At 46.3% G+C, this 72089-nt stretch overlaps 2 protein-coding genes across 2 annotated transcripts; both read left to right on the top strand.

Moving 5' to 3' along the window:
- The first annotated feature begins 43471 nt into the window (after positions 1-43471).
- Positions 43472-59631, top strand: LOC144141850 (uncharacterized). The gene is made up of 5 exons (XM_077673337.1): positions 43472-43547; positions 55486-55564; positions 56664-56773; positions 56896-56934; positions 58775-59631. Exons 2-5 carry the CDS (start codon positions 55486-55488, stop codon positions 59021-59023), a joined length of 477 nt encoding a protein of 158 aa, XP_077529463.1. The 5' UTR covers positions 43472-43547; the 3' UTR covers positions 59024-59631.
- A 473-nt stretch (positions 59632-60104) lies between these two features.
- LOC144141849 (uncharacterized) lies at positions 60105-71234 on the top strand. Its single transcript, XM_077673336.1, has 5 exons — positions 60105-60163; positions 61330-61428; positions 64774-64859; positions 68577-68627; positions 70669-71234. Exons 2-5 carry the CDS (start codon positions 61378-61380, stop codon positions 70826-70828), a joined length of 348 nt encoding a protein of 115 aa, XP_077529462.1. The 5' UTR covers positions 60105-60163; positions 61330-61377; the 3' UTR covers positions 70829-71234.
- The last annotated feature ends 855 nt before the right edge of the window (positions 71235-72089 follow it).

The raw sequence follows: 72089 nt of genomic DNA, 5'->3' as shown, positions 1-72089 counted from the left end.
TGACAGAGAAATACAACTACGAAAAGACGGTGAACTAAACGGCGCTAAGAGGCACTTCTTTTTTCACCATCGGAGGGGAGGAAGAGGTTAAGCAACGACAACCAATTTAGCGCGAAACCGGATCCATAGGCAAATACGAAAATATTACCATTGAATGACTCTGGTATTACCGATGCACGTCTAGGTTAAAAAAAAGTGGCCGCGTAGTATCTCCATTGCAAATGTCGTCGAGAGACAACGGTCGTCTGCTTTCCCCGGCCGAAAAACGGTCTCCCTTCCGTTTCCCGCTCACCTCTAGTACTCCTCCGCGTTTCTGCTAATTTTTAATTTAACCCGTTTTACTGCTCCGTGCTGGGAGCCTCTACGCCAGCGCCGCTGTGCTGTGGAGACGCGGGTGAATCGAGGCACCCTACTTGACTCACTGACTGAACCCACTTTATTGAGAAAAAGGAAAAGTATGGGCTAGGGGATAGAATGCAGAGTAACTCATGGATGGAACCTAAGGTCCAGCGCCCGACAGGCGAGTGCGCCGGTTTTCGCTCTCTCCAAGAGAAGCAGGTTGAATTCATCCTGTAGAGAGGGGCTTTCCAGGGCCTCCTGATATGTATCCAGTGGGGTAGGCTACGTTGAGGTGTTGCTGGTGCCTGTTCTCCATATGATTGGGAAAGCCCACGTGGCGTTCAACAGCGTGGCTGTCTCGCCGCATTTCTTATAGTATTCGTCAGTCTCATTGTTGCTGTCACAAGTGTTGCACGCGCCATCTGTTAAAAGCTTCCGTTACTCTGGCCGTTTGATTTATTAGAAGGCCGCTAGGGGTTCCGCGGTCGACCACTTTCGTATTTTTCTGGGTGCACTTTTCAATAAGTCAATAATCCATGTATTGTTATTTAAGCAATAGTGAAAATATCACTTATGCATTGATTTTACGCCTCAGATATGCGTAATATTTTGTTCTAGCTCAAAAATGTTGACAAGTATGAACATTGCCACTGGACATGTGTTTAGAATGGCTGTGGGTATATAAGCGTTTCGTTCAATCCCTGAATTAACTTTGGCCGGGCGAATGAATCGAGGTACAGGCAGAGGCTTAACTTTTCTGTCTGACACGGGATTAATCGATGTTCTTTACCCTTATAATCCTCAGCTTTTTTCTCCTAGTGCTGTAAATTTTTTCTACGTTCCGAACTGATTTTATTTTCTTCTCCCTCTTATTCATTGTTGCTGCGCACGTCTTCCCCTTTTCTTTTCTTTTTTCACCTCACCATGTTCACTCCCATCTGAAATAGCAAGCCCCGCCGTTTGTGAGGCTAACCTTTCAGTATTCATTAACGTTCTCTCTCTCTCTCTCTCTCTTTCTCTCCGCGTTAAAGTAGCCACAGATATCGTCTTTAAAAAGCATTGGCCTATAACGCGTTGGTTTTTAGAATGGGTGCTCAATGGTGTGAAAGGGGACAGACTATGGATAAATATCCCTCACCTACCCCTTTTGTTATAGCTCACTCGTACTTATTTACAGCTGTGCTCGGAATAAGATGTAGAAAGATTAAGGGCATCAGCCAGTTTAACTATACGATGTACACGCTGTTGGAGGAAAGCACGGCGTACACGACTACAGCGCGAATGTACATATCAGTAGTATAGCCAGTCAACAACTACAAAAAAAGAGTCGAGATTCACCTTACACTCGAAGAGGCCTAGTGAATCTCGCCAATACTGCTCCTCATCCTAAACTCTGTTTCATTTGTCATCCCAATTTTTCCTCTCCCCCGAGCCGACGTGCTACAACCAGTACCTATATTTGTCAGAGAGAGAACCGTGCATACATTTGGTACTCTCTGGTGTCCCCCCCTTTCCCCCCTCGCAGCGAAAGTGTGAGCCTACGAGCTTGGCCGGCGTCTTCCCACTTCGAGGCAGAGGGGAGAGATCAGAGAGGAAGGGCGATCAGGGAATATTATGGAGATGGGTGTTACGGTAATAGGATTTGCTCCTCGCTCCAGGGGGAGGACAGGAGGAGCTATTCCTTCAATTTGCATAGAGGGAGCACGCTGCTGGCATGGGAGGTGACTACTAAACTGACGGTCTTGCGGTTCCCTCGCACTACCAGAACACTGGAAGCTCGCAAGGAGATTTGTTGGGGCATTCGTCGCCTTTGTAGAAGAAAAACAAGATGGAACCCTTCAGAACAAATTTTCCGACTTCAGCGCCGCTCTTGATCAGATAGGTAACTGTGAAGGAATCTGTTTTTCAGTAGAAGTTGGTCTGTAAAGCAATATTTAGGTTATCATCTCGCGTACAAGTGTCATCTCCAAAAAAAGTCGGCATGGTTTTGCATTTCAACTCTCGGAGATAGCAACATTACTCTATTAGTGGAAGAGGCCTCCTGAAGGCCCCGCGAAGCCCCAAGAACGGGAAGGCGGCAAACATCCAAGTGCGCACGGGCGACGGGTCGGCCATACCCGAGGTAGAGACCATCAGAGTCCTCGGACTACACATCCACGAACACCGACGCAACGCTCACACCGTCAAGCTACTGCAAATCAAAGCAAGCCGAGCACTCGGCCTCGTCAAGAAGATTGCCAACAGGCACGCCGGCATGAAGGAGCGCAGCACGCTGAGGCTGGTCCAGTCGTTCGTCATAAGCCACCTGGCGTACGTGGCCGCCTTTCACAACTGGACCACGGCCGAACGCAATAAGCTCGACGCTCTCATACGCCGGGCATACAAAGCTGCGCTGGGCTTATACACCCACACAAATACACAGAACATGCTCGACTTAGGCTTGCACAACACGCTGAGCGAGATCATAGAGGCGCAAGCAACGGCGCAGATAGCCAGACTGGAAACGACGCGCACGGGCAGGGCCATCCTTGTCGCGGTAGGACACGAAAGGAGGCTGCGGGAGAGCAAGAGGCGGCTGCCGCTGGAGCGCGAGGCCCGCGACAGCATCCGCGTCGCACCGATCCCACGGCACATGGATCCAACAGAGAACCATGAGCGTCGCCTGGCCAGGGCTCGCACCCTGGCAGAGACGTACGATGACGACGCCGGCGCCATGTACGTCGACGTGGCCCGATACCCCGATAACCGCCGACATGCCTACATGGCGGCGGTCGTGCAAGCAACCACCGGCAGAGTCGTCGCGGCGTGCAGTGTGCGTGTCGAGACGGCCACGGAGGCGGAGGAAACGGCCATAGCGCTGGCGGCAACCGCCAGAGGATGCACGACGGTGCTAAGTGACTCGAGGGAGGCAATCGCCAATTTGGCAAAGAACCAAGTGTGTGTGAACGCAGTGAGGGTGTGCGGAGCCCTGGACTCGCGGACGCCGATAACCTTGCGATGGTTCCCGGCCCACATGGGCAGCGTGGGACCCGTTCGCAACCGCAACGAGGACGCGGACAGGGCGGCGAGGACGCTAACCGGATGCCCCGTCGGCCGGCGCGCCGCGTCACCTCGTGCGGCCAAAGAAAACAACGACGCCAGAGACGACAACGACAACGCAGAAGACGAGGGGGTGGAAGAACAGGAGCCCGCCCCGATTACAACGTATGGAGGGGTCCTGGAATGGCAGAGGGAGCAACGTAAACGCTACCCTGCGCCGCACCCGGACCTCCCCCGGCAGGAGGCGGCGCTCCTCCGACAACTCCAAGTGGGAGCGACGTGGACCCCGGTGTGGGCCGTGCATGTCACGCCCGAACGATACATCACGGACCAGTGTGCGGTGTGCGGGGCCGCGAGGGCGACCATGACCCCCATGATGTGGGAGTGCAACGACGCGGAAGCGGGAACGAACATACTACCGCCCCATCTCGCGCGTGCGGTGCGCAAGACGGACAAGGACGCACAGAAAGCCGCCGCGCAGTTTGCGCTGGCGGCGATCACACGCCAGCAGTCGCGGCCGGCACCCCCCTCCTAGCGAGGGAGTGAGAGCCACCGTGACCTTTTAGCCGGCGAGTAAAGATGTTGTTCCCCCCCCCCCCTCCGCCTCCGCGACCATTCGCTACGAGCACCGGCTTGTTTTCTTCAGTACAATGTCATAAACGTGCTTGATATTGCTGGTCCCTCCTTGTGGATCGAAAACGCATCCTCCGTCTTTGACACACCGCTCTCGGCTAGTCGGTTCCGGTAGTCGTCCGTTAAAGACACCCCTCAAAATTCCTGTGGGGCATCGAGAACAATACCAAAATAGCTAGATTTCTGATAAATACGTCTCCAAGTATGTCACTTGTGACAGAGACCACGCTTCTTTATTTTTATATGAAGCTGTACCCCAGAAAAAAAGCATTTAAGTGAAGGCGAGGCTCACGATTGGGGGAGCAAAGAAAAAAAAACGAGATTCGAATTTGACCACATGTCAGTATATCTGTGAATACCTCTAAGCTTTATTTTTGATTTTACAGTCGAAGTTATCTAAAATTTAGAAAAAACTGCAAGAGAACTCGTATCTCTCGAAATAAGGGTTTCAATTGCTTGGTGGCCTGCGCAAATTACAACTAGTTTGTTCCTTAGGACTGTGCATGGAAGGAACCCTCACCAAGACACATTCGACAAAAAAGAACGAAAATATGCACGAAACCCAAACAATTTCTGTTTTGCGCTGTGAATTAATTTCTTGCCGCGCAAGAAATATGCCGACCTTTGCACTATATTTGAGTGGTAAGCGTTGCTAATCTCTGTAATTCATGGTAATCGACTGATGTTAGCGTTTAGCGCGCGGTCGCAACGCAGGCGATGCGGTGCGCCGTAGTGGAGGGCTCCGGATTAATTTTGACCAACCGGGGATCTTCAACGTGCGCCGAAATCTAGTACACATGGGCGTTTTTGCTTTTCGCCCCCATCAAAAAAGCGGCCGTCGCGGCCGGGATTCGAACCCGCGTCCTTGCGCTCAGCAGCGCAACGCCTTAGCTACTGAGCCACCCGGGCTTTTTTTTTATTGGCTGCTTTGACATTTCTACAGTACATCACACATCATGTCATATTGCAATGATCCGTCAACCCTGTTTGGCTGACTCAGTGGCTTTAAAACTTTCAAAGACACACTAAATCGTCAAGCATAGGCAACCACTCAGAGAGTTCATCCTCTGCACGAAACACTTCCCGTATATACTGCACGCTTTCAATGAAATTTACCCCGACAGGCCGGTCACTTATATCCGCATTCCTCACCGCCATTCTCGTCCTCAATATACTATGAAGACTGAGGAGCATGATGAAATCGTACGGCACACCGCCCTCATTTTTCACGGGTAGGAACCGAATTCCGTGCGGTGTTATGGGTAAGTCTTTCTTAACCGTACGTTGGAGGCAGTCTCGGTGGAACACTGTATCCCAACAGTCGATAAAGACGTGATTAACCGTTCACGGCTTTTTGCACAGACTGCAGTCTGTTGTCCACGGCACAAAAATGCCTCTTTCTACTAACCACGTATTTACGGGAAGGGTTTCGCTGTGCAGTTTTTTTTTAAAAGGACTTCATTGCATGTTTCACATGCATGCATTTCACCCTCCTTAAAACATCAAGCACAGTGCATGTACAGTATAGGGACCTATAAAGTGGCACGGGTAAACAAACATCCACTAAATCTTTGTACAGGCGCTTCCTCGAAACACTACACAGGTAGTCGAAAGAAAACCGTACCTTCAAGTATTCAACAGGCAGAGCGGACTCTCGCCAAAATCCTTTAACCCCCCGCAAACAATATCACTTAAGTACATTTTCGTTTCTCATCTCAAGATCAGGTTAGGAGAAAGTTCTTTCGCTGTATACGTCATTTAAAAATAGTGCACTCTCCGAATGTGCTCAACAATGTTTGGTTCAATAAGTTGCAAAACACCATAAGGGAAATCATGGAACTGCGCGCAAACGTTTTTTTCTGATACCAGAACTCATGATAGTTCAATCCCTTGCTGCCAGAAGGCACTTTCAAAAGTTGACCATCCTAACGTTCAATAAATAAATAACCGATTTTATATTTAGTGGCTGAACGACTTTTTGCGTAATATTGACCTGCGCCTGACGTTTTATGCTCCAGTGGCAATTTTGAAACTGGAACTAGCCATTCTCTTATCTCTTAGCCTGCTAGTCTTCTTTAAGGTCATCTACTTGTCTTTTTGTAGTACTGCTTTTTTTTAACGCGATAGCGTTATTAGGCCCATTTTGCGATTCCCCCGTGGCTCCTAGCCGTCCGCTATCAGCCGTGCTCATCTTGCGGCCACTAAAATTGTCACCTTGCGTCCACCGCTGCCGCCCAGAAGCTATGACTGAGGCAGCAAGATTCGAGGGCTCCGCTGAACCTGTAGTGTGGCGTAACGGCAACAGCAGTTTGGAAAGGCGGGTAGTGATACAACGTCGGATACCAAAGAAAGGACGCGTTCTTACCAGGAGCCGCGCCTGCGTGGTGAAGTTTGTTCTATCACCAGTCGGTGGTAGCATGCTCGGCAGACACGGTCTCCAGCCGCGCCCGCAACTTAAGTCATCACACGAAAGCAAATTTCCATGAGAAGACAAAAAACATAAACTTCCGGAAATTTATGCCACGAGGCTACTCATGGGCTACGAGGCAAGTCGTAGAGGAAGCCTCCGGAAGAACTTTAAGCACTTTAGGATACTTAACATGCGCCGAAATCTCGACACACTGGCGTTTTTGTTTTTTGCTTCCATCAGAAAGACGACCGCCGCGGCCGGGAAGTGAAACAGCGGCCTTGGGCTCAGCAGCGCAACGCCTTACCCACTGAGCCACAGCGGTCTATTTTCCATCGGGACTTATGCCGGCACCAACAATGGGTGACCTAACTAAAACAGGGGGCAAAGGATTAACTCCGGTCTCTCAAAAATCAAGGGATGCATAGATTATAAGCCGAAAATAGCTAAAATCAAACCCACTATATAGCGTCTAATCACATAGGTTATCAGAATACTTGTCAGCGCTTCCACTGTTTTGTCTCCGCTGAAAGCTCGGTTTGGTAGACAGATGGCGCCACGGCGGCCAAGTTAAAAATCACCCTAAAGATATGTACGAATATCCTTCTGGAGTACAGCCACGTAAGAATGCTCAGCGGGGCTCTAGACAAGCGGGTAGTTCCAAACTCACAATTGCCAAAAACAGAAAATTTTTAACCAATTATTGCTCACAAGGCAAACGTCCAGTTCGTAAAACAAATAAAGTTAAAGAAACACCATCATTAGAACAGCATATAAGGCAGTTCTCAACCTCACCATTTCGACCATGAGACGAACTAACAAAGGGTGGACCACCCTTTGTTTGTTCGTCTTATGAACATGAACATGAACAGAATGAACATGCATACACGGGTCTAGACGAAGGGGGCGGCCATTTACTCGATGGAAGGATAAAACTGCATTCGTAGCAAATAATGGAGTCGGGTGAATGTCAGTAGCAGAGGCCTACACACTGCATTCGTCCTAAATAGGATGCAAAAACAAAATCGGCTAATCCTAATCTGTCTTGTGGCATTTCAAACTAAACATACCGGAACGTGAGATCGTGAAATTACAACAGAACAAAGTTCGTTACGCAAAACGGGCCTGCTTTCTTATTTACTTGAAGGAGGCTGTGGCCATCGCCTGCTGGCTTTCCACAATCTGAGCCGAATGAAGTTTTCCAGTGTCCATGCAATAAAGGGCCTCTTCTACTTCTGCGGTTTTCCAAGGTACTAAAAAGTGATTGTTTTGTACCACGTTTTTTTTGCTTTAGATATGGTAGCTGTCGAGTTTTGCGCCTCACCCGCCGCGGTGGCTCAGTGGCTAAGGTGTTGCGCTGCTGAGCACGAGGTTGCGGGTTCGATTCCCAGCCGCGGCGGCCGCTTTTCTGATGGAGGCGAAAAGCAAAAACGCCCGTGTGTACGAGATTTCGGCGCACGTTAAAGATCCCCAGGTGGTCAAAATTAATCCGGAGCCCTCCACTACGGCGCGCCTCATCGCCTTCGTTGCGTCGGCGCGTTAAACCCTACAATCAATCAATCAGTTTTGCGCCTCGCGGTAACCAAACATTTCTTCTTTATAGCCGATATCACGCGGCTCTCGAGGTTTTATTATCGTTGAATAGGTGTCATTGAAATGAAGCGTCACCAAACAAACTTCGTAATTAGTTCGTTATATCCGATAATTGGCTATATCAGTGTTCGCTATAACGAGGTCCGACTGCATTGATATATTGATTTATTGTGTTAGTGTTTCTATGGTAATAGTGTGAGCAAAAGCTGCAGCTATTAGGTACACTTTGTACTCGGCTTAAGGCCACAATGCCGGGCTTGTGTCCCAAAACTACGCATCACACCTTCAGCCAACGCTTCAAACTCAGATATAATTTTTTTTGCATGTAGACCACTCAAACAGTAAAATAGATATCTGAAATCGGAGTCGTGCCGCCGGCATTTGCTGTAAATTCCTAACAAGTGTTTGGGAAACCACGGGATATCGTTCCTCATTGGTGAACCAAAAAGCCGCTTCAAACACGCCTTACACAGGCGGTGCTTTTGAAACCTCCCCACTGGCTCATTTTTTAGTCTTCTCAAACTCACTCTCTCTCTCTCTCATTCCCTCTCTCTCGGAGCTCCACCATTTTAGGGATGAACCTGCTTCCGGCTAGAAGGGCCCCCCAGCCCCGGAGCAGTGGAGCCTCGTTTCGTTCTGTCAACAAAGGAGCCGCATGCACACCCTCCAACCACCCAACCTGCGACGTGCTGCGCTTTCCGTTCAGGGCAAATAGGATTTGCAGGGGATTAAAGGATTATCGGTTGTGTCCCGGCTAATCTTCACCACATGCAGTGGTTGGCCGGGCGCCATAGTAACACGATATACCGCTGAAATGTAGAAAAAAATTCAAGCAGAGAGGACAGAAACATTTCCGACAAATGCAATAATGGACCCACCGGGCCTCCCCTACTCGGATCCCTTCCGCTTCTGTGTTCGCTTGGCGGCTTAGTTGATCCCGCCTCAGGTCATTCTGTTCGCGTGCACTAAGCAGTCTTTTCACGCCGCCACCCACGTTGCGGTCTTTATTTTCTCCACACGGACCGGCCCTCCCAAGAGGAACCGCAACCGCGCGAGCTCCTTTTCACCCGTTTTAAAAGAGAGCACAAAAAGGCATGTTTTACACACAACCTAGCAAAGGCCTGCGTGGGGATGCAGCAAAAGGGTTCTGTTCTTCCACAAGGAGTGGAAAGGGCACAGCGCTGGGAGACCAGAGACCATGGCACAGTCTGTCGCTGACGTATTGAAATCTGAGAGAATTGTGCGGCAGTAGTCGACGCTATCCCTTCGTGTAGACTGGTCGAGCTGTGCGGACATCGGAACTGGTCGTCCCTCGCCTTTTTGCGGCCCCGTACGGCATCTGTTCGTGACATCGAAGCGACCTGACGGCCCGCACAAGTCCACGCCACCACACACGTGTAAGTCACACTGAGGCGACAGCCTAGATTTCGTTTTTCTAGACTTGTTTATTTCTGCGAATGCTGTTCATTTATGTTTTGGTGCTTTTAGATCAGCCATTGTTCGTACTCATTCGTAGGTGAGTATAGCGGGAAAAGAGCCTCTGGTACAGCGGGATGGAATGAGGCGCAATGGTCGGTTGTCGCCTTTATTATGCTTGCCGAATGATCACGTTTTCGGAATCGCTGCGGGAACGGCAATGTTATTACTAGAAATATTTTCAAAGCCAGGTATTGGTGTAATCTTTTGTTTTCTTGATGCAATAGCGGTCAACTGTTTGAAGTCAAGACTAAGAGAAGCCCAAGAACGGCCTATTCAAAATACTGCTTGGCTTTTTGCGGCTCCATCGAGCGTTCGTGACCACGGCATTAGCTGACTTTTATAGATTGTAAAAAAACTATACGCTATTAAACCTTCATTATATAGCTGGGGTTTGCATCGGTACAAGATTCGAACAGGTACGCACCAGGGACATCCGGTATTGTGTGTATGTTTTGTTACCGTCCTCTCCTTTTTCCTGATAAAGCAGAAACCTTCGTTTTCCGCGAAAATAACTAGAATTGACACAATCTTCTATGGTTCATGCATTGTATAAAACCACTTTTTCCAAGTGTGCCGCAAGAAAGCCCGTGTGTCTATTCAGGGAAACGTCTTTTTAAAACCTAGAACACTCGACATTCTACTTCCAAGCCGCCTAGGGCTACACTCGTAGTTCACGGTGACGTTCTGTCTGACTGATTAAATCGATATATGGTGTGAATGATCTGTATTGAGTGCACCCGGTATTTTCTAAGCGGTATGAGAACATTGGGACATGGACCACAACAATATATAAGGGGAATGCCTAAAGCTTTATAAAAATGCCAAGTCAAAAGCCTAAAGGGACTTTTTATTGATCTGCTCTTGAACTTTTCTGCCTGGGACGTCGGGCGGCTGCCGCAGCTTCAATCCTACACGCTTTCTCCAGAAAGCGGTTACGACAAGCGACATTTTCAGTTTCTCTAACCACTTCGCCACAACAAAATTTCTCGGTCGATTTATTGCGCATTCACTTAGAATGATGTCTAATGAAGGTGTGAGCCCACGCCGTGAAGTATACAAGGCGCGTGCAAAATGTTTTAAGGTACGTCGCCCTTGGTCACAACCACACCTCCGGCGGTGCTGCTTCGTTTTCCCGGCGCATGCTCTAATTATCTGTGCAATTATGTGTACCCTACAACAATTTTCTGCCCTTCAAGCGTTGCAATAAACTTAGAGATCTAAGGCTTCTGCCATAAAAAATATTAGTGGTTCATTAGAACGTTCAGGGTAGTCCATTAGAACGTTTTCTTCGTGTCCTCTGTGTAACTTAAGACCAGATAGATATACATTGTGCCCTAACTGACGTTTTGATTTCCCTTTGCCAACTCCAAGCGTGATATGGACAGGGGAGCCTTAAACCTGTTTTGCGGCGGTGCCTGTGTTTTTTGTGTGTGGTGTGGGTCGTGTAGATTTTCGTTAAAATTTTGTGTCTAAGATAACACTTTTGGCATAAACAAACCTACAACTGGCAAAAACCATTATTAAAGAAAACAGCGCACAACGCGTGCTGCAGTCCTCATTCTGCATGTCACTGTTAAGAATCATTGAGAGCAACTGCATGCAACGAATAACTTCTCTCGGGTTCCGTTCGATATCAAGAGAACGCTTGGTGAATCGGTGAGAAAAAAAGCGGCGAAGTAGAATAGAAAATTCACGGAAACTCTAGATTTCCGCCAGCGGTTGCAAGCATGGTGACATGATGAAAAGCGTGGACACAAAGTGCTCCCCACAATGACGTCAGCCCTCAAGTTGAGCACACGTATTTGAAGATATCTACAACGGACCCTTCCAGAATGTGACCGTAATAGACATCCTACCTTTCAGCAGTAGGTTGCCGTGACAGCTGTCAGGTGGGGAGAATGGGAAGGTGGCACAGCAGGGCATACCACTTCTGAATAAATGCGAGTTAACAAAAGCCGATACGGAGCCCTTCCAGAGCTTTCAAGAACCAACAATTCCAGAAGCCTAATCGAGTCTCTTAGCCGACCACGGACGGCTGAAGCTACAAAGCAGCTACGTGGAAATAGATACCCGTGTGGGACGCAGCGGGCCGAAGATGTGAAGAGGCTGTGTCATCCCTCAACGTCTGCGGAACAGTCTTGTGTGGGCGTACTCAAGCGCCGTCATGCAAACATGCTTAGGGGCGACCACAGCGGCTGTGTTTGCGATTGCATTTGCGTCAAGTAGACTGCACAGAGGAGCCCCTGTACTCAAGTGCTCAGGCGTTCAGGCAGATTGGATGGGGAAAAGGTGGGAACGTTGGGAGGAAAAGGACGCGGGAAGCTTGTGTGAATGAAGGAGAAAACGTCAGCACATGGACAAAAAAAAAAACGAAATTTGGAACTCTCTTATTGGGCTAGGAGGAGCACCGGAGTACACATAACAGCCTCTCGTCAACGCTAGAGGGTACGTGTACTGAGCTGCAGACGCGAGAATGGGCCGTGCCGTGTCAGCCACTTCGTCGTCTGCTCCGCCCAGTGGTGAATGTCACCGCTACCCATTGTGCTCAGATCCGTCGTGCTCATCGACTAGACGAATTTCTTTTGTTTAAGCTGCAAAAACTATTTGGCGGTGATGTGGCCGGCCAAACATTTTCATTTAGGAGCGTGGTTGGACTGCTACGGAAGCCCTCAGCGGTGAGTCTACACGTCTCTCATCAGTCTGCAAGGAATTTAAATATAATCTAGACAAGTTCCTAAACAAAAAATCTTTCTCCTCTCTTGAAAAGTCATGCTTAGAAGGGAATATGGTTCAGGGCCTTCTCAATTTTTTTAATAATTGAAAATCGTTTGTTTAACAATTACCTTCCTCTGGGCTTAAATAACCTGAGTTTTTCAACTAAAGCTTCAATTGTTACACACCGCCTGTGTGAACCAGCTCTTCTTGTCATTGATTTTTCTTTTTGCTTCGGACATCATGAACATATTATAACTTACCCAATCCGCTAAACGTTACCAGGGCACATATACGCCGGTTGCACTCCGTATTCAAGTGTGTAAACGTTATAAAAACAGTGCAGTAGATTGTAAAACAGTCATATTACCATTAAGTAACACTAGTACTATTCTTTATTTTAAAAAATGCATGCAGATTAACTAACCTGCCCCTCCAAGCCTCGAAACTTGATTGGCCTTCACCAGGCAGTCACAAAAGGAAGCAACATGAGCTCAAATAATTACTGCAAAAAAAAAAAAAAAACAAAAGAGAGAAACCAAAATAATTCTAAGTGAACGAAAGAAGTGGGCGAAAGAGAAAAAAAGGATAATAAAGTGTAAGTGAAAACAGGGCCAAATCTCTATAGAGATTACAATCAGAACAACGAGCCCCAGGGATGATGTTTCTCAACTACACGTTTAAGGTATATTCAGAGCAGGCAGAACAGGTTTGCTTATACGAAGAGTTAAACGCATTGTGTCAGCAAGACGCCTTAAATGTCAAAAGTGGGTGTTGGATTTTGATGTAGTATAGGCAGAGTGATCTTTTAAAGCTCTGAATGGTGGATGGCGAAAAAAACGTCAATGCACTAAATCTGCACCATACAGTAATTTGAATAAAAATGATCCCTGAAACGCGAGTAACCGTAAGCACCGAGTCTGTACGTGTACCTGGTGCTACGACCGTATACTTCACTATAATAAAGTGTTTAGCTCTCAGCAAGTATGTTCTTTTAAATTATTCCAGCATCAATTTTACGATTATATTTACAAACTCCATCAGCGTGTTTATAGACGTGCATAAGTCATCTGAACACTTTTATACCTCAAGTTGCCAGAAATTAATGTCGGGAAGTTCTAGTGTACGCCTGGCATCACAAAATGCACTGAGCGCACATTGGGGCAAAGTGATGGCACATGCCTTCTATATGGTTTCCCATGAAACTGAATATGCCTCTACATCCACGACACCATCACTACATCGCCTACGCCAATGCCGCACCGTAAAGAACCTAAATAGCCCCCGTCTCTGTGAAACATTGCGGCGTGCTTTATCCCCAACGGAACCGCAAAAGATTTTATTCGAACTTTTCTTTGTGAATCTTAATACCGCCTTCTTACAACCCCTCTAGAAGCCCGTGCCTCACACGTTTTTTCAAGACAAAATCATTAAAAAAAGTTTGTCACGAAGTGTGTGTTGCCAAATGTAGCGACATTGTCGCATAACTTCCTCAGTTTTGGCCGAGGTCAGACTAAGCTGCCACTCATAATTGCCACAAGAAAGGTACAAGCCTTTCTTTCAAATGTACACAATTTACATCTGTCAAAAATGTACTTCGCGGAACATCCCATTCCGCTCCTCATCTCCTCCAATTTTGGGAACAATAAACTTTATTCAGTTACTCACAACTTAAGTTTGTTACATACGGTGTTCCTCAAGGAATTGTGCTTCGTCCTTTTCTTTTTCTAATATATAATAATGACTTACACTATACTAGTAAACAGTAGAGTTGGGCTCTTCGTTAACGATTGCGTTATTTACCGTACACCATTGTAATAATTAACGTCAGCCTGTACAACCTGGCCTTGACTCTTAACTTGGTCATCCTCTACGTGGCTAATGACCCTGAATTCTTATAAAATTAGTTTATTTCAGTTTGCTAAAAAGGCTTCTTGCATTCTGATTTGATTTTATTTGTCTCAATTTCCAAATAGTAACTCAGTGGAACTTGCGACCACGTATAAATATATCGCCGTTAACTTTCAGTTTAACTTGTCATGGCGCTACCATATTATCGTTACTCTTGCGTCAGCAAACTGCTCACGCAAGTTCCTTAAATAGAGCACAACCAAATTATGCAAACTGGTTTATATCACTCTAGTCCGTCCTAAAATAGAGTACACATCAGCAATCTGGGATGCCGATCAAGACTGCATTATTAAAACATTGAAGCCCTGCAGCGCTGTGAGTTTTATTTTTTCAATTACTCACGTCACACAAGCGTAATTTCATTGACTAATTGGGCCAGACTGCAAGAGATAATGCGAAATCACTGGTTCATGGCTACTTCACGAGCTCTACCATCACGCATTCCTTCGCGTTGACTTCTTTAGACCACTTCCTGCCGCTCTTTCCACGCAGTGATCATCCATTCCAAATCGAACTCTTTGCTTGTCGGACAGCTAATTATGCAAGGTCATTCATACCGCGCACAACAACCGACGGAATGACTTGACATCAAACGTCCCAACGTACACCGATACAAATGCATTTCAGAAGCTACTAAACATAAATGTAAGTGCGTAAGGGCATCATGTCCCCTCCCTTTCTTTTTCTTTGCATTTTTATACTACAAAGTGTGACAAAATTATTGCTTGGGTATAGTGCAACATGCGTATTTTGTGGTTCCTGTTCCTAATTGTTGCTCTCATTTCCTTACGCTTTTTACGAGCATTTTGTTGTGCTGGTTCATTATATATAAGAATTAAAGGGTGCCTGAGATGGATTTCAAAGTGTTTTTGTTTGTGTCAGAAACCTACTCTATAGTTCTTGTAGAAACAAGTCCAAAAATAGTAAGCATATTCGCTCACGCTAACAAAAGTTATTACCCCGACGAGACAGAACTATTTGTTGGCTCGGCGGCTTGCGATGACGACATAGTCCGACCTCGTCCGAGGCGAAGCACTCATTTCATGGTTGGCCGCCGGAATGTCCGCGATTTTTGACGGCGGCGGTTGGGTTAGAGCGTCGTCGTTACCATGGTTACTTCAGCGAGTGGGTCGCACATGAGACGACGATGTCCTTTTTTTTTTTTTTTTAAGCTACGTTTTCAGTCTTTACGGACTTTGAGCAGGAGATACTGGTGATTGCGGAAGTCGACCTTGCATGCGGGAGAGTTTCCGTGAACGGTAACTTATTTTTACCGTCGCTACATACAGAGGCTAGAATTTCTACCGACTGTAGTAGCGAGCCCCCTGCGCCGGCGAAATGTACGCTCGCGTTTTGATTAGATTACCGGAAAGTTCCGAGTGAACGCCCTACCCCGAAACATCGCCCACCCCCTTTTACGGGTGAAATATTCAATTTAAAGACGCGCGCCCACCCCGTAAAATCCATGGCTTTAGCGCCGATGAGTGAACAAAACAAACCCGAATCATCTCTTCATGTGTAGATGCGGTCACTTATTCGTCCTTTCCGCGCTTGACCCGAAATTTCGCCCATCTCGTATTTTTCACTTGATATCACTGTACTTAAATTTGGGTGGGCGTTCTTCCGAAACTTTACGGCACAGCAAATGCGCTGTGCTCTGCGCTTCATGCAAGCAATCTTAGTTGATGTTGTTTACTACATTCTTGCTAAATGATGATCAGGAGCACAATAAATGACAATTTTTTTTAGAATGAGCGAGCACCCCTACTCCAGCTTCCCACGCTTACAATGGTTCAGATGCCTTTATGAACTAGCATAGCTCTTTTATGCTTTCAAAATCGTCTTGGGCAAGGTAATATAGGTAACTGCGGAATCATTACAATATATCTTACTCATTTTATATCGAAATATTTAGCGGTGGCGTGAATTCTGGTTAATGCAATACTTGGTCCTAATTCTTCCCACTAGATGGCGGCGTCAACGTCATGTTTTCGATTTTTTAAGCTCTACAGTAGAAGTATACGGCTCTTTTTAAAAAAATTATTGTATTGTGAGAGTTCAATCTAAGACGTCTAAGATTCAAGCCATTTCAAGCGTAAGCGAACAGTTCTGGGCAACAAACGTTTGTGTCATTTGCTTTGTGACAAATTCGCCAGATGTCGCTACTCGGCAGAGCCGGTAAGCCGGAATGCAGAAACCGCAGAGTGAAATCCTTTCCTTTTCAGCGGCAAACGGCTACTCTTGGTTCAGTTGACACGGTAAACGGTAAAGCGCGCTAAGGACACTAGGCAACAGGTTCATTCAGTAGGTCGGTGCACCAAACCACACTTTCCTGCGATCATGACTTGATGGGAAGCAATGAAATGAAACTCTTTGGCAGTTGTCGTTACGGGATGAGCATGCTCTTGCCCTTGTCGCGACCGCCGCAGAGAATCAGCTGCGACAGCGTTTGGGCTTGAACTGATTTATTCAGCCCGCGTGAGCGCACTTGAGCGTGCGCCCCGTGATCACGAGCAGTGCCCGGCGTCGTCCAAGCGCTGCGTGCGGAGCTCCTCCTTCGTCGTCGGCGCGGCGCTCCCTTGGCGCGCCGTTCGTTACCACCTCTGAAACAACGTCGAGGCTACGCTCGAAACACAGATGGTGCAAAGAATCCTTTCGGGTACAGCGTCCAAGAAAGTAAATGCAAAGAAAACGATGATACTCCACCAGACACGGAGCGCCAGACACGGAGCGCTAAGCGATCATGCTGGCTGCAAGCGTCGTTGCTCCTGCGCTCACTGTATCCTTCCGCCGAGAACGGAGGAGCGTCATGCCCGGTTTGGCCCGGTGTGTAAGTGCTCTACACTCCGGTATAAAACAAATATGTGTGACTGTGTAAAAGCACCCACACACAAAAGATGTTTTTTGTAGCTTTCTGATGTTTTTACGCTCGTAAAAAATTGATTAAATCAAGAGCGCACAAACACGTCACGATTAGTTCAAGAAATAGCCGTTGCGCTCCGATACCATCGACCCCCCAAAAACCCCCATCTCAGGGGCCCTTTAAGTCCGCGTTTGTTTAAACCAGATTACCTTCTTTTTTCTGTATCGTTGACTCATATTTGTTTTTGTACATTTCTGATTATTATTAGCCACACGGCAATTATATTAGGCCTTGAAATTTATTTTTAATTATTACAGTTTTTTTCAGTTTCTGCTTTTGTTCGACTATTTATTATTTCTTATATTTGTATGTGTTACTGCTGTCCCTATGTAATACCCTTCTGCGAGAGGTGCTTTAAGATATTCTGAATACAAAATCAGCCTTACACGTACGCCTTTGCATGCGACGCTTGCGTGCATACGAATTGCGTGCATAACATGTCGTCCCATTCAGTATTCTTCCTCCATTCCTCCTCAAGCGGTGAACAAATTGAATATTTTTTTTGCTTCACTCTGTTGATTAGATTTGCTCTATTTTTCTTTACGCTTCCAGGATGCCCATAGCAAAGAGTATTTATAACGATCCAAACAGCATCAATCACGACACGAACACCTAAAAGCATGTTTGTGCCGCCTGCAGGCGAGGTATGTTCTCAGACGCAGCCACTGCTTCCTGCTGCTGGCCCCTACCACACCCGAATCCGCCATCCATGCGGCGCTTGGTGGATCCTGCGTCGACTCCGGCCTGCATCGGCGCTGGCTGGGTTCCACGTGGGTTTCCTATTCACGCTACCAGAACTTTGGCAGCCACTGCAGCACTAGGAAGCTGCTTGAATCCAGCATTCTGCTTGGAAATTTCTGACGCCGGCAGCCCCAGTTCATGGCCTGACGGCTCTACTTCAGGTAAGAGCTAGGCAGTGGATCACAAATAATATAAAACTGTCTCTGTTTTAGAAAAGATAGTCTTTCTTTGACCACTTCAACCCAAAAATTTTGGCCTGTCTCTCTGCCTCTGACTCTTCCGATTCAGCCCTTCAGCCAAAACTTAATAGAATTCTTTAACGAGAAGTTTTTACAGGAAAACTATTTCCAAACCATTAAGTCTGCTGCCATACCTCATACCTGTCAACAGTGTTAAGCATGAACAAAAAATTAAGCGTATTTGTGGAAGTGCATCAGTACATAACCGGTTCTGGCAGACAGAGAGAGAGAGAGAGAGAGAGAGTAAATGTTTATTGCAAAAATTCCTCGCATTTCCCCGAGGGGAAGACTGTGAAAGTGCGAATGCACGAGTTGAATTTGCGCGGTTCGGTAATGTTCGCGAAAGAGAGATCACACACACACACACACAACTACAAAGAAAGAAAGATGCATTTATTCACAGACACCTATTTGTGTTGTCGTTGTACTTGATTGCTAGAGCGGATCTCAGCTTTGAAATTTCGTGTCAGTACTCCTTTAAGCGGGTGCATTAGCCCTTCTCACGCCTGATTCCTGGCCAATCCCCCACGTGGGTATGTGCCATGTCAGCGGCCAGGCAGCGCGCGCCCATCTCCCCCCGTTGCCAAGGAAGACGAGGAGATTCCTGGCCAATCCCCCACGTGGGTATGCTCTGCGGACATCGCCGGTGGACGCAGGTTCAGGGTCGCTTAAGAAGTGCATTCGCACTTAAAAGAGAAGAAGTCGGCCTGAGAAATTGATTTTGGGCCTGCTACTTCCCTCTGGGTGGAGGTACTGGGGACAGAAAGAGAAAGGAATCAATATGGGAGATATGGGAATTGGCAATGAACTCGACAAACGGACTATGCACAAGCCGTAAAACCGATAAACGTCTCACATACAACGGGGCGCTGAATCAGATGACTACTGTTCACTTTTCAGCACATGACTATCGTCTATGAAAAGGAAAAAAATGCTCAGACATTATTTCGCAGTCTGTTCAATTTTGTCACCACCTAGAGCCGAGAATCCAGAGAGGTGCAACCAAGAAATGTAAGCAGACGTATTTTAATTGGAAGTAGATCTGGGCATGATACTTGCGATATCAAATAAAAATATGCGTTTGCAAGAATGTTTTCACTAAAAATACAAAAACTCCCGGGCACGCCCAGACTTTCTGGTGTATTTTCAAGTCCAACAGTAACGAAGGTTCCAATAGTTGTGCGTGAGCAGTGGATCGCTGCAAAATTGAACTAATTTGAGCAAACTTCCAGCGTGAATATCGTGCAAAGAGCAAAACAGGCAGGGAAAAGCGTGAGTGGTGAGCGGGAACGAGAACAGAGGTATTCACATGGTTTGGAAGACAGAAGACTATCGCCTTTCGACGGCATTTGACGTGAATTGAGCAGATACGCGGCCATTTTTTTATTCTTTATGCCATACGGTATTCAATGTAAGCATTTTGGTATACTGCCAAGCAGTGTTGCGGAATGGGCGTCCCCATTCCATTCCAATTCCATTCCGGGGAATTACAAGTTGGCTAAATTCCATTCCTTTCAATTCCTCGGAATGCCGGAACATTGTCCATTCCCACTCCGGGAATTTCCGGGCAGTTCAATTCCATTCCTCTAATTCCTGAACGTTTGATCGGCTGATTATCAAGTTACCAATGAACAAACCATTAAGCTTATGTTATTACACGCGTTAGGAACCGCTAAAATACGCAAAACACGTAACCAATGTCGAGGGATAGTGGCTTTGTGGCATATCTCGTTCAGTGCAATTACCCTACTAATTCCCACAGGGGCAGTTATCCAAGTAGTTTTTATAGTATTTGAATGGTCAGCACGTCTTTACGGGTTGTGATGCTTTAATATTGTTTAAGTGTGAATGTGTTAATGCTAACGTGACGACATGTTCTTGTTTTGTGCTAACAAAAGTATGGTTGAAGAAGACATTATATTACTTAAGCAGTTAACACGCGTATGGAGCCGTCGTGAGCATGGTTAGAACTATGATTTTATTAACGAGGAACAGAGCCTCCGGATCTGGTGGTATCAGTTGGAAGAATTACCGCTCGAGCACCGTGTCCTGCCTTTGCACCAAATACGGATCACGGGCCGCACAGGCCGTCAGCACTCACGCATGTCGAGCGCGCCTTGAAAGCACAGATAGGTTCAGAACTTCCTGTGTTTTCGTGTGCGCAGGTATGCAATGTCACCCCTGCCTAAAAGCTTAGTTACGTACGTCAGGTATCATCCACTGCGCACGAGCGAAAGTTGAGGCTGTGCTGAGAGTATGGGTGTCCCTTTGTATGGGTGTCTCAATGAGAACCAATGCGCAGGGAGAATTCTTTTTTCTCTCGTTAGTGTATACTAAGATAGTGCATTGGTTCGTATACTAATCTGCGTCTTGTTTTTTTTTCTTTTAGAAATTGGGAGATTGTTCACACTTTAGCACCACGCAACCTTTGGCTCTGGCCAACTGAAGAAGGACTTAGAGAATGCGTTGTGGCCTTAGACTCAGAAAAACTGAGTCCAAGGCCTGCGTAACTAATTGTATAACTGAGGCCTGTATAACTCATTTGAGGAGTTGCATGCCGTGGAGTAGCAATGAAGGTTCGCCCAAGTGTCCTCTGGTCGGGACGATCAACCGAAAGAAAAGATGTAAAGAAAAATGATAACGATAATATAGAAGGACACGTTCGGCAGCCGGTCAGTCTAGTGTTGTGGAAATCCCAACGCCAGAAAAACGTGTGTAGGTGTCCTCGTTGATATATTGTAGGGTTTAACGCGCCGACGCAGCGCAGGCAATGAGGCGCGGCGTAGTGGAAGGCTCTGGATTAATTTTGACCACCTTAGGCCGAAATCTCGTACACACGGGCGTTTTTGCTTTTCGCCTCCATCAGGAAAGTGGCCGCCGCGGCCGGAAATCGAACCGCGACCTCGTGCTCAGCAGCGCGATTAGGTCTCGTCGTGCATTTTATATGCTGCAATAAAGGTCTCAAGCTGCCGTAAAAGGTCGAAAAAAGTTTATTCTGGTATCATTCATCGAAATTACGTAACAAAATGGTGCGAGCCAAATGGGCGCTTCGCCGTTCTGTTCAGAAAACACGAAGTGTAAATGACGGCAGCTTCAACGATCAGTTCTAAAAACAAAAAACAAGCAAACTAATACAGTTGCCTTCTGCCTGTGTGTAGCGCTTGATAAACGAGCTGCTTAAAAGAAGTGTTTGAGAGCCGATTTGGCTTCGCTGTCTGTCACTAAAAGAGATGCCGTGGAAAACACACGTTCCACGTCAGCTGACGTTACATTTACAACGGAAACCGCCCTTGCGAGTCGGGAAAGCAAGGGAAAGTGGCTAGCGTTCGCTTTCGGTTAGATCGGAACCGTTTATGAACAAAGCTTTCAGCGTGCAGCTTGCAGGCGCAGGCGTGACCGCAGTTCCTATCACATGGGCTCTCCTGTTTCGGGTGGATTCTCGAACCAATATTTTAGACCTTCGTAGACGCTGCTTCGGGCAAAGGCGTCCGAGTGTCTAGACAGGAGGGCCAGTATTGCAAAACGTTCTGGGGGAGGAGGGGGGGAGCACAAAGGGAGATGGGGCGTAAGCTGATATGCGTAATTTCGCAGTGAACACAAGCACCGCGCCAGCGTCCCGATGACGGCGAGGTGGGATGCGATCGCCGACGGTTCCGGACGCAAAAAACAAAAGTGAAGCGTGGGGAGACAGCACGCAGCCGGCGCGAAGGCGCCGCTAAGGTAAAAAATCAGAAGGCGAAGTTGGTGGGAGAGATAGGGAGGATGCCACCATGGTAGCAATGGCCACGACTGATACCAACGGCTTAGAGCCGTGTTTATTAGGCGGAGTATCGCGACGAACTTCGTAGCAGCGCTGTATTTAAGGACATAATTGTTGTAGAATCGCTGCTTATAAATATGCCGTGCTTGTAGTCAGCCAATAGATTTTAACAGTACTGATTTATTGTTAAATTCAAGGCTCCGGCTTACTAATGCTTGAACTTTGGCTGGTGGGATCTTTTGCGTATTTATGCATATTTTGACAAAAAACAGCGCGTAGAAAGAAAAGTGCGCTTTATTTTGGGAAAGATGCATGTAATTCCATTCCCATTCCATTCGGGGCAAAACGCGCTTAATTCCATTCCCATTCCATTCCTTCAAGTATTGTCGCCATTCCATTCCCATTCCATTCCGGGGTCGCGAAAATGTGGAATGATTCCGGATTCATTCCAATTCCGGACTGGTAATTCCGCAACACTGCTGCCAAGTATCCCAGATCACTCGCCCCATGCGGAGATGTCCATACCATGGTATGTATGGTAAACCGCAAAATGAAGTCCCACTCTCCTAGCTTTACTTTCATCTCCTAGATATAAAGTGTGTTAAACTTACTCTAGATCGATGCAAGCTTTCCGGCAGGTCGTCTAACAGATAGCGCAGATGAATTAGGCTTAGACTTGCCGCTCGGTAACATTATAGAGTTTCAGCAGTCCGTCTGTTCCGTCGTGTACGTAGTTACCGTGATTACCAGGACCCGACTGCGCCTACGCGTGGAAGGGTGAGGAGAAAGGGCGAGGAGGCGCACCCTACCATGACGAATGCGCGGACATGGTGAAGGCCGGCCCGCGTAACTAATGCCCCTACCGCAACGAATGCACAAGTTCCCAGACGGTTCTCGGTCAACACGGTAACTACGTACACGACGGAACAGACGTACTGCTACAACTCTCTATATTCCTGCAGCGCGAGCTTGAATACTATACGTGTCTGTTATTTTTATACGCGGTATCTTGCTTTTCAGCACAGCTCGCTTTTTAATGAAAATACCTGAGAAGAAGGCTGTTTAAAAATGTGCCAAAGATTCAAAAGAATGCAGCCACCGGAATCGTCGTTTTGTATGATGTCCTGTATTCTATTACAGCGACCGTTGTTCGCGGGAACTACTAAATAGTAACTAGTATAATAAGGTACGTTGTTGGGCTAGTTGGTCTGTCATACCTAAGGGATGTATAGCGCAACAAAAAAACACGAAGGACAGCTTTTTTGTTGCGCTATACATCCCTTAAGTAACTATAGTAACTGTATTTGTAATTATATCTAGTAACAGTAATTTTAATGGTAACTAGTAACTAGTAATTGTACCTAGAAATTTTGTGCTCAGGCCTCCTGCAAGCTAAATTGCTGTCTGGTGGTAGGCCCACTAATCCGACTGGAACTTTCTTTATAACCGGTACGTCAAAATAAATCCGCATTCGTGGTCGCACTTTGTCACTGCTCATCGAAGCAAAGTGGCATTAAAAAAGAAACAGCATCTGCCTCGCAAATGGTAGTGTTCCGACGTCAGAAATTTCCCTCCGGCCACCTTTGCAATTGGTGGATGTACATGTCGGTATTTAAAATTCATTGACACCCTTCTTAGCAACGTTTACGTACGCGTTTAAGGTTGTTTGTTCTAACGTATTGCTATCTGCGAACGTAAAATCCGCCTTGCCAATTTTGTTACTGTTTGATAACTGTAGAAGGATGTACAATTGCGTAAGTTCGTAATCTAACATCATGGCGAAACAGCGCGGCTTACCATCGCACAAAAAAAAAGGGCAGCGCCCCTACTGCATGTTTCCTCCTTGTTCTGTATCTGTTAAGTCGCTCTTTCACCAGTATGTTGAGATATGTAATAACTGCATGCAAAAAGTTCGCCCTTATTCTGGAAATTCAGGAATTACCGTAATTACCCGATTCTAACGCGCCCACGATTCTAAGCGCATCCGATTTTCCTGGCAAAAAAAAACTAAAAAACTTGCACCTCCGATTGTAACGCGCACGGAACTTTGTGAGCAAGAAAAACGAATGCGAGAGAAACGGGCGATTTATTTTCCGAAGTAATCTCACTCATCTCACTCCTCGTCGCTCTCCGCTGACCACAACATCTTGTCCTCGGTGCCGTCAAGCGCGTCCGCGACTTCTGAACGAACGTTCAACCATGGTCGATGGGATCGTGGCCCACGCCTTGCACGCCCATCCCGCGAGCTTCTCCAGAGGCGCACGCTTCAGCCGACCGCTCGTTTTAAACGCGTGAGAGCCGCTTCTGCCATTGCTGTTATCAAGCGCGCAAGGGGAACGATTTGACGATTTGTGTGAACGCCGATAGAAAAGCTTAGGCGCCTACGCTTCCTGCGTCCGAAAAATCGTTGCTAAAAGCTTTGGCGCCATCTTGAGATGGCGATGGCGATGGGTGGGATAAAATGCCCGTTGTTTCGGCAGTTTCGGTTTCGTATCCGATTGTAATGCCCATGCGATTTTTCGACCTATTTTTTCCGGAAAAAAAGTGCGCGTTAGAATCGGGTAATTACGGTAAACCCCAGAATCCCATAGCAAAAGCAGCATTTAGCACCTTCGCACAACCAACGCAGGCACAGAGTGATGCGAAAAGACGCGTTTGGGACTGCAGTTCTGATATTATGTCAACGCCGCCGCAGGAATGCTGTCATGGCCCCTGAACCGCAAGCAGCGCCGCAGCCGAACGGCCTTCACGCAGCAGCAGTTGTCTGCGCTGGAACGCAGCTTCGCCCGGGCCCCTTACCCAGACGTGGGGACGCGAGAGAGCCTCGCGTTGCGCACAAATCTGACGGAGGCACGCATACAGGTGCGTCAGCTGTTATATCAAATCGCGGGGACAAACTTACATCAAGACTATCATGGGATTAATTGTTCTTCATATATTCAGTACTTGCACAAATATGAACAAATAAAAGCCAGTGCGAAAATATGTACCGGTACACACAAATCCGCAATTTCTTTTTACCCAAATCAAATTGTCGCCTGGGTCCCGGCATTAGCAAAGTGTTAAATTGTGAATTTTTAAATATACGACAGCTGCATCATTACGTGATCTCCACTAACATTATTCTTAGATTTTGCGTTTTCTGTTTCAAATCCCCATCTCCACTTTTCATTTGTTCAGGACTGTAAATGTGTGTTAGTAAAAACAAAGGCAACGTCGGTAAGTATGAAACCTGCATATAACTGTACGTGTACGGGTATTTTGGGGACGGTAAACAAAGTTCTAAATGCCATAAAGGTTCGGAAGAAAAAGGACAGCGGCGTGATCTGTTCACACTGTAGCATTTTTGTCAGTTGGTCTGAAGCAAAATCTTCGCTTTCAATCTGTTGCACCCGTAAGCACGGCATGGTATAATAACACTCTTCCTGCAGAGTCAAGCGAGAATGGACGACGAGCCGAAACAACATAAAAGACGCATTCCACTACTATACTAAATATATTAGGGTATATGGATGACTGAGGCAAAAAAATCCATCCCGAATTTCTTCATTGTTGCCTTTGGTGTCTCATCATCTGTAGCCATATATCATCACAATATTATCTAAGATCATCACAGTATTATCTAAGATGACCGCAGTGTGTACAATCTGCATACAGACACGTATTTGTGCGTGCGCGGGTAATTATTTGATTCCTTAAATACACAAAAAATAGTTGGGCGCAGTAGAATTTGTGAGTAGGTCTGCTTTTCTTCACAGTCTGTTGAAAAAATGTTTGTTCAGTAGTTCTCGTGCACGTGAAAACACTTAAGCTGACCTAGGTGCCCGGATGGATTCCCCTCTTTGTAGGATTGAGAGAGGGGGTGAAATTTTTTTAGCCTATTTATGCGTTGAAGTTAACAACTCTGCTGAGGGATGGTGAGCTGGAATTGTGAACAAGAATTCACGTTGATTACAGCGACAAACAAGACTCAAACACGCAATACAGGCAAGGATACAGACCAGCTCTGACTTGAGCACGGAACCGGATGCCTAGAGAGTAAATTGTTTCTAGACTAGAAAATGCGCTTATTTTGTTGAGAATTCATCGCTAGATGTGTAACTAGCTGAAGCCATCCTCTTGTGTTCTCGCTACTTACCGTGCATTCCCCCCTGTGTAGATAGGTTTAAAAAGTTGTATTTGTCCTGACAAGATAGTACAGCAGTAGTGCTGGCTGCAAAAGCTCTTCACACTGGCATGATATTTGTCGCTATGCTGAAAAACAACCGTTACTGTGTTCTTTTTGTTTACATTTTGTGTACCCTGCTGATGTGCCAGGTGTGGTTCAAGAACAGGAGAGCCAAGCATCGCAAGACGCAGAAGCAAGTCAGCACGGCGCGGACTGGTGGGGATTCTACTGATGGTCAAACTGCCGCCGAAAGCAACAAACTTGAGAAGTCGGATGACACCCTTATGAGCGAAGGTATGTTGAATAAATGCAGACGAGGTCCTTGTGAAACGAATACGAATACTGTATTGGTCCACAGTTTATTAGTATTCTGGAATAGACTATGCCCGTATTTCAGCAAGGTTCTTGTTGCAAGTTCATCCCTCCGTATGCTTCTCGTCGACTATACAAGGCCTGCTATGAGCATGCACGTCCTAGCCTATATACACCTTATATGAATCAATCAGTTATTCAATCATTTCTAAGTTCTGAAGTAGTTTTTTTTCTGAGCCGCTATGCTAGAAGCTCCAGTATCAGCTTGACGACGCCGAGAAAGCCATTACTAGGCGGCGACATTGCCATGTCATACAATATAGTCACATAAATGAACAAAATATAAGTATTTACAATACACTGACATATAGGGTACAGTTATACTGTAGTCACCGTGTCGGTGCGCTGCCCGCATGGGGTGGGCTGTGCACTTATTTCCCGCTCTAATCACGAGGAGTGTTGAGAAAAATAAGAAGAATGAAACTAAAAGGGCGGTGGAGGCGTCACACGCATGCCATGTATCCTGCGAGCTTTGTAATAGAAATAAAAGTCACGTTAAGGCCAGAGCTGCTAGGCAATGCTAAGCCTCGCGGCCATTGGGGACTTTTCTGATTCTGGGGATTAACGCGCCGACGCAACGCAGGCGATGAGGCGCGCCGTAGTGGAGGGCTCCGGATTAATTTTGACCACCTGGGGATCTTTATCGTGCGCCGAAATCTCGTACACACGGGCGTTTTTGCTTTTCGCCTCCATCAGAAAAGCGGCCGCCGCGGCCATTGGGGAATTTTAGTTGTGGCTATAAGCGCAGTGTTTGACGGCACATCAAAAAAGCACCCCGCTGACCCGGCACCGTGGCACAACAGCCACTAGTTGCCGCGAAAAAAGAGAAGCACCTCAGCAACGTTAAATTAGGCATAACTTCTTTCACATTCACAACTCATGACAAGTGCTTAGGTGTTATCAGATTTTTTTTTGCGTTTTATTGCATGGGAAGCCGTACTGACGCATCGCAGAAATGCGTAAAACAAGGTTTACGCATTGTATACACTTTATTCTGTTAAACCTGCTGAGCAATGTGCATGTCCCACTGCATAATTCTGTAAAAAACGCTAGCCGTCTTGTTTTGTGTGGCGAGCACAAAGGCGCTATTTGCAAAATTAGGTGGTTTTTCTATTTTGACAAACATATGATCACGTAAAACCGATTGTGGCCCTCATTCAGATTTAAAGTCAAAAGGAAACTTGAACCGACCGCGAGAGTGACGACTTTAGGCAACGTCTATGGAACACTGCCCGCCAGAAACTCTTAAAATTCCCTCGAATTGGTGCCCTACTATTGGAAGTTTCGTTTTTGGATGTACCAGTAATAAATCAGTATCACGTGTCATCGTCTTTCTAAATAAACACTTTTAAAGGCATTGGGTCAGCTAGGTTCCTGAGGACACAGTGGGGCCTATATGTGCTGCTTGCTGAAAAACCTCAGATTTCACATTTCTTATATGCATCTCACTAACGAATCATTCCTTTTGTGTCCTTCTCTGTGCCTTTCAGCTTTGCCACTTGCTCCAACCAAACAACCCACTGCTCCGTGCGAAGTACTTCCATGCATCTCCTTGAGACCCTATGAACCACTCCCTCACGACGAGCGCACGTCCTCAATTTTGAAAATCGATGTGCGCGATAGACCCACAAAGCTGCCCATTAATTTCCCTATAGGATGTCGCCTTTATGACTCCAGGCCGCACCCATCCAGGGAATCGCTCCATGTTCCACACAGAATTTTGTTCGATCAAACCCCGACAGCTGCACTGTTCTGGAACGGGCTGTCCCCGCTGGAGGCCGATACAGACTGTGCTCGATACCACCGCAGCGGATGTGCCTTTTCCACAAGATTGGCGCACTGGTCAAACTGCTCTCCGGATGCTGGCAGGTTTCGTCAACTCACGTAGGACTGTGTAACCACAAGCGCACTCCACTACAGTGTTTTCATTCAACTGGTTAGACTGTGCCCTTTATTAAAGTCACCGAAATCAACTATGCAAGAACTTAAATGATGGTGCATAAATACCCCCACATAAGGTCTCAATAGGTTAGCTAATAAGCAATTCTTCCTAGCCATAAGTCACACTATTTTTACAAAAACATGTGAGGCCAAACACGCGATATGTACTGTCCGATTAATCCCCTCTTTGAAGGCGATGTATTCAATATAAACACACTGTGCCTGCATATTTTCTGCTCTAAATTTTTAAATAACGTTTCTTGGGGGCTGCAGTTCTGTGCCCATGCGATATCCTTCCCCGTGAAAGCATTTATAAAAAGCTGTTTTTAGCAACATTTCAGTAGATAACAGGAAGAGCCGTTTTATTGTACCCACTGAAGCCACCACGTGTTGATTCAGCTGGCTACTGACATCGCGAAAACGCTGCAACCCGTTTTTTGACACCCTCGATTTAAAGGTGTTCGCTTTTGCGTACAGAGAAGCTTGTATTTGAAGTTCCCTTATACCTGCTTACCTCTGGGAAGGCAAAACCGTGGTAACGACTAAGAGGATTCAACCTTACACTTCCGGGTGCGATAATATACAATGCCAAACCATGCATTAGGAGGCCTACTGTTATTCAAAGGGTCCTTTCCAGAGATCGTTATTTGGGTGTCTTCGGTTTTAGTTTCTTGAGAGAACACTGCGATTCGACCAGTGTCGCAAACGTCAGTAACACTTTACATGTTTTACAATCGCTTTTACTGGCATTGCTAAATTGGCTGTTAGGAGAACTTTTTCCCCCTTTGACCATCCATGACTACAGGTAAGCAGTAGCTTGTATCTAAATTGGTCCTGCTCATAATCTGTAACGGGCATTTATTTTGTATGACACCTTATTTCCCAAAGCAAGAAAATACTGAAGCTTCACTAGGCTTCACGCATGGCGTCGCAAAATAACCAGTTGTTGCAAGTGGCAATGTTGTCTAAATGGAACCACTTGGCAAAGAGACATCGCAAATAAGTAACTTTTACGGTTACTCATTATATTACGAAATTTAAACTGCTTGTTTGGGGCTACTACACTGTGTCACCGAAGTGGTAAATAGAGCTTTGTTTGGCTACACATTCCTGTCACTTCCGTGGTTTACTCTGCTTGCATCAGCCGCGGTCAGAACATACAGCATGGTCCGTGCATCAGTCAGTGCTCACTTCTGTAGGTATCCCTAAATGTTGAATTAGTACCTTAAACAGGTACTAGCAACACCCGACGGAACGGAACGCCGGAAAACTTTCTGTTTTGTTATGCAACGATAAGCACTTAAACTGCGTAAAGCCCGCTGGGGAAAGAGCGTAAAATCGGAGGGTTTCCATAGGCACTGCACAGTGGTAAGTTCCTGGAAACAAGGGGAAGAGAACGCTTAAGGCATATCAGCAAAAAATAAAAACAGGAATAAAAAATGGCTCAGACGCTCGACAACAGTACAAAAGCGTCGCCCTCAAAAAGTCGTCCACGCGACCTTCCCTCAACACTTTCAACGGTGCTACTCGGACTTAGAAAGTAAATAGTGACTTTCTTTCCGTCCGGAAGACCAATGGCTGCATGCAATAAGACAAAACAGCCTCTCTCCTGAACTTGCATTGTCTAATCTATGAAGAGCGCTAGGTGGCTGGTGCCTTATTTGTTTTTAGTTAAACGGTGGTGACAATCACAAGGAAGAGCGCTGGCGAGGAAAGAAACGTCACATCACTCATGTATTTATTTATACTCTATGCAAAGCAACCGCTAAAAATCTATAAAAAAATTGGCGGCTTGGCGGAGTATATCTGCTTCGAAAATCACTAGGTATTGGACGTGGCGACTAATAAGTACTTGGCATAGTAACTGTTGCGACGTTATAATCAACAGAAATTCAAAATCCGTAACTATTGAACAGTGGAGTTGAACATCGGTGGCGGCTGCATTGCATGCGATTATTGTGTAGTCATTTCCGCGGCCAAAACCAGATTGATAAATACTAAGACGAGCGCTTGTTTTAGTTTTGAACGTTAATCGCATTTTATGCGGATAGTGGGAAGGGGTGAACGCAATGCTGTGAATAAAATCTCTCGTGTTTTTGTTTCTTCTTTCACAGAGTTTTTAAGTGAGAAATTTGCCAATGAAGTCACATGCGCCCAGCAAGCAGCAGCTTCTCAATGCCCAGGATGGGTGTTTCAAACAACAGGCTAACGAGAAGAGCGCAGGCGTACGAAAGAACCAAGTTGCCCACGTAGAAGTAATACTGAAAAGGCGAGAACACATAGTGTGTTATTAGCAAGATTTATGAGTGTTATGTGTTAAATATCACCATCATCTATTCCGAAGAGGAAGGAGACCAACACCTCGCAGCGCGAGCGCGCGATCAGTTCTGTCAGCCATTAAAGAAAGAATGCATACGGTTCCCAGGCCTCTCTCGTGTTTACAGGTATGACGAAAATTGTGCTGTAGGTGTTGCTTTTTGTTTTTTCTAACCTTAGTTGCGAGATTCATTCATCCGTTGGCAATACAGAAGCGTAGACGTGCTTTGACGTCTAGACAAGCGCCAGAGCGGATACTTTAGTCACTACAAGTCTTCACCTACCGAATGAGATTTATGTGGCTTAAAAGTCGCAATAAACAAACTAGAACGTTTAAAATTTATATTAATCACACCAGCTCTTTGTATGACTACGGCGAAAAAACATTACGTGCATGCATAACAACGCCCTGGACATTAAAAACCTCTAAAGAACGCTAATGGATCCTACAGAAGTATAACTCCTGCCGGCTTGCCTTGTGCGGCTAAACTCAAGTGAAGTGTGCTGTTTTGTTCGATGTAATATTTCCTGATAATATTGAAGTACTACAGTCTTCAGAAATTGTGGAGGTCTTCTGCTAGGGTGCTTGTACGTGTACAAGGGGGGACACAATTTTCGAAATTACACGAGCTCGTGGCGAAAACCACTGCCGTGCAGACTTACGCTAGACCTACGCTGCCCGGGTGCTTGTCCTGGCGTGCTCGTCGGCAAGCAAGTTCTCTTGCTTTCGGAAGCCGCACTCGGACTGTGAATAGGGAGCCGCGGGGCGATGCCTTTGTATCATTCCGTTCACTCTCACTACTCATCTGCGGCATTGCATACTTGAGCCCGCATTAGGCCGATTCCGCCGGTATTTCCGCATGGATTCCCAGTGTGCCTAATTAGTGTATAATTGTAATGGTGTATTCGGTGTTTTGAGTTTGTTTTTTTCTAATTAAAATAATATATAGTTAACCTGACGACTTTATCAAAAGAGAAACCTTCCGAGGAATAATTTTTCTGAATACAAAGAGCACATATGGGAAATCTGGTGCATTGGTCCGCGGGCCCGTAGAATGGTCATCAAGGCGAAGGGAATGCAACATAGCCGTCGCCCCGTGGTGCCTTACCGAAAATTATAGCGCGGCTGCGGACAGCGAGAAAGCTTGCATGCCTGCGATTCCGCAAGGACGCGCATGCGCGCCACGTAGGTCTCAACAGCAAGAGCCGCTCTTCAGAGTGCGCAGCGGTGGTTTTCGGCACGCCCTCCCGTGGCCCCGAAAATTCGGTCACCGTTTGTACCATCTTTTTGTAGTTGAATCAAGCACGCTATAGAGTAAGCACGTAATCAAGCACGCTATAGAGTAGATGGGTGCCCTAAACTCAGTAAGGACTAGGCAATTCGTTAATCAGATTGGTGACTGCACTCGAATATAGTAATGATCTCACCCAAGAAACGATGTAAAGCTGCATACTACCCCACAAAAAACTAAAATAAACGTACCTTCCTATGATACGGCATGTTACGCCATTCTGCTAAAGCTGCGGGAACATTGGTTTTCTTCTCACGTTTTCAAGCAGGATTTATAGCCAGAAGCGGTAACGCCACTATATCCGCCGTTCATTTTTAGTAAGAAACACGTATTGTTAAAAATGAGCGGGAAACAGTAGTCTCAATAATTTTGACGCTCATCTTTTTATTAGGTAACATTTATTGTGTAAAGTAAGCTAGCACTGACTTGTGACCTACATCGCCTCAACAATTTATTATGACCACATCTTGTTCCTGGGTTCCACCACTGGGTTTGGTTCGTTGTGATGGAACCCCGTGAGAATTTTAAGGACGATAGTTATTCTTTGGCTACGCAAACCCGAAAATTATTGCCTTTCTGTGTGTGTGATATGTCTGTCAGCCGGCTTTTCGATTCAGCTACCCGGCGAAAACGTGACAGAATTCTTGAACGTAGAGTGTGCATAGGCAAAGCTGTTTCAAACCACTAAAACTTGCAACGCACTTCTAGTGAAAATTGCTCAGCAAAGAGAAAATATTAGGCATACTTGAGACATGATATCAGCCCAAAGCAGTACTTGCAATTTGTCTTTTATTAAAAATACATGTGTGCTTGGTTTTTGTCACAGCAAACAAAAAATACGCGTTAGAAACAACACTGTACCCAAAACATTCCAAACACGCTCACGCCCGGCCCTAGACCTCGTGGCGATATTTCAAATAGAACAGTAACAAAAGCTTCCAACAAATGCCGCACGAACAGTGGCACGCGAGAAAAAATTGATAGACTTAAGCAATCCTCCACAGCGTTTATCATTGGAGGAGCGAGAGAGGAGGAGAAGAGTGCCAGAGGTGGGCTGGGCAGATAATAGAGGCTTTAACGAGGCCAGGGGCGGTGGAAGACTATTGTCTTTCGACGACATTTGCAGCCAAGTAAGCAGGTACGTGGGCAATTTTTTTTCTGGCGTCGTGATATTTTTTTGCATAACATACCGACATCACAGCTCCCCGAAAAGCGTAGCATCTGCACAAGCCGCTGTAAAACAAGAAACTGTCGACTTACCACGAGCCCGGCGAAAAGGTCGAAACTGTGCTGCCGCGACGCATAGAAGACAGTAATGGGAATCACGTGGAACAGGTATGCGGCAAACGTGAGCCGGCTCAGTGGAACCAGTGCCTTCAGTGACAGAAGGCTGGTTGCAAAGCCTGCGCGGAACCGACATCGCACAATGAGCTTGCTACATTGCTACATATGCATACGGTGGCACCCATGCAATACTCCTAGACTTGTCGCTGGTAAGATTTAGGTCCTGTAAAAAAATGGAGATAAACAGCAACACTGTCCGTTTCCTTCCCATGGAAGCCCATCTATTGACAGCAGACGACAATTCTACAAGTACGTCATTATGAAAAGTCAAACATAACGTATTGTTCGGTTGTCTTTGGAGGTAATGGTCATTTATTTGTCCCGGTGTTACTAGGTAAAACGCGAGTTACATCCCTCTTCTGTAACCGTGCTTTCTCCGCGAAATTTTTGTTCAACGCCGATACAGACAACGCCGATACAGACAGGGTCACTGTAGAAACATCGCAAAGGCGGGGACCGAACTACGCAGAAGTAAAAAAAACCGTCATGTGTTATCAAACACATCTTTGTTTTGCATCCAATATTACAGCACGCCTTGTATACACGTTTGCGCGTTTAGATATGGAAGGAGAGAGCGCAGTCTTATATTGGACACTCAGGTGCAAACAGAACGTCTTCAGCACTCGAATACCACGAATGGTCACTTCTGGGTTCGAGCAAGCGAAGACGGTTGTATTTTCAGTTTCTCTGAAAGCTAGCTGTGCCTTATCCGAGAAAGCCACACAGAAAGCAAAGTGTCTCACTCAACGTGAAGATGCCATCCACTTTCAATTGACATCAAATTTCTAAGCTGCGGCTGTTTCGGTGCAAAAAAAAATCAGATACATCGGGCGTTTTCAAACCTTTATGAGAGTATTTGGGGTTTTAAAACCCATTTCTAGATGGAATGTGTTGAAACAGAGCATGACTACAGCAAAAAGGCCGCTCTAAGAGATTTACACTTTGTATTAGCTTCCTGATTTTTTGCTGAAGCACGCAGCTTTGCTTGGCGTGGTATTGAAATCTATTCTCAATGGACACTTATTGCCCCGCCAGAGTCAAGATAATCGAGTTGCTCCATTTACGATTAGAACACTACTCATAAATCTCCCGATTTTGCGGCCATGATAGGCGTTCGAGTAAAGTGAAAGCATGAATTCTGAAATTTAATAGCACGCAACTTTATGGAACGCTTTCCGCCTGCATAGTAAACTATAATAGTCACGCAGTTTCCGTCGTTGACCTTCTTCCAGCCTAATGTAAATAACCTCACCTAAAGCAAATTCGTATTTGTTTACCAGTAGTATTACGCAGCAACGTAAAAACAGGTTGTATTGGGATGAAATTATGAGTATGACTGAATCCTTCTGATCGGGAAACAAATGACAATAATTATAAACTGACTCCTATCATGAAGGTTATAAAAAAAGGCGTTAAGCTCCGTTGGGGAGCCGAAGCTTCTTTGTTTTTGTAACTTTCTTCGTAGGAGTAAGTTTTAATTATTGTCGCAGGTCGTAGTATTAGTCATTCAGGCCCACCTCCGTGACCTCCGCCGCAGGCGATCACTATCCAAGCCGTGCAGGCGGCCTAGATGGACCGCGCAAAGCCACCGTACAAGGCCGCCGCATAGACAGAAATCTGTCCTTCTGCGGCGTCCACGGGCCACGTGCCCAGAAAAACGGCCAATATCAGCACGGTGATTACGGTCCATCCAACGTACACGCAGGGCTAAAAACGAAGATGCGGAAATGACGTACCTGTCACTAGATCATCTAAAACTCAAACACGCAGGGCTAAAAACGAAGATGCGGAAATGACGTACCTGTCACTAGATCATCTAAAACTCAAATTTCATTTTTAATCCAACACCAACATCGCAAAAGGAGGCCCACTTTGCGTCACTCAAACTTTCCACAGGAGACATAACACCAAAAACTTGACGCTGACGTAATTTGCCCCTAACCCTGGTGATTACAAAAAAAATGCGCAAAGGCGGAACAAGAAGAAAGAGGAAAGACATCAGCCCAGTATTTGGCGTCTGCTTTCATGTCCCGTGTTTTCTCTGTTTTTTATCGGGAATCTCCAAAAACCAAGCCTTTTGAGTCCCATTTTTCCTTAAAGTGATTTTAGTCGTTGCCTGGGCGCTGCGTCAAGTGCATAGAGGAGTTGTTAGGGCTTACGACGCATTGCTTATAACCCTACTTTGAAGATGCACTGTACTTCATGTGTTTGAAAGGGACGCCATGATGTCTGATCAACATCAGGTGCTAATAACGTATAACTTGGTGATCAACAGTCCCCATGGAGACTGCTCGATTCGGGGTGAAATTTAGCCATGACTCTAAAAAGGCGCATCGTTCTTCGCATACTAGCGATCGTGTTCTCTAAGACAATGTCACTGAGCGCCGGGTGGAAATTTATCCCGCCAGCTCCATTCGAAATGCTATATAAAATGTATTCTGAATGTTTTTATTTGTTCTTGCTGAAGTGCACATATATATGCACAGGATTCATACTACGCGTTGAAGATTGGGTGTATGCGAGATTGATTATCCTGTTTTGATTAACGTGTTTTTAGAAATTCCTTTCAGGAGTAAGTGACTTAACTTTACATGGTAAGTTTCCTAAATAGGCATCGCAAGAAATATTTGCGTTAAAATTTTCTCCAGGCTTATTTTTTTTATTTCATAAAACTGGATGTTCCCGACACCCCCCCCCCTTCAACAATTGCAGAATTTCATTTTTATTATTCAATAACATTCGTATTCGTTAAGCTGTAACTGAAATGTATTGCTTTGAGATTCGTGCGCAAAAGGCGGATTGTCAGCGGACTCATCTCAGTGTAGTGCACCTATCGACGCTTGTGTGTGACCAGCCTGTGCACTCTCGACGAATTCCCGACTCTTTCCTGGGCAAGCACACCAGCCCTAATCCCAGCGGTTAGGCGTCGCCCGATTGCGTTCCATGCCGGGCTCCCCTGCCGACGGGGGCCGCGCCGCGGAGTCCCCTAGTTCCAACTCAAGCGACGCGGACGAAAACACGATGCTGCACGACTCCAGCGAAGGTGACAATGCAGAAGTCTACTCCGGTAACAATTCAGACTCGATCGACGTCGCCACCAAGGCCCAGCGGAGACGACTGCGCAAGACAAACAATAAGGTAGGCCTGACCGCCACGCCTTCAACTTTGTCTTCGCCGGTCATACGCAAAACCACCCCCAGGCCCAGACCCCTGCCAGAAGATGACTTTAAATTGGTCTTGCGCCCACAAGGCGGCCTCAAGCTCGCGAACGTAGAAATGGCCGAAATTTTTCTGGCGCTGTTGAATGCAATAAACTTCACTTGGCTCCAGGCTAACCTCAAAGTTCGCGTAGATGCCGTGAAAAAAATATAGTCACGATCAGCACGCCGCCCTCAGATGCAGCCAAGGCTCTAAGCGAAATGAAACAACAAAGGATCGCCGATACTACCCATGCCGTCATTCTGTATGGACTAGCGCCCGATGACTCATCCAGGGGACTGATTCGGGGAGCGCCCCTGCTCTTTTCCGAAGCCGAGATCCTTGCCAACCTTGACCAAAGCCAGGGCGAAATATACGCTTGTCGCAGGCTTGGCCAATCTAATGTGGTGGTACTCACCTTTGCCGGACTCAAGGTCCCGTACTTTGTAACCTTGTTCGGCGCGGAGGACCCCTGTTAGCTGTACAAGAAGACAGTCCCCGTGTGTACCATATGCCCCGAAACCTGACATCGATCCACAGCGTGCCCAGAGGCAAACCTCAACGTGTGCCACCAGTGCGGCCTCCGAGAACCTAAACAGAGCCACACCTGTGAGCCACTGCGCACCCTCTGCGGCGGCTCCCACCTGACGGCACTCAGGGATGCCCGAAGCGCTTCCGTGAGCCTTACATCCTTCAACGGAGAGAGCGAGCCAGGCGCCGGGTGGAGGAGCGAGCCATGAGTAGGGACTATACACTGCAACGTGGGCGGCCCAGGGGCCACTCTAGTACCCCTACCCGGTGGAGGCGCAGCAGCACGGGCTCAAGGTCAAAGTGTACTTCCCGGAACAGTGCGCTCAAGCCAGACATGACCACTAACAAACAGGTGAGCTGGGCGCATGTTGTATCTCCCACTGCTCCCGGTAACCCGAACCACCCCCACCACACGAACCATCACCTACTCCGTGCGAAGAATGCACAGAACTCAGAGCACAACTAGCAGCACTTCAAGCCAGACTTGAAAAAATTGATAACTTTGATAACTCCCAAACGGCAAACGTTCCAGACAAACGCAATAAACCCAATCGCCCTGACCCAGAACAATCAACACAAATGGACACAGCTCCCCCACCATCAACAATTGCGAATGATCCACAAAGGACGACACTTGAGGGTCCCCCAGCGAATGAAGTCCAGACACCAGATGCCTTTGCAAGTCGCCTAAACCCAGTGGTTTCAGGCAGCCATAACAACCGTAATGGAGACATTGAAGAAAAACATAGATGCGCAGTGTAATGCCCTACGCAGGACCTACAGAGATTACACCAAGACGTACAAGCATTGAAGCAGGATGTACAGGCCCTTAAGCAAGAAGGAGAGTGTCACAGCATCGGCATAGACCACCTCGAAACCGCAAACCTACGCAGCAGCTGCAGGCTCTCCCTATACTTACAAGAATCTACAGTAGAAAATTAGGACACAACCATTTACCATGACGGCCACACCAAATAGAACAAAAGCCACAGTGGTTCTCCAATGGAACTGCCGTGGTATAAAAAACAAGAAGGGCGAACTTCAACAATACGTCGCCTCTATTGACCCTCAACCAGAAATAATTGCCTTACAGGAAACTAATAGTACCCCTCGCCTGCCAGGATACATCACGTATGCTGGTCCTACCGGAAAGGCTACTGCGATTCTCGTCCAAGGTTGCGTTGTAGCGACACAACACATCACGCTATAGAAAGACTGCGCGCATACGGTCGTCGAAATTCTATCTCCGTCAACAAAAAAGAAATCCAATCTGTATATCCTTAACACATATTGCCGGCCATCGCGCACACAACCTCGAATACAAGACCTTAACCAGGAAGCCCCATTATTAGCAAGAAACTCACCCCTCATAATCGTGGGAGATTTTAACGCCCCACACCAATTATGGGGGTACATTCACAACTCCAAAAAGGGGAAAGCTACAGCATAATCCATCCAGCAAGATCATCTTACGCAGCTCAACGACCGCGACACACCTACTCGAACGGGCACCAGCGTATCCAGAGATACTAGTCCCGACCTTACATTGTTAGCGGGACCTCTAGATATTACCTGGACTAACACGCATAAAAATCTTGGATCTGACCATGGCATAACCCATCTGTTAATCAAAGACAAACATTACAAGGCCCATATTGGATCAGACTGCATTACTAACTCGGATAGTTTCCGCCAGGCCAGGGCCTCACAGAACCTCGATTCTAAACTATCCTAAGAAGAATTGACGCAGGCGGCTCTTAGAGATGTCCAAGCACACACACTCAGACGGTAGCTACCTCTTACAGGATACCTTATGTGGACCCAGTACTCCTCCACATAAGGGAAGCGCGACACAGCCTCCCAAGAAGGTGGAAGCGGCAAAGACACAATAAAGCTCCAGAAGCGTATATTCCTCATAAACAAGCAGGCTGCAGAATATGCGGCAGCACTATGCAAAGAGAATTGGCTACAAGTTTGCGATGGCCTACAAGGCACATTGACCACAAAGAAAACACGGCAACTAATTAGGCACTTAATCGACCTACTGAAAAGTAAAAGAGCGTCTGACCTGGTGCGCACACTCGACGCCTATTCGGGAACCAGCGCCGAACTTCTGAAGGAGCTGGAAAAGAAGTACCTCCAGACACATGGAGGCTTTTCTCCCCCTTCGCACAAAGGAAATCCTAACCCCGAGCTAGACAAGGAAATCCAACTGTACGATCTACGAGAGGCAATAGCAGACAGCAAGCGGAACAGTGCTCCGGGCCCAGACCAAATTACAAACAAGCTTATTGCCAACCTAGATGACCCCACCATAGAAATCCTACTCAGACATTTTAACTCCTTCTGGATGAAAGAAAAACACCCGGAACACTGGAAGATGGCTGAAGTTCTCTTCATCCCGAAGCCGAGCAAATCGCCACACATTGAGAACCTGCGACCGATATCGCTAACATCCTGTATTGGCAAAATTACGGAAAGAATTATACTGAAAAGGCTGCAAAACTACCTTGATGCAACACAACAAATGCTGGACACAATGTTTGGCTTCAGGAACCATCTCGGGACACAAGACGTGCTCAATCTACTGAAGGAGGAGGTCCTCGTCCTTGCCACGCGTCACTCCCCGAGGGCTATCCTCGCTCTGGACTTGAAAAGAGCCTTCGATAACGTGGCACACGAGGCGATCCTTCGAAACTTGGCCAACACAGGATGCGGGGAGAGGACCTACAACTACATTGTTGATTTTCTTTCCAACCGCAGAGCCATACTCAAGATCGCGGGCGTCACCTCTAATCCCATCACTCTCGGGAGTAGAGGGACTCCCCAAGGCTGAGTCCCCTCCCCATTACTCTTCAACATCGCACTCCTGGATCTCCCAGAGCAGCTGAGAAGAATACCAAACTTAAGCCATACCCTGTACGCAGACGGTGTGACCCTATGGATGGGCCCTGTGGATGTCCGCGCCGCTGATGCACTCACAGCGCTTCGCAGAGGACGCTGCGAGCAATGGGAGCGCCGGAGCGGTCGGAGCGAGAGCGGCCGCCGGCCGGCCTGCACCGCGCGCTAATGCCGATGAGAGCGGGCGCGCACCGGGTTTGTCAGCCAGTTAGAGCGGTGAAATCCAATGGCTCGAGGTACCCCAGCTCACAATTTAAGCTGCGATGGAACTACTATTAGACTCTTATTTCGCGACCCCGGATTTTTCGCAAATAGGTATACGGAGCCAATCTGCGGCCGCTGACGTTCACCAGTGAGACCGAAGGATGAAACCGCAGCAACGAGAGTATAGCCGTTTCACTGACGCCCCTTGAACCATTATTTCGCGCAATGTTGAGACAGTGAGACCACGTTTAAATAGAGCCCGGTGGCACCACACGCAGTGTTTTTTCCAATTAATTGTTAAAACTACTGGATTATCCCCAAGCGCCATGCATTGAATGCGGTCGGCATGTAGCCGGCCAGGCTAGCTCCGAGATCGAGAAAAAGGAAAAAAAAAAAAAGCTGTAGTGAAATGCTTCACAAAAAAAAAAAAAGACCCGCTCCTAAACACTTCGAGGGGGCGGGGTAAAGCCAGGCAAGGTCACTGGACTAAATAAGCCTCAAGAACTTTTCTTTTTACTTTCAAACAGCCGCAAATAAAATGATTCACCATAACAAAAATATTCTCTCTTGTTGCTTTCCCCGCGTGCGTCTCGCGATTCACTCCGAGTATGCGGGTGATCAAATAAACCCCTGTGCAATGAAGAATGCAAGCGCAGTTACTGTATGGCAGCATGATTTTACTAAAAATAAGTTTCGCGTGCTCCTCGAGGTAGCGAATATTCCAAATCGTGGAATTCACAAAAATTACAGGCGCGCAAAATAAAAGGTTTGATAGTACCCACTTTCTGCATGTTGACTGAAAGGGCCAAAAAACATAGTATGCATGTGTAAACACGTAATGGTTTTATTCGGCAGTAACATTTAACAGATATTCCCAACTGACAAGGCAGCGAAGACGTGCGATGGGGCCAAAGTAATGAACCATGCGAATTGGGCAGCTCCCGTTCATGCTACAAAGGACATATTTGACTCGAAAACATGGTGAAGTCAGGACGGTTATAAAGTGCCACAGAAGAATTTACGGAGCGCACCCGACAAATGTTTTCGCGCGTTTACATATCCAGGGCAGTGTACGGCGTGGGTACACACAAAAACCGCTTCTTTGCAAGCTAACAAGTCAAAATTCCGCGTAAGGTGCCCCAGTTAGTACAAGATACCGTGCCGACAGTGGTTCCGATGCCACCGAGTATGTGTGGAAGCCTTTTGCCCTGAAGAGTAATGGAAGATAGAACGCAGCGACACTATTCCGTGGTTTGGCTCGATCGTTCATAATACACGAAAACGTACTCCCATCAATAATTGCTTCGGTAAAAAAAAATGTCTTTGTGTTCGTAGGGACGAATTTATTTGGGTAATCTGTCCACAGAAATGGGGAGAGAACGAAACCGCCCAGACCACGGTTCCTTCCAGCGTGGCCCAGACCTACGAAGGCAGCACGGCGGCACAGAACAGTGACGGCGGTGCGCCGTCCGCCGCACTGCTCCCCGCGCCGGCACTGGCCGGCCGCGCTCCGATTGCCTGCAGCGCCGCCGCTGCATGCATCACGGAGGAGCCCCCTTCGCGGCCGCCGGACGGCAGACTAGCATACCTTTCTAGGGAACCGTATACGCCTCGAGCGCAACCTGTAGGGGCGCCACTGAAATCCCCCTAGCGGCCCGTTTCGAAAGCAGCTGCGGGACTCCCCGCCTCGCTCCCCACTGTCGCCGCAGCTTTTGCGGCACGTTCACGACCGAGATTTACCGTTTGCGGGCGTTTGAAATCCATGTTTATGTGGAGCAGTCACTCTGTTCTCAAATGGAGTGTGTTTCGTTACGAGAGTGTAAATGTTTCTGACGCGATCTTAGTGTGGTATATTCGGTCTGTATAAGCGCCAGGTGTGTGTCACATGCCAGCGTCGCGGAACCGGCGTATGATGGAGCCGATTATAGTTACACTGCCCTGAATTTACTAACAGTGTCTCCGTAACCACCTGTTCTTCAGATGCTATAGTATACGGCTATACACTACGATGTAAATCAGTTTTGTGCGCTTACATAATCAGCGGAGCACTCATACCTTTTTGACAGCACGCCAATTACGTTTGCCAATATTATACCTCTGATATCGATCACCACCATTTACAAGCCAGTCTGTATTAATTCTGGGAATATTCAACAAAAGTAAGATGGACAATGCATAATTATACTCGGGGATCATCACATGACAGAGTCGTCTCGTCGTGAGGTGAGCGCCCGCAAACATTCATCTGCTACATATATCCTCTGCGAGCCTGCGAGCAGCGCGGACACGGGCTTAGAATATAATACGCGTCCGCGACTAAATGCTTCTTCGAAATATCGTCATGTGGCACAGGGAGCCTGTAGAATAAAGCAGAAACGGAAATCACAGGACCTTATCACATGCCACACTCTTCCGACGACCCCTTCATCGCTTCTTGAACTACCTACCCTGTCTACTTTCAAAAATGCGTTCGCCGTACGATCAGCTGTTCGTTGAACAACAAAAGGACAGTGAACGCGAGATTTGTGTGTGTGATTACTAAAACGTTAATTGCTTGATTCCGCTCTGCATTTGTACACAGCGTCCCCCTCCCCTACCCCCCACCTATGTCTCGTGAAATAGCAGTGCATTTCGCGTGTAGTTGGTCTGGTGAGCCCTGCCTGTATTAAGTTTCGACGCACATCTTTAGCATGTCAGAAGCTGCACTGTTTTTTTTTTCATTTCCGTTAGAACTATTACGTTTCTTCCACACTTGCACAGCATTTATTTTTCCGTGGTTTCATTAACTTCCCGTGTTTCTTGCTGTAAGGCGTGTGTGGGCAAATATTTAACGACGCACAGGCTTCTGATATGCTTAAAATTTTCGCATGATTTATATTCTTATAAAAGGCATACGTTATTGTGCGGCATTGGGTAATCATATCCCCGAAACATATTTTTCTGCTACGTATATAATCGTAGCCGCTTGTCCACGCTGCAAAATGTAGTTAACCTGTCACTGCGCCAGTATCAGGTCTAAACGAGGCGACAGTAGAATTCATTTGTGCTTGACGTATTTGGAGGTGACAGTGGTGATATGCTGCTACCGTCGCCGACGGCCGGAAGAGTGGCGACGAAGTGCGCAGGCAGAACCGCCTCCCCGGGTACCTCTTGCAGGCGATCGCGTACTCTACGAAGACGCAGCTACGAAGACGCAGTGACCTAAACGTACTCTTTGCTTATCAACGTCACCATAACAAGTTTTTTAGTGCGCGGAAAGGCGAAAAGAAGCAAAACAGAACCAAAACACTGCAAGAGCAGCCACACAGCGCAAATCCCGTCAACGCCGCGGAGAAGCGGCGGCAGGCGGCGCAGCGATCGCGAAGCTCGAGGTGTATGGTCAACATGCGTGGAGGGCGCCACCAGCGTTCTCCCCGCTATCGCGCAAGGGTTAGGACCGCTCGCGCCACTAGTCATACTTAGAGCGTTGTGAGAGTTTGGAGCCACCGCACGAAAAGCACCGAGGTGAGACATGTGCACGTTTTAATTTGTTTACCCGGAACGTAACGGCTTTGTGCTTGTGCGGCGACATCGCTACACCTGTCGCGGTTTGTACGTAACCCCCAGAACGAGCCTTTTTGAACAGGTTTACACCGCCCCGGGGGCGGTTAGGCCTAACGTCGTCGTAGGGAGTCTCGGCGGGCGCCCACTGCGTGTGGCAGGGAGCGCGAACGTGCTCGGCCACGCTGTCAGGTTATCAGTCGACGAAAATGACATCTTGAGGAGAACTTGGCGCAGTTAAGCTGACATGACATTCGACTTTGCCGCACATGTGCGGGGCGTTACTATCGAAGCCGAATAAGTGGTCGCTCGCTCCCCCCCGGCGGGCGAGCGAGTCTGCGGCGTCGTGCGTGTGCGTCGCCGCTGAGACAAAACAGTCACTGCTGCCGTTATTGAGAACCGATCGACTCGCAATTCTTTGTGCCGGTATCGTAGTCATAGGTCAGCAGATTACTCAAACTCAGTCACATTTTTTTTCATTAACGCTGTACTCAATCAAACTAACACTCAAAAAGCTCGTCTGTTCTCAAAATCACTGATACTCACTCATCCCATACTCATTTGAAATTGTACTCACTTGTACTCAAATTCATTTGTCCTCACGAGTATCCATACTCAATCTGTACTCATGAGTACTCCACGTGTAATCATGAGTACTCAATCAGTACTCACGAGTACTCAGTCTTCTATACTCATGAGTACTCAATCTGTACTCATGAGTACTCAATCTGTATTCATGAGTACTACTCATAATACTCATGAGTACTCAATCCGAATTCATGTGTACTACCAGAGTCCTTCAAAAGCATTGAAGGACTCTGGTACTACTTACAAATACTCAACTCAATACTCAATACCCCCAGGCACAATTAAGTGTCCGCGTAGATTGACGTCCGTTCATATTCAGATCGCTATCTCCTTATTCGCAGCTGCTCGATGCCGGCGTTTGTTTTTTTGTTGTTCCGGATACTAGAAACTTCGTTACAGGGCGTTTGTCTCGATGAGGTTCGGTGAATATCAAATCGGATTGTTTTTTAGTGTGTGTGCCGTGGTATCCACCTCGTCAGACCTGAACTTGACAGCGTTTGCGGCGTTGCGTTAGTCGCGTCGCTTTCGTCGGCGATCGTGTTCCTGTAGCTCGTAGCGTGCTTGATGCATGTGGGAGCGTAGACGGCCGTTTTGTCCGCTGGCGAGCTGCGGTGTGCAGAGATGGCATAGTTCGGCAAGTTGAGGACGTTGCTTCGATTCAGGTGTGCGTTGCGTATGCTGCGGGAGCCGGTTGGCTTTTCGTTTAGCGTGCGGTGGCGTGTTGTTGTAAGGTGGCGTGGCGGATCGGTCAAAATCATGGGTCAAAATCGTTGCGGCTCCGGGCTCGCTTTCGCCATCGTTGCTTCGAAAGTGAAACCGTTGTGCTGGGGAAGCGAGCGTAGTTCGTCTCGTCCGTTCGACCCACATTCCGTGGCGTCGTAAGCGTCACTTCATCGGTAGGGCGTTCGATGCCTTCGTCTGGATCGGGCTCATTCGTTGGCGTTCTTGCCGTGTCCGTGTCGTCGCTCAAGCTCTCCTCCTTTGCCCGTAGTTTCGAAAATGCTATAATCGCTATCTCTCCCATACAAGCAGGCTCGAAAGCGTTCCGTTCGTCCCGAGTCCGCTTGCTCGCGGGTTCTCGGGTTTGCCGTGTGAGTCTCGATCGGAGCAGCGGGTGCCGGTGACCTTGTACGTTCCGGCTAGGACGTGACTCAAGCGCTGGCCGTGTCGTTGCTCGTTGACGGACCTACCTGCATGAGTGTAATGTCCTTCGCTCGCTGGATTCGGGTTGAAGCAGCAGGTGCCAAAGAGTTCGTACGTTCCGGTAGGGTTGAATCGCGTGCGCTGGGTTATTTGTTGCTTGTGGCAAGGTTGATTTCTGCGGTTGTGACATTCGCTGGCCAAGTCCGGTTAGCAGCACCGGGAACTGAGGTTGCCGCAAATAGCGGTTTCCTCGTGTGTGTGCTGGCTTGGTCGCGTACCGTGCGCTTTGCATTTCGTTCGCCGTGGTCAGCTCAACCGGTCCAAGTTGGATGTCGTTTGTCACCTCTGGTGCGCTTCGTGCGCTGTGCGTATCGTTTTAAATGCAGAGCATTTCTTAGCCGCGCCTCTTCCTGCGTCGGACGGCGTCCACAGCTCCGCGTCCGCAGGTGCGCCTCTCCTCCTTTCCTCTCTCTCAACAGCAGCTTGTGCGCCCATGCGTCGTAGTCAGCCCGTTCGCTCCGTCGCGGTCTCGGCGTAACAGGTGCGTGATAGCAGCGCGGTGGGGCGTGGAAGGGCGCGCGCTGCTTGCGCATGCGCGCTCTCCCCCCCGCACTGCTCTCCCTCTACTGCGCGCGCTGCAAATATAAGCGGCTAGCGGTCGCTCGTGCTTCAGTCACTGCGTTGCTCCTTCCTTCCTTGGTTGACGCTCGCTCCACCCTAACGCGACTTTACTCTCCTCTCTCTACCACAAACCAACACCAACGCAACTACGACCCAACTACCCACCCTAAAGCGACTTTACGCGGCGTTAACGACCCCCAATGGTCTGCATTTACTCGTGTGCCCCTCGCGGGAAGGCGCGGGAATTTTTTTTCCTGGGAAACTACCCTAACATTATGTACGGTCATTCGCCACGTATTGTGCGTTCCGTGCGCCGTGCGTCTCGCTCGTCGTGGCCTATCCACCAATCCGGATGCGATGTCGGTTGCGCGGACCGGGGCCAGGACAGGACGGAAAATGTACGTACTGGCCCCGTTGCGTTCCGCGCTTTCAGCGTTTCATTCGTGTACGTATGGACCGGAAGAGCGGGTGGCGTGCACGTGGTGCTTTCTGGCTCGTGCGAGCTGCGTACGTTGCGCGCCTCGTTGCTCGTTGCTGGAAAGACCTGCGCGCGGGACATAGCTCGTCGATTGGCCCGGTGTCAGAGCGGCGTGTGTTCGTGATCTCGCCATTACCCGGGAGAGGTCCGGTGAGCAGGCAATCACAATTTTGCAAACGTCGTGTCGTTCGTGTGCGTGCCGCCGTGCATGCTGCCTGTGTCCGGATATCGTGCAGTTCAGGCACTGTGGCAAAAGTGCGGCTAACTCTCGCCAGTTGTCTTAGAAAACTTTCCCGTTCTTCAGGCATCCTCCTCGCAAACAGCGCCGCTTGCAAGTTCCTCTGCCGTTGGTCGTCGTAAGCAGTCGGAAGTATCGTTGGCACATTCGTTCGTGTGGAGAGCTGGCGACATTGCTCGCTGTCCACTAGAAGACGCGAGGCGAAGTCGTCCATACGGCTAGAGCAGGGCAGCCCTCGTAATCGTCGTGCGCTCACGAACTCCTGTTTCTTCGTTGAACATAGGACCTAGCGTTCCGTTGAAGTCAGCAGTGGGTCGACCACCGTTGACGTGGGCTCCGTCGGTGCCCCACGTCTGCGTGCCACGCCCTGGTAGTCATGTTGCGGTTCGTCCACGTCGTTCGTCTGTTCGTCCGGTCGTCCTCCCGTGGCCTCAAATCCTGATCCTGTCCACTGCGCCTTGTTAGCTAGGTCGTGGCTCGATAGAAAGGCTAAACAGGAAACATTTTAAAATGTTTAACTAATTCGAAATACTGAGGTTACATATACATCAGGACAAAGGAGCACGGGAAGAAAACGTCTTACACTGTGAACTGTCGTAGGGCGACACACTACGCGAAGGCGCGTACACGGGAGAGAGTGAAACGGAACGTAAGCACTCGCGTTGCGTCTGGCGTTTTCTCGTGTTCTCAGGAATAAAGCACTGGAGTCTGGGGCGCATCGTGCTCTTGTGGGAATCTGGGCTTCTCGGCGCTGCCGTGGCCGTAAATTGCGGTTTTCTGCGAGTTTTCTGGCGGCAGCTTTTCTCGTCCGTTTTCGTTTCTCGGTGCGCTGAAATTTTCCGAAACATCGGAGCTTTCTTACAGTACTCAATTCAACTCAATCTGTACTCACCTGTATTTCTTTGGAAAATTATCTGCACTAATATTTGATCGTATTCAAGAATGTTTCTACTAATTTGGCCAATTATGCAAGGTGGTAAATATCATCCTTACAGATATCATAGTTATCATCTTTAAATATCATTGTTAAAAATATCATCGTGGCCGTTTGGTGCAGTTGCGAATAAAATCCAACAATGTTATTTAGACAACGGTAGTCTTGAACAGGGGACCAAAGTTGCAAATATTTTAGTGCTCTCGAAGAACATCTTGTCGCTCAACTTCCGTCAGCGTGTGTTTCTTTCTACGATTGTCATTGTTTGAGTTTAATTTCAATATCGTGTAGAAAATTTCTTTATTAGTGAGAATAAGTTTTCATCGGTCTTGCGAGGTCAAACCAAGCCTGGATGCACGCTGTAGGGAAAAAATATTAGTAGGACACGATGTTCCGTCGACCGTATCGGCTACATCCAACCAATAGCCTCAGTTACGGTTGACGCAGTGTTGCATCATGCGCAGTGGTACAGCTGACGCAATGTTGCATCATGAAATGTTGCATCATCCTCGGTAGCTATTCGCAACACCTGCTAGGCAAGTAGTCCTTCCGAGTGACTGATTGGTGAGCACTCTTTCTGCGACTACAAAATTACTTCTCTGACACCCTGTAGATCATGACCACTGCCATTAAATGACATTATTGAAGCCGAAAAATGATAAGGGATCATTGTACGATTAGCGTGGTCTTCTGCTCCATTTAGTGTTGTTCTTTTGCGCGGGAGGAAGAAACGAAACAAATTTCCAGAGGAGTTGTAACAAAAACAAGGAAAGAGCGGTCACCGCGGTATAAAAGGCCCAAAATTCGAGGTATGCGCAGTATGCGGATTCGGACCGTGGAGGTCAGTGAAAAAGTGTTGCGCTGACGATTGTTTGTATGCTCAGCTATGGTTGCCTGCAACACGCACTCAGCGGACGACCTAGTGATAGCGCAATGTTTCAGTATGCCACAAAGTTTGAAGGAACACTACGATTACATCGGCACTACCAAGGATTTTTGCAACGTGACCTATCGCTGCAAGTACTGCAAGAAAAACGTACGGTGTAGGAAGCTGCCATGTATACAGCGGGGCGGGATATAAGTTGCAATAATAAATTATCTTTATGACAGACACAGAGAGACAGACAGACAGAGAGACAGGCCAACATTGTCGCGCTCTAGTAGCCAAAGAAAGACTATCTCCTTTAAAATTAGCCGCAAAGAGGCGCTGCCGCCACTGCGCCGCACGCTGCGAACATTGCGCAACCGTACCCCTCGCCGCCGCCGCCAGCCCGAAAAATAAGAGATAAACACAAAAACGAAAACGGGCTAGCGCGCCAGAAGCCCAAGAGGGAGGTCCCGCCTAAGGGACAGGACAGGGGCGCTACGCGTCATGATGTTTATTTCCGTTAAGAGCCCGGGCAAAACCCACACGGGTCTGACTTCAATCACTCATTATTGTATGCGTGTGTGTGTTGTGTCGCTGCGCCCGGCGACGTGCCGACGGCGGATTTGATTCGCGCCTAGGTCAAACTGCCCGCGGCAGATGTTCCGCAACTTGGCTGGAAAGGCGCCACAGAGTCTGCTCTCACTTTCCCATCACGGCGGCTGGACGAAATCATGCCTGGGAAAAACGAACCCCCGCAGACACGCAGCAAGCAGCGCCTGGAGACGGGGCCACTGAATCGCTTTCCCTTTCCCTGTTGTGGCGGCCCGGCTGACGCAATCGCTTCCCCTCCATTCGCCGGATTCAAACTGCGGCCAGTGATAGTCCCGATTGAAGGGATTCGAACTGCACGCGGCTGCAACGGAACCCCGGGGGTGTAACACCAGCCCGGAAGCAGCGGTGGTGCGGCGGCATCTTATCGGAGGCACTGAGTTTAGAAGTGCTATCGCCTTTGTCCGAGTCACGCTCTTGCTACCTTTGTATATATTGTATATAAATACAGCTTCAAATCACCGTCGGCTCGACTACTTCATCGCTCTACTCTGCGCCATTTCGATAGCGGACTGAGCAGGGCAACGTCGCAATAGTGGTGACTGAGCTGGGATGACCCCGTCCCAACAGAGAGAGAGAGAGAGAGATAGAGAGTGCGTGCGCGCACGCGCGTGTGTGTGTGTGTGTGTGTGTGTGTGTGTGTTTGGGGGGAGGGGGGGCGTGGAGCGGGTACCGCTCGCAGTCGACTGCCGCAGTGCACCCAGTTGCCAGTTGCTTAACAGCCGTTACAGCACTGTCCAACTGCTCTCCCGTGCTTTGTAAACTCGAAAACAAAGGTTGCAGACGAGTTTTTCGGAGGTGTGATAGCTTGCACTGACATCCCTTTATGGCCGTGTTGGTGCCTAGGTTGCACAGTGGAAATCTGCAGCTCTTGTCTCGAACAGCGCTGACGAAGCTGACAGATATCGATCAAAAAGTGCGGTGGCGTTGTTATGGGCAAGGAAAGGAACATGTTTTACGAAACGTTCCAAAACGCGAGCTTAAGCTGAAACCCCAACGTCTGTCGTTGCCGTTTATCATATAAAAACGGCCCCTTCAATAGTCCTTCCACAGCGCGAACTTAAACTTGGCAGTAGTTGCTAGCGAGGGGCGGTCGCCCCGCCAGTAAATAGGAGATGAAGGTAGGGGAAGAACAACCACCGAAATTCACCATCGTCGTCAGCTTCCTCACTACATGGTGGCATAAACGAGAAGCGGCGCATCGGGTTGCATTCGAAAGCAAAACGCTCCTCCAGCGGCAAGATGCCGGAGCTCTTCGACAAAATATGCGAGGCGAAACAAGGCGTCGCACGCGTTTGACTGGGCATTATGATGTCCGATTTACAACCCACAAACGTGCCTCGGTGTACTCGGATATTTTATTTCCAATGCAGGGGAAAATTACGGCACCGCGCCTGCATGGTGGGGCTGTATGCTCACCTGTAAATGGACTGCACGAGACCATAGTCCTACCGAACCTGAGCAAAAAGTTTCAAAACGGGAGCTTAATAAATCATATGGGCGCACGTACATCAAACAAATTATCGCACAGCGGCATGTTGCGGACAATTTCGGTGACACAAACCATGCAGTCGATTTGACGAGAATCACGTAAATTAACTGCGTCTGCTGAAACAAGCGGTTCGGCTCAGGACACGACTACACAGCGTGACATGCGTCTACGGAAACTGCTGAAGACCGGAAAAGAGCGACTTCGGTGCGCGAAGTGCATGCATTGTTAGCAGCCCCCACCACCTCCCCTAAAGCAACTTGAACAGAGAAAGCGGAACGAAGCAGCTACGTGTTCCCAGGCCGCGTATTTGTAAACAAAAACAACTGCGCCAATCAACACGTGCCGTAGAAACAGTCACTGTGGCTGCACTTCCCGCCGGGACCTCACCCCCTCGTTTTTCCCTTTTCACCTCGACCCCTTAGCGAGCGACCGCCGAAAAACGCTAACTGCGCCAGACAGGGACAGGGAAAGGAGGGAGGCGCAGTTTTCGTTGTCTGATTTTACTATCCTTGAGAATTAATCTGCGCAGCGGCACCGCTAAATGTTTGCGACTCGTAGATGCGCGTTTGCGACTCGAGTTCGTGATAGAACTTGTTTGCGCTACTGTACTCACGAGTACTCATACTCATGATTACTCATACTCATGAATAATGTACTCATGAGTAGTCATTCTCATGAGTGCTGTACTCACGAGTAGTGGACTTACCCTTGTACTCACTCGTCATCGTACTCACTTTTTTCATCTGGGTGTGTACTCACTAATCATCATACTCACTCGCGAGTTTGAGTACAAATGAGTCCAAATGAGTGTACTCACGAGTGAGTACGCCGACCTATGATCGTAGTGTTCCACCAGCAGGTTGAGCAGTGAAACGTTGCTCCTGCTGTTTGAAACTCGAGCTCCGATCAAACGAGTGAAGCTGCCTTGAATATGCGGAGTGCATAGTTACGACGCCGTTAGTAATTGTAAACTGTTTTCGTTCGAAAACACTACTGGTAAATGCTATTCCACCCCCTGCCATTTACGGAATTTCGTTACCGGCACCGAAAGTGTGCTAACCTTTTTTTTACTGGCAATGTACCCTAATCCCCCCCCCCTCACTAGAATGTGCCGTTTCACCTTCCTTCTGACATGAGACCATCATTCCCGATGTCAAAAACGCTTGCTTTCCATATTGTACCAAAACAAAAGAAAAATAACCGTGGGTTCTGGAACTGTTTACATTAGTTTCTGGTGAGGTGAGGTGATTGTGAGAGGGAAAGAGGGAAAGGAAAGAGGATCTGAATCAAATACGAATAGTAATAAGTAGCTGCGAAGTGAATATTTTTGAATGCGGGTATTTCTGTTTCAGCGTGTATAGAGCGTCTCAAATTTAACTAAAAAAAACAAGATAACTTAGGAAAGTACAACCTATATAGTACACTGCATGTTCATGAAATAGTCCTTTATAAGGAAATGGTGCAAAATGTAAAAATAAAAGATGAAGACACGACGGCGAAGCACTGCATCAAAGAGAGCATGCGTTGTCGTAAAGAAATGTTGGTTCCTTGATGTGCTGTCAAGAGTGCTGTACAATTGACTGGTACCTCCAGTCACTGAAAAGACGTCCATGTTAGGCATTCTTGTGGGTTATGGCAAGCCAGGTTTCTCATTCATGCCAGTGTGTTGACAAACTCCTTTACGGCTGGTAAATTTTATTCAGGTAGTGTTCAACTCCAGCTGACGTGCACCAGAGTTAGCGAATATATTTGTTTCGTGTAAACGTTGCACATTTTACACCTTCTCGTACAGTTTCAGAGTCGTGCAAGAAAGCCAACCTAAAGACTTAAGTAAAGGTGGGGACGACTTAAGTAAAGGTGGGGACTAGAGGCCTAAAGACATAGGTTTTTGACAGGAGTGCCTCAGCCTTGTGAAAATCTTTTTTGTGATGTAGTGCTTGGCGCTAAACCTGATTTACTTATGGCATACCACTAGCCCGCATCGACACAAACCAAACCGAAATATGCATGCATCTATTTTGCTATTTATTGGCTGCCACAATTAATCAAAAAGGAGTTGTCAGTCAGTGGTTGCCTTTGTCTTTTTCACCGTCGCCATCTTCATGCGTTTTTTTTCATAACGTTTAGTTCAAACTGACCAGCCAAATTTAGTGCACTAGTAAGATTCCTTGAACAACCCTGTCACCAGACAATGCAGTAAGAGCCGTACAAATACCCATGGCCCAAGGAAGGCCAGAAGTGTACTAAAGCGTGTTCAGTTGCGCATATGACTAATGATTTCTTAAGCTAACCATTGATTGATTGGATAGATAAGGTGGGGATTAAGGTGGTACAATATGGAAAAAAATTGGGCCCATCTCCCCGCGAGGGGGACTCGAGTAAATGCGTCGCATAGGGGGTGGGTGTATTGCGTTAACGTTTAGTGTTTGGGGAGTTGGTGGTAGTGAATTCGTTGTATCAGCAGCTTCTTGACGTAGTTTGAATGAGTCAAGGATATAAGGCGCGTTCGTAGCCTCCCATTCTGTGTCGGCTTTGTGGCGCAGTGGGTAGAGCACCATGTAAATTGCGTTCCGCCCGCAGGGTCGACGGATCGAAACCAGGCGCCGGATAGTATTTTTTTTATATAGTGTAGGGGGAGGGGTGCGGACTACGACTACGGACGTCAACGCAGGTGACATCGTGAGTTACTGAAATGCTCTGCATTTGAAATATAGATCAGATAGGGATTAAGGTGGTAGAATTTGGATTAAAATATATTATGTTTATCTTAATCCACTCTATCCAGTTTAATCCCGACGTAGTCTATTCTAATCCATATTGTACCACCTTAATCCCTCTCTGATATATCTAATCAATAAATAATTAAGATAAACATGGATTGCGGATGTTAAAGTAGTGGGGCTCCTGTGTGGATATGTATATGTATATAAAATAAAATGTATATGTATAATGGATATGTATATAAAAGGTAACTGTTGCAGTAGTACCGTAATTACCCGATTCTAACGCGCACTTTTTTTTCCGGAAAAACAGCCGAAAAATCGCATGCGCGTTAGAATCGGACACGAAACAGAAACTGCAGAAACAGCTGAAATTTCTTCCCACCCATCGCCATCTCAAGATGGCGCCAAAGCTTTTAGCAACAATTTTTCGGATCTAGGCGCCTAGAGTTTTCTACCGGCGTTCACACAAATCGTCAAATTATTCCACTTGCACGCTTGATAACAGCAATGGGAGCAGCGGCAACGAAGGTGCGCCGCTTCCACGTCTTACGGGGGGCTTCCACGCGTTCACAACGAGCGGTTCGCTGAAGCGTGCGCCTCTGAAAAAGCTCGCGGGATGGGCGTGCGAGGCGTGGGCCACGATCCCATAGACCATGGTTGAACATTAGTTCAGAAGTATGGCATCGCGAACGTGCTTGATGGCACCGAAGACGAGATGTCGCGGTTAGCGGAAGGCGACAAGGAGCTCTCGGAGAGTGACGAGGAGTAAGATGCGTGAGATTACTTCGGGAAATAAATCGCCCGTTTCTCTCGCATTCGTTTTTCTGGTAACAAAGTTCCGTGCACGCTACAATCGGAGGTGCAAGTTTTTTCTGTTTTTTGCCTGGAAAATGGAGTGCGCGTTAGAATTGGGGGAGCGTTAGAATCGGGTAATTACGGTACTCCAAGGTTTTGCCTTCATTGCGCACAAGCAGATTTTTTATTTGTCATTTTTTTCATACGGAATTCAATTTATTTCTTGCAGGGGCGGTTTTAGAATCACTAATGCTGTGCAAGCAGCAAAATATTTCTGTTCAAAAACCTAAATAGTATGCGCTGGTCGCAAAGAAGCTGTTTTACAAACACTTGGACATTGACGGACGCTGAAGGAATTTCGCCGAAGTTTTACCTGTGGCTGCATTGCAGAGTTCAACTTATATAAACACTGATTTTTATATCGACTTTCAAGCCCTAATTTATTTTTAATTGGCGAGATTGAGCTGAGAAAACACCATCAGCCAATACTGTCATCAATGTGAGTAATGCAATCAATTTGAACGGTATCTCCACCTTCAGAATATTCATTTTGCACCACTTTGTGGCAAATATGGCCTATTGTTTGTTCACACAGTTTGTAGCGATTGAACATGCTTGCAATGCACTAAGTTGGGTATCACTGACTTGCCATAGTGCGATGCCACATTAGGAGACAGCAAATTGCCGGGAGGGATACTGCAAAGACAACAGTACTTTTGAATGCTATTTTCTCTTCAAAAGACGCCTTTGAATGCCAAGAAAAAGCTCAGAATATGGTTCACGAATTTTAGACAATGTTTAAAACACCTTGCCTTGAGTGTACTTTCCAATATTTTAGTTTGTCGCAAATATTACATTTTATGAAGACAAGCAAGGTAATTTATGGATTTCAATTCAACTTCCTCTTTATAAACTGGACCCAACTTTTCTGCATGGTGAGGAGGACCACAACATTGCGCAAGAGAGTACACAACCTTCATTTCTAGTGGGAGCTGGCTGCTGCAGGGACAATTAGCTTCTGTGTGGGGTGAGAAATGGTGTTGGGCGTTTATTTGAAAGTCTCTACGAAACTACTCATTCAACCTAAACAACTTTATTTACCAGCTTAGCAGATTCAAATGCAAAGCCATTAACTCATCATCATCATTTCCACCTTTTACACGTGATGGCTGCCTACCCAAACAACGGACTAGCATAAAGTCGTGCTGACAACCATGTTTAGCTACGCTGCTGACGAAAAGATCTCAAGCAGATGCATTGTGTGCGTGTGCACATAAGACACGATTGATGGCTACGGTAGTCACTTGACCGCAGCCGACCTATCTTGCGGACAATGCACGACAGATTCTGTGCTGCCATCACCCTGGCGACAGCTGTGCAGATAATGAGCAAGAATTTTATTTTCGTCCATAGATGGAACCTGACAAAAACTGGATAGCTTGCCCTTGGTGCGGAAAGCGGTTTCTGCCAACACAGGGGAAGACCTTTCCAAGTGAGTGGAATGAGTGCATGCTGCAGTTCTCATTTTTGTCCTCCCTTTTTTCTGGTTGAAAACGTGTTTTTCTTCTTGGCATGGTGATCCATTACTGCGCATGCGAGGAATAGTATTAAGGTTGAGCAGCTATGGGAGAACATTGTAGTCTTAGAAACATTAAGAAATGCCATATTTCCTCAGTTCTAAGCTTGCCTTCTTTGGAACCCGTATGCCTAAATTGGGGCTGTAGAAGGAACTTGTACAGAAGCCTGGAAAACTAGGAATGTCTGCTGCCAAAGTAAACTGCGGCAGCGGTTATTGCGACGCCCGTGCCATTTTCGTACCGATGAACGTTTCAGTGACGCGGTGTGAATGAGCAAGATTCGAAGCAAATCATGGCTTCCAACCTATCTCATCAGGTGACATCGCATTGAGCCCATCGTTACAGTGCCTTTTTCTCTCACATTGGGGCTAATTTGAGGCTTAGGTGGGTAGCATAAATTGCCTTCCTCCGTGTGATGCTTGTGGCACCAACGAAGCAGTATATAGCAGGAAGGGTATTTGCGAATCGTGCTAGAGGCCTTGTTTTAGGGGGGCGGGGGAGGAGTGCCTTTATGTCCCTCCCTGAAACCCAGGATCGAATGATTGTGATGGTGATGCGTTCAATACGGGCAACAGGGTGCAGGGATGTGGTTCATTGTGGGCCCTTTGTGTGTGACAGGGAAGGCACTGTAGTTTGTGTAGGGTCGTGAATTGGTTTATGCTCTGCTGTGCCCAACTTAAATTGCCAGCTGGCTGTGTGTCTGCACAGTGGACTGAAGTTGACGTGTGTAAGATAACTGTGCAGCTATACGCGTGACTAATTATATTGTGGGACTATAGCTGCTGTTCAGTAGCACATGGATAAAATGGATCACAGATTTGATTGTGAGCATTTACAAGTGATCTAAACGTTGATGTTCTTAACACGTGCTCGGTCCTCTCCAGCCGCATGCTGCTGTATTTAAATAGCTTTGGCTGGCATCGTAGCGAAAATTCAGCAGCTTCTTTCAGAAGCACTATCCACGAGCATTATTTTATTTAATTTCTGTTCCACCATGCACTACTGATTCTACAGCTGCTGCAGCTTCCACGGCTTCTACAGCTGCTGCTGCATCTTCAAGGACTATGAAGGACGAGTTTGAAGCCTGCCCAATGACTCGCACGGAAAAGAAGCCCCCAGAAGATGTACGCTTTGAGTAAAAAAATCATTTGCATGTATATCTGCATTGCATGCTCAATGTTCCGCCCTCGTTACAGTGCTGTCTGCAATACCACTGAATCTTGGTATTTTGTGGATTTGATTACAGTGCGCAAGCAGACGTCTGGTGCAGAATGAGACGCCACAGGTAAGTACAATGAAAGCAAAATAGAAGATTGGCTCACTGGCGCAATAACAACGATGCCAATTTTAGGGCCACCTTCCAACAACAAGGCTATATGAAGGGAACCAGATCAGTCAGTGGCAATTTACGAGCCAGCCAGTTCCTCTCTGGGGGCTTATGACATCAAAGGGGCTTGTTCCTTGCATTTGGAGGCCGCCGCCAAGAAACGACTGTGATCGTAGCGGTGCCTGTAGTTCGTTTTCATCATATCGCTTGGATGCTTTAATGCAGTAAGGTAGCATAACTGCTGACATTGTCAAGCGCGAAAGTGTGAAGTTTTTTCGTATTTCTTTTTTTGTTTGAAAATTATCTTTTGTGATCTGAGTGAAAATTATCTTTTGTGATCTGAGGTTAAGTTGAAGGAGTTACCAGAGGTTAATTCATTATTAAAGAAGGCTATATTCTGCGTTTAGGTTATTCAAGCAAAAATATGTTGCGGAATGGTATAATGTCTGTGTAGCACAAAGGGAGGTGGTCTAGTTTTTTGGTTTTCGGCATCATGCGCACCTGGCTCAACTCTGCCTTCTTTTCTGTTCCTCTCTTTTAACTACGCATAGGGAATATTTTCTACACGAGTTTGTAGAGGACTTCCTACATTTATCCTAGGCTCCCTTATCACACTGATCAATAATGCTTCTTCTGGTATAATCCTTTTTAATTGTGGCTCTGTAGAACCGCTGCTTCATCACAATCAGAGACAGTAAAAAATAGTGTCTATTTGGTTGTACATTGGTGCATGCGCATTAAAAATGCACTGCCTTGGATTTGGCTAGTGGTTCTTTTCAGTCATGCAGAGTATCCATATATCTTTTCTTTGCACTGAAATGACAGGAAACACGTTGATACCCAGAAAATGGCGTTAACACCAAAGTTTGGTACCCTAAATCGTTCCTTGTGGGGCCACAACGAAGCGTTGAACGAGGCGTTGAAAGTGAGAGGCGACTTGTTTGTATGATACACATGTTTTTGCTTTAAAAATGTCTACCTGACTTCAAAATTCCTCGTTCTTCAAATTTCTTGAACAAATGAAACGATAGGTATGTAATCAGGGAAAATGGTGGTTCAGGAGATTGTTGTGCAAGAAAATTTGAGATGAATCGAACGCGTTGGCAGTGCACTGAATTTTTTTCTTTTACCCGCACACTCGCACATATGTACTTGCATGCAACACACGCACTGAGCAGATCTTGCATATGTGACATCTCACAGGTGCAGTTATCTTTGAAGCCCTTGCACAAGGAAAAAACACAAGTGCACAAACGATTATCACCACTGAGTGTCTATGGAGGGCATGCTCACTGTGCACTCGGCTTAAAGTTACATTTTTGCTGTTCCCAACACTTCTGCACTTGTGTGTACTACAGGGAGTCTGACAGAAAATAGTGGTCTTTCAGCAAATTTGGACAGCGGGAAAAAAAGCTAAGCAAGAAAGCTTGAAATGCGAGACACAGGCTGTCAATGTCTTTAAATCTGTTGTTTTTGAGGGTTCAAGAATTTTTTATACTGAACATCCCGAGAAAAAACTCAGAGCCTTTCCACTCTGAAGAAGGAAGCCAGCGAAGCTGTAGCTGTAGCTATGGGGGGATGAACTACAGCTTCGCTGTAGTTCATTCCCCCATACCTCTCCTCCAAACTAACACCGACACTCTTTATTTCCTACCCTTCTTTCTCTGGGCGAATGACACTCATTACGTATTTGCTCGCTATGATACAAATGTTATCAAGAGAGTTTTTGCTGCCCCTGCAACGTAAATTTCCCTCCTCTCCCCTGCCCTTCTCTCATGCTTTTCCCCTCCCATCTCAGCCCTACCGTGATAAACACAATGGAGGTTTGGTGAAATCAGATTCCTGCGTTCCACTGCTCGTGTGCCATCTACTGGAACCTTCTGTGACTATGGGACTTGGGATGCCACCCTGGGCCCTCTTTGTATTTTTCAGTCTTACATTGTTTTCAATGCGTGCTTTTGTATTTGCTCTGGCAGAAATCAAGCACACACTACGTTCATTTCAAGCAACACTGCAAGTACTAGTTATGTACGATGTTTTGCCTTGACTATGCTTAATGTTTTCTTTTTGCTTAATATTGATCACAGATATGAAGTATGGTACCAGATTTGGTGGTTTAGAAAAGTTTCGCCTGTATGAAGTTCCCAGTTCAGAATTTCTGTAACTTGTGGTTCAGTTCATGGAGACGATCTGCTGAGTGCTAGCCATGTACACTGCAATAACACTGAAACGCGGGCTAGTTGGTCTACATTCATGACAACTTTGGCCGCACAAAATGAGGGCACAACGAAGAAAGAAGAGGCACAAAGACCAGCATAGACCAGCAACAGAACAGTTGTCAGTCTGCACGGGTCTACCTGTCTCTTCTTTTTTGTTGTGTCCTCATTTTGTGCGCATAAAGTTCATGAGCCATATACACCTTTGCTGAAAGAATTGATTGTTGTTAAAGGTTATAGGTAACCCACGCAGCTACATTCCAGAAATGCACGGGATATTTCAGCTAAAAAAGAGCAAAAAATGATGAAAACTGCAATTTCATACCACACGGCATGAGTGGTACCAGAGTGGACATTGAAACTGCAGTTATCAGTGGGTTAACTGCATGTCAGCATTCAAGTGACATGATTAAACGGAACTTGAGGCCCCATTGCAACTATACGGTCATGTTTCTTGGCACTGGCTTTGGTTGGCTGCTGCTGAAAACAAGATTCAATGTGTAAGGAACGTGCAAGAGAGTGGCTGATGAGCTACCACTGCTTCATTAGTTTTCTCTCATTTCTACAATGTCTGTTTGAAATTTGCAAACGCAGTATTATCATTACTGGGAGAAAGTTTTTATCAATTTCGTATGAACTGTCCTTGTAATTTGTCTTCTTGGCTCGTTTAAAAGCAGCTACCTGAAAATTCCATCTCTATCAATGACAGCAATGACGGTGTGTTGATGCACTTTTTCCTTGCGTTGGTGCGTAGTTGGCTTGCCATCAATTTCTTTCTTTTTAAGTGTCTGTACCAATTTCTGCGCTGTTGGTGGGCATGGAATGGTTCACATGCGCTGCATTTTCACTCTCTCTCCTTGTTTCCATGTCCAAACAAAAGAAGGAGGCTCCAAAGAAAACCACATATTATGTGTCTTTGCGGCAGCCCAACCAACAAGCGTCCCAAAAAACTGTCCTGCCAGCACACAAACGTAAGCTTCCTAAGGTTGCATGTGGCCCTGCCTACGGATTTCCACTGGGCCAACATGAAGCCTGCAATAATTAGCGTGTGCATATTTGTGGGCTCACTGTCTCGATAAAAAGCTGTGGTGACTGGCGACTCGCTTATGGCCACGTTGCACTTGATGGTGATGAGCGGTCCTTATTGGACAATAGCAACTAAATCTTGGCTCGACAGCTCCAGTTCACAGAAGTTGAGTCCCCTGTACTTTGTGCTTGTGGATGGTTTCACCCGTGCCCTTTCATTTCTGCAGATGCCCTTTCGGGCTTGAGAGGGATTCCTTGGTTGTGTTTCCCAGAGAACAGCATTGAACAAATCATGTGAAAGCCTCAGCTGTACTCCATCAAGTTGAAGCATCTGCAAGTCATAAGATGCTTAAACTGACGGAAAGGCTGTATGTGCTACCATGTAGGATGTGTTACGATGAAAGAAAGGCAGCCACTGGTCTTGCTGTTCACAACAGAGGGATGAACGACAAAAAATTTGGGCAAAAACTAGACTGCTAGCTCTCGGCAGACGTGGCTGGAGTTCCTAGAGAGGTGCCTTCGTCATGCAGTAGGCACAACCAAGCTGATGATGATAATTATGTGTCAAGAAGGAAGTAGAATTCGCAGGTGGTAGTTGAGTGACTGCGAGAGGGAGTAGACCTTCTTACGTAATTAGCTAAAAAGAAAGGGAAAGGGGTAGTTGTAATAAAAATAGTAATGGTGGGCAAAAACGACGTTATTTGGCTTGGTATCAGGTAAAGCTGGTCCTACCTAAAAAGAAACTCGATTGGGAAAAAGGGCAAAAAAACTTCGAGGTAAGAGTAATAGGAAAAGGAATTCAAGTTTTTGGAGAAAAAAGGACTCGTATAGGTATGTTGACGATGACGAAACAAGTATTAAGGGCTGGCTTCAGGTGAGGCTGTCAGAACGTGTGTGTGATAACGCATCGATTATCATTGCATCCAAGTGTAGGGGTAAAAAGTGGTCGCGGTGTCCTATTGGTTGATTCCTCATAAAAGGAATACGGAAATGCAAACATGCTGGGCTGTTGGAAAACTGTTGTCGTGAAAGGGTGTGCCGAGTTCATTGCCTTCTGCCTGGGGTTTCTTTATGGACCAGCAGATGAAAGGTGTCGTCATCTTTGATGCAGGGAGCCAAGGCATGGCCCAAGGGTCAAAACAAGAGAGAAAACCAGGTGATGACCACCTTGGCGCCCGGGAGCCTTGTTCTGCCAATTCGGCTTCACGTAGTGAGTTCCCTGAGTATACTTGCTACACAACTTCGGTCACCGAAGGGTCGCCGCAAACGAGCTGTCACTTTGCTCGGCCAGGAACACTAACTGAATCTGAGAGAGAGTTAAAGCTCATCCACGCTGTGGTGCCATAATTACTTCAGCCATATTTTGTCTACCTCTGTAGTAGTTGTAGAGCCTAATAAGTAGAAATGGGGGAGAAATCTAAACAAAAAAAGTCACCTTCGAAGGCAATGTTGTATGACGTGTTGACAATGCATAAATGTGGCAGATACGTATGAACTGCCAGTAGCCGAGTATAGTAACGGTGGAAGGGGCATTATTTTTTTTGTTCTTGTCGTTAAGATTTCTTAGGGTGTGCAGTGTTTTGTGGAGGCATATTCAAATGCTGCAGGACACCGTGGTTCTTCTGGAATAAGTGCACAATATGCTTTTAGCGCAATAGGCAGCTCTGGGTAGAGAATTATTACTGCGGCTACCCAACTTAGGTGCTGACGCTAGTTCTTTCTTTTGCTCTTGTAAACTAATATGTTAGGCATACTATGCAAGATGGACAACAGTAGTATTCACATTCTGTAAAGTCAAAAACACAATGTCCAAGGTTTGCAATTTAGTATCCTACTGGGTGTGGCAAAGCGCATTTTTAGACCATTTTGCCTCCATCGTAGCTAACTTTCGCATTTAGTTCACAAACACAAGGCACTGATAACCATCCGGCTGCTCAGGTCCTACCTATGAATTCCAGATCTGAGAGATCCGAATGCTTTGTGTAGACCTATGCCTTATTTGGTCTGTTCCAAAGTCGTTTGGAGGCCTAAAAAGTCATTTGATGGTACAAGAAGTAGCTCCATCGCCGACTAAATTGAGCCACACAAATTAAGTTTGGTTCGAGAGAAACTGGACAGTTGTATTGTTAGATCCTCAAATTACAGCCTTGCCAATGCAGATGACGTCACAAAAGGCTGCAAAAGATGAACCACACTCTGCTGTTCGTATCTTGCTATTGGAAACGGGCTATCTTTGCTTATTAAAACTGCGTGCTGCCTCAAGAACCTTTGCATGAAACACACTATGTGAGCTGGAAGGTTGGTGTACTGGTGGATAGCCTTACTGGGGCAGGTCCCGAGTCAGACGACAGATTTCAGGGCTCTTGGCAAGTGCATGAGCTTGTGCTTACTACCTTCCCCCAATTTTATAATCAGGGAAGGTAGTACATGGGCCTCAAGGGGCCAAAAGACAAAATGTAAGTTTGGTTCATTCGGGAGATTGCTTCATTAGGTTAGCCCAAAAATCGCTTTTAACCTAAACTTCGCTCAGATAAAAGCAAAGAATAGGCATGCAATACTTTAGCGACTTTCCCACATTGAACTTACGGCGTTTTTTTTTCAATTAAAATATTCAAAATTTTCTGTACAAGTCCACGTACACTTCTTTCCATATCCAACACATGCAAGCAAAGGAGGAGACGGGAATGAAGAAAATAGAACCTCCTTACGTTTTTCATTAGTCAGCCAGATCGATTTACTAAAATTTATTGACATTTCTGTTTTCCTGTGAAGAAAAAAGGACTCCCAGGACATTCGCTCTATTATCCCTAATCAATTATATATTATTAGGGGAAGGTTATTCATAGATTAACCTTCCGATTAATCGATTATTGCTTTCGCCGCGATTAATTGCTTTAACTGGTTTAAGCTGGTGAGAAAACTCAATAATATTTGTTCGTGTACCTCTTGTTCGTGTACCTCTGAACTCGTAAATTTTGAATAAAAACTACAAATATACAAGCCACAAAAAACGAGTTGGCAGTTATATATACCGTTTTGCCCTTGTATAAACTATTTTTGTAGTAAGCAAACCGCGAATAATCGGCGCCATATGCACTCCCGGGCGGGTGCTGATGTTCCCGATTCTAGAAACGTGTGTGTGACGAACGAGCTCGCCCGCATCATGTGCCATGACGATGACCTACTTACCTCATCTGGAATGTGTGTGAACAAGTGTATGAGAATATTAATCTTATTTCTACTACTGCATGATTATTTTTGGTCATTTGTTTTTCCAAACCAACACAACCAAATAACTGATGCATAAAGCCATCCGCTGAAACGGGTTAAAATATCCGACGCCTAGCCCTATTAATTACGTCTGATAGAAGACTCGACCCATGTAAATTTGTTATCAGCACAAACTGCAGACGCTACAAACTGGCACTGTGCGCCCACTGCACGAGGTTCAATTTTGTTTATTCCCATCTTCTCCTTTGCTTACATGTGTTGGATATGGAAAAAACTGTACTTGGGCTAGTACAGAAAAATTTGAATCCTTTAATTAGGAAAAAACGCCATCAACCCAGCTGGGATTTCAACCCACATCGCTGCAGTGGTGTGGGCGCTTATATCCTATTCCTGACCACTCGACCGATGGGGAGCCGGTGTTGTCGAACGTAACTAGTTTGGCCTTAAAGCAGCAGCATTGGTGTTTCCGAATTTGACGTCATTTAACGTACATGCGACCATTTCAATAATGTTGCGTATAGATTACACATATAGGACATCATGGTAGCTGGTGCCGTTAGCTCTAAATTTTTTTGTGTGCTTTACGTTACGCTGGACGTAACTCAGCACTTTGGCCCAAAGTTCCGTCGGACATAACTCTAGCTTTCAATTGTCGGTTCTGTCGTACGCAACTCGAGACACTGCTATTATTTTTTTCAACTTCTCACACTTCTCGACTTCTCACATTAAACCTCAGAAACCACTATCCACTTTGGACATCAAGCTCAGCAGTAGTAATTGCAATGTGAGAGCCTACTTTCCTTACTTCCCGTGGCGTTCGTTCCATGCCAGGCCTTGTAAAAGAGTCACTTGGATTCAACTGAGATGGGCCTTGAAATCAACCATCACCTACGAGAAGAAAGAGGAAACCGCATCGTTTAGCACCCCATCACAGCTATCATTAGGGGTATACGATGTTGGGGGATTCTTCATCTAAGAAATCTCTCGTCCCAACGGTCATGCATAGCAATCCTGACAAATTTATTTTTTCTTCGGCCCCTCTCGCATGTTGGTAATCTTTAATGCGGTGTCTAAGCCAACTTCTGTTGAGCAAGAGGTAAGAGTATGCGCTTGCTGACGAAAGGCCTGCAGTGTTGCACATACAGATACATCTTTGGCAGTCGCTACCGACTACAGTGCGACCGCATGTGTAAAGCCACAGTAAAAAGGTGATTGATCTGAAGCCAGAGTGCAAAATGTAAGCCACAGTGAAAGTTGACAGCAAACTTCTGTGTAGCAAACGGGGTGCATTGACACATTCTTGGTCTGAATTCTTTCTTTGCAGTACCGCCTGCAGCTTGTAGTGGCCCAGGAAAAGCTGCGTCCAGCAACATACCTGGAAAAACAGCCTCGGGCAGCACGCAGAAACAGGCAAGTAAAAGATTCTGTGCTTGTGTGCCAGAGTCACTTCCCCGTGCATATAACCCAGCAAACCATAAAGCATTCGATGTCGGGATATTCAATGCCGGGAGGATCTACATGAACATCCTATTTTTGTGCACAGGATGTCCGAGCAATGTCTTATTGGCTCACACTGGACATACACAAATATTTTTGTCTAACTATCCAGATGTCCTTAAAATGCATGGAAACTTTCTGCAGACATTTCACAGATATCCTGATGACATCATGCAATGTCCATTTGATGCCATGTTGAGGCATTCTCAGGACCTTAGTATTAAATAACTATATATTTACATGCATTATTATTATTACTGACAAGAAACCATCTCCAATTTTTATTGCAAAGAAAAATGGTATTTGTTTCACAACTATTTCAAGATCCACGAGATAAACCTTGCTGGAAGTCCAAGACCTGAACAATATTACAAAAAATGGCGCGAGTTCAACGCTTGTTAAATGGCTATTATTGAGACAGCAACTTACACCAGTCTGCCAATTGAAAAAGTGACAGCTTTAAAGAGAACTGCAATCAATCGGGCTGGTCAAGCAGTTGACGTGGTAATACACCATCAACAGGTGTGCATATCAATCGTTTCTTAACTGTACAGCTAAAATGAGAGAAGAAGAAAAACAGCAAATATTTCAGCTTTTGCTGATACTCAACAAGAACAGTGCCAAATAAACATTGTGATTCAACTTGAAGGCGTGAAAACTTAAGCAAAGAAGAAAATTTAAACAAAAGATTTTAAAGTTATGAAGTTAAACAGAACACCAGTAAAAATGGAAGCTGACATAATACCTAGGAAACAGACCGGACAAGCAAAAACAAATTCGGTCTCTAAAACATTACTGCATGCCAAACTACTACGCAAAAGAACGCGCGTGCTTGGATTCGTGTTCACGTGTTCTGTAAATTTGTCTCTGAGAAGTTAAACCACCAGTTAACATCTTGTGTGATCCAGAAAACCTCTTTCTTCAGCAGAAAGAGCGGCAGCAAACTTCGCAGCAGCGCCAGCGGAATACATGTTTAAATGAAGGGGGAAAAACCCTTCGTGGAATGGCAGAATCGGGAAAAAATGCTGGTTGTGCTTCAAGAAAATGTATATCTTGGTTAGATTCAGCTTATTGCTGACATTATGATTGTTTTTTACCTTCTACTTACTAGCAGTCTTAGAAGGAAAGCTTGAAGAAAATACCAAGCAGTAATTTAAACTCATGAGTAGGATCAGAATCACAGAGAAGAAATGCCTCGAACAGAGATGGTTTCGAACGGCTCCACATTATGCGATGATGGTAACTATCAGTGTAGAAGGACGGCTAGGTTCTTGAAGTAAAGGTGATCGGTCATCTGAGAACCATGTGGTGCAGCCAAAGACAGGAATCGACAACCACCACACCATCGCTTTCTTGTCTCCCGAGCCCCCAAAGTCCCGACAAGACAGTTGTGGGGACAGCAGGCGAGCAGAAAGAGCGACTGAAGAATGCGGGAATCCTGCCGTGCTCCCTCGTCAGAGAGGGCGAGGACCGGTTTCCTCCACCGTGGCCGCTTTTGCGCGCGCGAGTGGCAGAGGGGCACGCACAACACTAGCTATGCGTGCCGCTCCTCCTCCTTCCCCCGTGCCGAAATGCAATTCACATCTGGATGGTGTGGTGAGTCCTACCGGGATTACGTTTAGCCAAACGTCTTTTGCATTTCCGAAGCTGCACTGGGCTTTTGTTCAATCCTGCACAAGCTATTGTGTTTCCTCTGGACTCAAAGACCATTTATTTTTCTGGGGTTTCATTACTTTCCTCAGTTCTGGGTACGAGGTGTGAGTGGGCAAATATTTAACGACGCACAGCCTTGAAATATACCTAACATTTTTCACGTGGCTTATATTCCCATAAGAGGCACAAGTTAATGTCAGGTATTGGCTGATTGTATCCCTGAATCACATTTTTCTGGACGTATATATTAGAAACAAAGCAGCATTTGTTGTCGGGGCTTCAAAACGAAACATTGAAACCAACCTCTCACTGTGCCAATATCAGGTCTAGACAAGGCGACAGTAGATTTCGCTGTGCTTGATGTATCAGATGTGAGAGTGGTGATATGCTGCGGTCGTCGTGAACGCCTAACCAGAAGCACACATAACCATATCTCCACATAGCTGTTGTTGGCGTTCGAGCACTCTATAAAAATGCATCTCTTTTTGGAAGTGCCCTAAACGCACTATTTGCTTACCGACGTCACCATAACAAGTTGTTTAGAGCGCATGAAGGCAAAAAGAAGCGAAAGGGAACCAAAACACTGCATGAGCCCCTATCAGTCACACAGCGCTTTCCCATAAGCGTTGCGGATAAGTGGCAGCGGGCGGTGCAGCGACTGCGAAGATCAAGGCATATAACAAGCATAGTGCTCGCAGTACCAACAGCAGTATGCACTGGTGCTTCTATGTTTTTGCTTACTTTCCTAGCTTCCATTGTTTACCCCACCATCCTTACTGCATATAATGAATATGCATTAAATTTAACCACAAATAGCCCATTCTGCAAGTTATAAGCCCTGACTAACTTGCATTTGCTTTTGCTGGTCTCAGCCAATCACACATTGGCCCAGTTATAAGCCCTGACTAACTTGCATTTGCTTTTGCTGGTCTCAGCCAATCACACATTGGCCCATGATAATAAGTTTTAGTGCAGGAAGTCATATAGTGGATCGCATGGCCATTCTATTTTCTCCTAATTAAATAGCCTGTTTGAATGAAGTTTGTGCTAAAAGTGACATCATTGTTAATTTAGCGAGGCCATATTTCAAATAAAGCAAACCCACATTTTGTCTGCACGGACCGTTTCAGCATTCTTGCGTGTGCATGTGTGAGAGAAGTGACCATAAGATAATTTATCAATTATAGAAACACTCATCTATTCTCGGGTGTATATATATGAGTAAGGGAAGTGACCATAAGATAATTTATCGAATATAGAATTACACTCATTTATAGGGGTGTGGGTGTACTGAAAACGTTTGAATATTGAAGTCAAAAACATGATTACTATCTTGACTTCAAATCGCTTGTAATATTAGATAATATCGTTAACTTTTTCAAAGTACTTTGAAGTTCAAAAAAGCGAAGGAGCCATTGTTACTGTGAACTCGGGCACTTGAAACTTTGTCTTGTTGAAACTGAGAATTCTTCACTCAAACATGGGCAAATGTTTGTTGTCCGAGCAAGGCAATTTGATATCACCAGCAAAGTGGGGAGGCGGCGCTATCCCAGAGCGGCACCAAAATTCAACATGGTGGTGACGACAAAGATGCCCCACCAAAAAAAAGGAATGCACATGGATCCAACATTTTGCCGAAGAATGTTGGTCATCACTCAAAGACAGTCAGATTTATTTAAGAATGACTTAGAGGAGTCTCTGAGTAACCCCCCACACCAAAAAAGTTGCATAAGAATTCATGTGAGGAATACACGGTCGACCGCCACAGCCAAACGAAGGGTAGGGAAGGGTAGCAGATGGGTTGTTGGTCTGCTAGACAGAATTGGGTTGGATTGAACTATACATTGTATTCAAGAGAGCGGGAGGCTTGTTCGGAATTCTACGCATATTCTTTAGTAGGTGGGGGCAAAATTTGTTGCTCTTTGACTAAGTGCTTACAATCGACCGTTGCTAACATGCTCCGCTGTTCTCTGTTAGGGACAACAGTCTTTCCCACACTCTTCTGGCCACGTGCAACGAAACAGCAAGGTGAGGTGCTTTTTTTTGGGCAGCGCCTCTTATCTCTCCGTGGCATTTGGCCAACTTCACCGTCCCGCTCCAGTTTTCCCCTCTTGATAAGGTGGTGCGGCTCAAACTCCCTGGTCAACACATTTTAGATGTGATAGTCAAGCTGCATACTGTATTCGTATGATTCTAGCGCGCAACTTTTCTTGCTAAAAGTAACCTTCAAATTTATGTGTGCGCTGCAGTCAGGCTCAACGCCGGCATTGACAAAGCGGCCAGCAGCATTTCCATGTACACGAATGCCTCCAAAAATAAAATTCAATCCAATCAAAACAAATGTTTTTTTTGGAACATTTTATAAAGTAACAACTTTCCTGCACGTTACGATCAGGGGTGCATTAGAATCGTGCAACTACGGTACTCAGAGTCATGGTGTCCTAAAAAAAGTATGCGCAATGCCTGCCTTTAATATCTTTCACATGTAATGTATAAATTTTTCTCTCTCTCCCTCTCTCTCTCTCTCTCTCTCTCTCTCTCTCTCTCTTTCTTTCTCTGTCTCTCTCTCTCTCTCTCTCTCTCTCTCTCTCTCTCTATATATATATATATATATATATATATATATATATATATATATAATGTTGGAAGAATGTAGTCCATGGTAAAGCTTTCTCAATAACAAGGCGTTGACCCTGCACACTATGGAAGCCAGTAAGCCAACTGTGTACGCGTATTATCAGGCATTCGACCTTGCCGAAAAATGAGGGCCGTGGAAAGTGGGCTTTGATTGTACAGTTTATATGTTGTTAGCGCAGAGAAAACGAATACAGGAGAAGAGAATTTGAAAGTGGCTATGATGTCATTATGCCATGATGGCATGCATGAAAGGTTGTTTAAATCAGGGAAAATTAATTTTTCATCCCTTTTTTCCGCATATGCAAGGCTTTCGCCTTGAAATGGCATGGTAGTTCATGGAACTACCACTTACATTTTTTAAAACAGAGCTTTTTGGTCTCGCTGGTGGGAGTGTCATAAGCAAAACCCACCCCAGGAAAGCCAACTTTACACAAGGGGGGGGGGGGCGGGACAACATGATGGTGGTGATGAAACGAAAAAAAATGGTTTTCGTAGTTGGAATCGAACCTGACTGTCTTGTTTTATGAAGCTGATGTGCATGCGATTGCGCCATCATCGCATTGGGATCGCTGAGCATTTTTGGGGGGTTTACTGCGCGGGCGTTGGCTTTGGACTTGGCTGTGTTACAGTGGACTTTGGCTTTACATTTTGGCAGTTTGGATTTTAGAGACGACAATGGTCTAACAACGACGACGGGTAAAAGGGAAAGGCTCAGCTTCCTTGCGAGAGATTTATTTGCCGTCGTGTGAGTTTGCAGTTTGACTCGCGGGCAGTTTCATCTTTGATCATTGACGCTTGGACTTTGACTCTCGGACAGTTCGCATTTTGATTGTTGACTTGGCTTCGGTACTTCCCTCTTTGAATATTGCATGGAAGAAAGCTTTGCATTTAAGCCATCGTCGTCGTTAGGGGGAGAGGCTTCTATTTCATGGGGAAATTTGGTTAATCATGTAGTTTGTCAGAGTGCATAGTTGTACCCTAAGTACACCAGTACACTGAAGCTCTTCTGGATCAGGTCACCGCAGCAGGTGAAAGGTGTCCATGTATAAGGTACGATATCATAGAGATAAAAGCAGTAGCTGGAGTACCATCTTTTGTTTTACAAAAGAGGAAAAATTTGCAAACCCTTTTAAATGAGCCTTTTAGTTTTCCGTAGGCTAGTTACTGAAACATATTTAAAAAATTGGGAATTTCAGGTGTTGTTAGGAATCGGTTATACTCGCTTATATTTTAAAATATTTGGTTCTGTTTGCAAGCACCTCAACAAAATAATTATTCACTTCTGAAGCAAAACTAACTATATTCTTACACTGTACTCATGTGTGTTGTAAAGTAGCAATGTAAAGTAATTAATGATGTTCAATGGAGACATGATCTGAGTGTGTCTGCAAATCCCATTGACTTCTGCGCTTGTGCACTTTACCCATTTCAGACACACTGCCCCCCGAAGACAACAAGAGGCGGAGCTCCTCCAACCCTTTTCGTGCCCTGTCAGTCCAAATGGTTTTAAATGTCTCATCCTAGTCGCATTGAATGAAGCTTTAGTAACTTGTGGGTGGAATCGAGGATGCAGGGTTCAGTCTGGCTTTTAGTAGGGGAACACAATGGAAAAACCTAGCAGTAAGCGACATGCCCAACAGTGAATCCAACGTGTTTTTTTTGTTTTGTTTTTCATCTGATTCTTTTGATGTAATGTTAATTTTGGTGTGTGCATGTGTTTATATACATTGCACAAAACCAGTGCACACCCCATCCCACTTCAAGCCTGGAGGAGGAGGTAAACGAACTGTGTTTTCCAAAAGGCGATGGGACTACAAGTGATTGAAAGAAGGATTACTAGCAGATGGTGCTATAAAGTATTTCCTACTGCCTTCTAAATCATTGCCTGACAGAGTGCTGAAGTGCAGTGTAGTCCAGTCTGCTGCAGTGTTGTACACAAGTCGTGTCTGAGTGACTTTATATAAATGTATGAGTGGTTTGCATCAATAAAATGTTATTCCCCAGACTTTACAGGACAATATATTGATGGATTGGCCCATTATTATGAATTGTAAAAAAATACGGTGAACATTGCAGCAACATTTATGTGTATTTTAGCTAGTTCACAAACAGCCCATAAACAACTGTCCATAACCCGTAGTTTGCAGTACTAATTCATATTATTTACATAGACAGGTGAACTATTGTTAGTCAAAGGTTGAGCCAGATATAGATTGACCTCCCTACACTGCGTCCCAGAAATGTAGGAAAAAGACTGGGTACATATAATTGTTCTACTGAGTCTAAGAACTTGTTTCGTCTCAGATTACTCATTGGAGTGGTCTGATCTCCCGTTGGATGACTGCTTCGGGCTTCTGTGTACGATATATGAATCATTGTTCTTGTGCGTCTGTGTGAATGATGTGCCCTATACTTAGCCTCTTTCAAAGTAAAAAATTAGTAGTTTTACTGTATGATTTGGCAGCTAGACAGACCGATTCACACGCAGTTGCTTTTACACGTTGCAACTGAATACTTGCACTTCAGAGCGTTACAAGAGACATACAGAATGTTTTCTGAGGTTTACGGAATAGGTTAAGGAAGGGCGGCAATATTTGTGCGCAGATTTTTAGTGAATCAGAAAAAAGTGTGTTTCAGCATTACGGCACTGTTTGTTACCTACATAGACCCATTTTGCTGCTCTAAAAGCTGTCCAAAATGTCTCTGGCCAATCAAACTACTGAACATAAGCACCCACGATGAGGAACTTAAAGGACAGGATACAAAATCTAAGAAACAAATAATGGCGCTCAGCTTTGAACCAGAAGGAACTTTCATGTGCCATCCTATTCGCATTGAATGAAGCTTTAGTAA

This window comes from Haemaphysalis longicornis, unplaced genomic scaffold (assembly GCF_048455015.1).
Source record: "Haemaphysalis longicornis isolate Haplotype H1 unplaced genomic scaffold, Haemaphysalis longicornis Haplotype H1 scaffold_6, whole genome shotgun sequence".
In the NCBI taxonomy this organism is placed as follows: domain Eukaryota; kingdom Metazoa; phylum Arthropoda; class Arachnida; order Ixodida; family Ixodidae; genus Haemaphysalis; species Haemaphysalis longicornis.
This window is presented reverse-complemented; position numbering and strand designations above follow the sequence as displayed.

Excerpts from the sequence above, each read along its gene's own strand:
- LOC144141850 (XM_077673337.1), top strand. The coding sequence starts at position 55,486 with ATGGAACCTGACAAAAACTGGATAGCTTGCCCTTGGTGCGGAAAGCGG. Across the intron at positions 55,565-56,663 it reads ACAGGGGAAGACCTTTCCAA|CTGCTGCAGCTTCCACGGCT; the intron begins GTGAGTGGAATG and ends CTGATTCTACAG. Across the intron at positions 56,935-58,774 it reads TGCAGAATGAGACGCCACAG|CCCTACCGTGATAAACACAA; the intron begins GTAAGTACAATG and ends CTCCCATCTCAG.
- LOC144141849 (XM_077673336.1), top strand. The coding sequence starts at position 61,378 with ATGACCACCTTGGCGCCCGGGAGCCTTGTTCTGCCAATTCGGCTTCAC. Across the intron at positions 61,429-64,773 it reads TGCCAATTCGGCTTCACGTA|TACCGCCTGCAGCTTGTAGT; the intron begins GTGAGTTCCCTG and ends CTTTCTTTGCAG. Across the intron at positions 64,860-68,576 it reads CGGGCAGCACGCAGAAACAG|GGACAACAGTCTTTCCCACA; the intron begins GCAAGTAAAAGA and ends GTTCTCTGTTAG.